General features: G+C 48.1%; 2 protein-coding genes and 3 long non-coding RNA genes across 12 annotated transcripts; 1 reads left to right on the top strand and 4 right to left on the bottom strand.

Moving 5' to 3' along the window:
• Positions 1-8394: 8394 nt before the first annotated feature.
• LOC135298389 (uncharacterized) lies at positions 8395-12916 on the bottom strand. Of its 3 annotated transcripts, XR_010360362.1 has the most exons (4): positions 12118-12370; positions 11612-11702; positions 9999-10316; positions 8395-8698 (listed from the first exon to the last, which is right to left on the bottom strand). It is a non-coding gene; the product is annotated as an uncharacterized LOC135298389 (long non-coding RNA). The 3 variants fall into 3 exon arrangements; XR_010360363.1 differs by adding an exon at positions 12808-12916 and having other exon boundaries at positions 9999-12242; XR_010360361.1 differs by having other exon boundaries at positions 9999-11702.
• Positions 12917-19895: 6979 nt separating this feature from the next.
• Positions 19896-28732, bottom strand: LOC135299812 (RNA polymerase II elongation factor ELL2-like). The gene is made up of 8 exons (XM_064419236.1): positions 28692-28732; positions 27251-27317; positions 25582-25686; positions 24589-24842; positions 22607-22731; positions 22384-22474; positions 20785-21055; positions 19896-20059 (listed from the first exon to the last, which is right to left on the bottom strand). Exons 4-8 carry the CDS (start codon positions 24772-24774, stop codon positions 19896-19898), a joined length of 837 nt encoding a protein of 278 aa, XP_064275306.1. The 5' UTR covers positions 24775-24842; positions 25582-25686; positions 27251-27317; positions 28692-28732.
• Positions 28733-40431: 11699 nt separating this feature from the next.
• On the top strand, positions 40432-41204 carry LOC135298407 (uncharacterized). The gene is made up of 2 exons (XR_010360389.1): positions 40432-40979; positions 41087-41204. It is a non-coding gene; the product is annotated as an uncharacterized LOC135298407 (long non-coding RNA).
• A 15365-nt stretch (positions 41205-56569) lies between these two features.
• LOC135298404 (uncharacterized) lies at positions 56570-65532 on the bottom strand. Of its 4 annotated transcripts, none has more exons than XR_010360385.1 (3): positions 65362-65532; positions 57179-57311; positions 56570-56900 (listed from the first exon to the last, which is right to left on the bottom strand). It is a non-coding gene; the product is annotated as an uncharacterized LOC135298404 (long non-coding RNA). The 4 variants fall into 4 exon arrangements; XR_010360384.1 differs by lacking the exon at positions 65362-65532 and adding an exon at positions 60489-60551; XR_010360383.1 differs by lacking the exon at positions 65362-65532 and adding an exon at positions 60297-60382.
• Positions 65533-66971: 1439 nt separating this feature from the next.
• On the bottom strand, positions 66972-68819 carry LOC135298374 (zinc finger protein 3-like). Of its 3 annotated transcripts, none has more exons than XM_064415942.1 (3): positions 68474-68819; positions 68251-68334; positions 66972-68071 (listed from the first exon to the last, which is right to left on the bottom strand). In XM_064415942.1, exons 2-3 carry the CDS (start codon positions 68300-68302, stop codon positions 67401-67403), a joined length of 723 nt encoding a protein of 240 aa, XP_064272012.1. In that variant the 5' UTR covers positions 68303-68334; positions 68474-68819; the 3' UTR covers positions 66972-67400. The 3 variants fall into 3 exon arrangements, with proteins under 3 accessions (XP_064272012.1, XP_064272011.1, XP_064272010.1); XM_064415941.1 differs by having other exon boundaries at positions 68439-68819; XM_064415940.1 differs by having other exon boundaries at positions 68251-68819.
• Positions 68820-69771: the final 952 nt, after the last annotated feature.

Genomic DNA, 69771 nt, shown 5'->3' on the forward strand with positions numbered 1-69771 from the left:
TGTCTTTTTCATTTGACTCGTGGATCTGTCCATGGAGCTGAAGCAGCACAAATCCTGAGCCCGGGGACACGCAGGGTCCTGCTGCCGTTCTCTTCCATGCCGTCGTCTGTGCATGGGCAGAGAGGAACAAGGACAGCTCAGGCTGAAAAGGTCCCTGTCCTGCTGCTACAGTTGCACAGCACCGTGGAGTTGAAGATCGTGCTGAGTACGCTGAAGGGAACAAGAACCCTGGGATTTAGAAGAGCCAGCCTGAGTATGCTCTTCCATGGCAAATATCCACCGAGGGCAGAGGAGCTTGCGGTGCTGGAAGTTCTCCCCAAGAGCTTCCTGAAAGCACAGCAATTCTCCATGCACACACAGGGACAGGAAGAGGGCAGAACCAGAGACCATGGTGGCCTGACAGTGAGCTTTGGGTGTGCCTCAAAGCAAATGAAGCAGCAGCAGCAGCAGCAGTGCAGTGGCTGTGACTCAGAGGCGCGAGCGTCCCAGTGGCCGCAGCGCTGTCAGGCAGCGCCTGCAGGCTGGGTGCGCTTCTGTCAGCTCTGCTCTCCCCACAAGTGAGGAATTGCAGCCCCTGCCTCAGGCCCAGTCAGAAAGCCAGCCAAGTGAGACCAGAGGCAGGGGACCCTTCCCAGCTATCTTGGGCATGGCTGCAAAACAGCGGCTGAGTCTTCCTGTGCCTGTGTTTGGGGTGTGCTGAGCCCAGAGCCGGCCAGCTTGTGCTCTGCTGTGCCAGGAGCGTTCTGGGCGGGCAGGAGAAGTGCTGCGTGCACAGCAGAGCATCCTGCAAGGGGCTGAGCAGAGCCTCCTGCGGGAACAGGGCTCCGCTCCCTGGCTGGGAACAGCCTGGTTTTGCTGCCGTGAGCGCAGGCAGGAGTTCAGGCACGTGCAGAGGCAGCGGCAGCTCGTGTTTGTAGGGGCCCGGGGCTGCGCCCCCAAAGCGACACGTGGGCGTGGGGAAGGAAGCGACACAGAGCTGGGGGTAGGAAGATGAGCTCGAGCTGGAGTGCCTGTGCTGCAAGGAGCAGAAGGAATTCAGGCTTGCCAGAGTTTCTTAAGTGTGTGTTGGTGTTCTCTGGGAAATGCAGACGTTTGGGGAAGTGCCTTTGGAGGAGAGGAGCTTGATTCTCAAGGAAACTGCTTCCCCAGGAGCCCCCAGTGAGGTAGGTGCAATTACAATCTGGACCCCAGCTCATGCTCAGTATTTACTACAATCTTAAATAACAATAAAGTCAAACACAACAGATGACTGATGTTCCTACCTTCTGCTTCCCAAACACAGCCAAGGGTGGCAGCAGCTACAGCTCCATTCTTCTGAGCTCACAGCACAGCGCAGCTGTTCCAGCCACACCAGCAGGGACCGGCTGCAGGTTGTACAGCCCGTGCCTGAGCCAGGATCAGAGCACATTTCCTCTCAGGTAATGGGAGCCCCATGCTCTTCCACAGGAGAATGAATGTGAAGAATGCCAGAGCAAATTCAAGTCTCTTGAGCCTGGTGAAGATGAAATCTGCTTCTGTCCTTGTACAGAGCTATGGGTTTGTTTACGTGGCTTCTCCTTCCCTTTTCTGCCTGGCTTTCTCACCTGCAGTTTTCAGTAGAAAAGTGAAGCCATAGGTGGAATAAATAGACTCCACAACCTGATGTAGTTATGAAGTGGGTCTGTATTGTCAGCACCCGGCACAAGCAAGACAGCTCTCCTGAAAACTTGTGCCTTGAGCCCTGGTCTGAGCCCCATCTTTTACTCACAAAGGTGCTCCATATAGATGACATTGCTGAACCTTTTCATGCATATTCAACCCCTGGCCCTGCCTGTCCTCGCCTGGCATGATAATTAGATCCATGCCCTTCTGAACATGCCTTGTTCATGGTGGGGGTCACATAGGAGTCTTTGGTGGTCTCTGAGGCCAAAGACTGTGGTCATCCTTATGGCTGAACTTTTCAACTTTTCTCCTTTGTGCGTGTGCTTTGGTCCCTTGGTGCTTATCTGAGTACGTCTGTCGGTCTTGATGAGCTTGGAGACAGAGGAGCCCCTTTATCTGGGTTTCTGCATCCTTGGTCTTCTCCCAGTATTGTTCTCTATGCAAGAAGCTTCTGATATTTGCATTTTTCTATTCTTTTTGTACTATGACAGAGGTTTCTTAAATAAAAGGGTAAAATTCAACACATAATTCTGCAAGCTAAAATTTAAGTGCTTAATTCATATTGCTAACTCAAGGGAGCTCCAAAAATCTCTCTTTCAAAAGCAACAAACCTTTGAAAGGTTAAACCTCAACATAACTGTGATCCTCAATCAATACCTCCTTCTTCCACTTGCTTAAAATCTCTTTCTCCTGGGCACTCAGTATGGCCTTTTTCCTGGAAGCTCTTTGGCTGTCTTGAATGCTTATGGAGTAACAGGTAATCCCTGATCTATTTTTGACTCTGCCCAGACAGAGACTGCTGGAAGGGAGGTAGGACTGGTACTGGGGACCTGGCAGCTTGTCCAGGAAGAAAATTAGTGAAATAATGGTAATGTGGACAAGGCATGCAAGTCCAGGTGGTGAGCTCAAATATGCAAGTACTTGCAGTTTCCCCTCAGCACTTGACAGTTAAGGGGTATGGTCTCTTCTTATTTCTGTCTCTTAATCCTCAATCCTTGCCACACTCCTTCAACATCTTTTGCATTGTCATCTTCCGTGTTTTATCCCTCCCTTCTTCTTTCTGTGACTTTCTGTACATGACAGACAATCTGTCACACACTGTCAGCTGCTCAGTCACCCGAGCAGTGATAATGATGGTGTAGAAATTGTAGGTGCACAGGAGGCAAAGGTGTCATGCTTCTGTGTGCCCTCTGCAGGCAAAGCTGCTTCCCGAAGCTTCAGTCACACTTGGAACAAAGGCTTGTCCCCACTGCTTTGTTGTGGTTTATGCATTGATGGAGCAACACTTCTGTCTCAGCCCGCTTAAGCCACTGCAAAGCTGGAATTGTTGCTTTAGCAGCAGATGTGCTGGCAGGGTTCTTACAGCTCCTTAGTAAGAACTCTGCACTTCTTCTAGAAGAGGTTTGTGATCTTTGTGCAATAAAAACAATGCCTTCAACTGCTGCAGTGCAAGTCATGCACTCATGTAGATGTGTTTTCAGACACAGGTATTTCTATATATGCCTAGTGAGTGGCCCATGGGGAGCAGGGACAAACGAGGAAGGAAAGTGGGCTGATAAAACTTGCTTCTGCTCCAAAAAAAAGCCATGACTTCCCTTCATAGAGAAGGATATAAAATTTTTCTTGATTGGCCTGAAGGGAATAAAGGGAATAAACAAGTCTCTCTATGTCCTGCTCTTTTACTAGTCTGAAATTGTTCAGAAAGGTTGCAATTTTTTTTTGTTTTTTTGTGGGTTTGTTGGTTTTTTTTGGGTTTTTTTGTTTGTTTTTTTTTTTGTTTGTTTGTTTGTTTGGTTTTTTTTGTTTGTTTTTTTTTTTTTTTTGTGGTGCGGGGTCAGGTCTGCATTTCAAGCCTGTTCTCCCAGCAGTCAGGGCCCTGCACAGCTGCTGTGGGTGGGGCAGGTGCTCAGGTAATTACCAGCAGGTGCTTGGTAATTACTGACAGCCATGTGAGAAGTTGGCTTGTGCCTGGTTGAGGGCTTGAGGGCTGTGCTGAGACAAGGGCTAGGCAGTGGAGTGGAAAATACAATTTACACAAGCAGGTATAAGTGGATGTCTGGGGTGTAGGTGGGAGTTAACTGGTTTAGGTACTGCATTTATGAAGAATTGAACATTTAACTCTGAGATAGGACTATTTAGTTGCTACTCTAAGTGCTGCATTTACTAACACATAATGTAATTTCTGCTGCTGTGGCAGAACCTGCTATCCCCGTGTGCTTGGAACAGGCGTGGAGGGGCCCCAAGGTATCCTCAGAATGGGCTTTGCCCTCACCTTGGCTTGTGCTGCTGCAGATTTTGGAGACAATTGTGCATAAGAACGGGCACTAGAACCAGACTTGGGGCTGGCATGCTCTGCATTTCCAGGATGGCTCATGGACAGGGTAAGGTGCTGTCGGTGCACTCTGGATCAAGCTGTGATTCTATGGACACTTCAGCCAGAGAGGGTTTTTTCAGGGTGATTAAACCTTCATCCTTGCTGTGCTTTCTATGACATTTGTATCTCTATTTTGTAAAACTTCAGAAATCCAAATCATCTTTGGCCCTGTGAAATGTTACAAACATCAGCAAAAGTCATCATAGTTTGCATGCGAAAATACATAATTTTTGACATTTGGGAATTGGAAATTCTGATAATTTAAAACTGATTTCTATTGCTGATGATACAGAAAGGGGACAGGTTGGTGCCTTGGGGCTTATGTCTGCTACTGTTGACTGAAAAAAATAATTTGAAGTAGCACCCTATGACTGTGGATGGCCAGAACGGAGGTCCAGGAGGCTTGACAGGTGTTTACTACTGAGTCTTTGACCTTTCCTGCCAAGTAAAAATTATAATTTCTTAGAACTATGTATTTATAAAAGAAAAGTATAAAGGAGAGATGTTGTACACTCTGTGTGTGTCCCACCTTGAACATACGACATTATAAAAACACACTCTCCAAACATCCATTCTTTTGTATGACTATTATCCATTAGGAAATGCCAGGTAAAACTGATTTTGTTCAGAAGTACCTCACCTACTGACAACAATTAGAATTGCTTACAGGGCCTCAGTTGCAAATGCAAAACATTCAAAACTCAAACTAACTGGTTACATTAGAAAGCACACTTTGCTTTTCTCAAGGGGCTGATTGTGAGCTATTTGATGAGCTATTCATGAACATATCCTGGGGCTGTTTGTATCAAACACTGGGATTTTGTTAGCAGTAAAAGAGGGAAAGTGCACTATGTGTGGGAAAGTAATTCCTTCCCAAAATATGTGCTTGGAGGCTACTTGGGTCAAAAGAATTTATTTTTAATTCCATGGGCTGAAGAACTGCCCACCATCTGCTTTTTCCGAAAAAGAGGGTTGAGTCTTTGGCCCCTTGCAGAGCCTTAAATGAGCAAAGCTGAAGGGATTTGCCCCAAAAAGCAAGGAGTGTGTGAGGCTCATGGCCATAGCTGTCTGCAGAAGTGAGCATGGGCCAAGGGAAGGTCCTGCTGCCCAGAGCCAGCCCGAGGTGTCCCTGAGGATGTGTCACATCCTCTGCCTCCTCTGGCAGTGCTGCCACAGAGCACAGCAGGAGGGATTCCAGGGATTTGTCAGCACGGGGAGGCAGAGCATGAGCTCCTGTTGACATTTCCATCCAGGGCTGGCACTTTCAGGCCAGCAGTGACAAATTCTGCGGCTCTGGCTGCACAGTTGCTGTTGGCAGTGCTGTGACAGCCTCTGCCACCAAGCCAGAGCCTCTGCAGGGGTTCCCACGATGTGCTTGGCATTTGGTTTCATCTGGGCACAATGCTCCTTCTTCCTTGATGTATCTGTTTGAGGACAGCACATGGTCTGTCTTGTTCTGGGGACAGTACAGAGTAACTCTGTAAACTGCAGGCCAGGTTGTCCAGTTCCCACAGGAGAATGTCATGGCATTGTTCAGCCAGCAATCCTTCTACAGTTTGTGGAACCATTTTCTGCATGGCCAGAGGCTTTTCCTTGTCACAAAAAAAAACCCCAAAAAACAACAACAACAACAAGAACAACAACAACAAAAAAAACACCCCAAAAACCACAAAAAAACCCCAAAACAACAACAACAACAACAAAAACAAGGAGCCTAAATAATTAGCTTAAGTAATAATAAAAGAAAAACTACTAAGACTCAGGATTCCTTGAGTCCTTTTGGAATGTCATCAGATACAGATCCTCATTTCAGAGCTGAAACTGTACAAAAGTTATGTAAAATAATTCCAGTTAAAATGGGACCTACTCAGCCCATGGAGGTCATTCCCAGCTGCAAGGCTGAGAGAAAAAATCAGAGTCTAAAAGCAGAAATTAGTAAAAGTGGCCAGGAAAACTCACTGAAATGGCCATCAGTGCTTCCTCTTGCTCTCTTGAGGTTCAGAATTCCAGTGGCTTTTAAAGAAAAAAGGGAGCCCATAGGAAATGCTCTATGGAAGGCACTACAAATTCCAATCCTTTCTAGAGAAAGTCTTATGATAGGAATAATTTCAGTCCCTTTTTATCATCTTTGTGGAAAGTGCTCTCATCTTTCCATAAATTTCTGACCATCCCTGGTGTCTCAGGCACATCCTCATCAACCTGGGAAATGTGTCTTATGTCAGAAAGCAGAGTAAAAAGGCACTTAAAGAAAAGTGGAAAGGACCATTTGAAGTGTTCCTAAGCACTCCTGCAGCAATAAAAGGGGATGGGATCAGTACATTGATACACCTGTCCCCAAGGGAAGACAGCCCCAACACATAAGGGAGGGGAAAATATAGATGAGAATTTGAAGCTTCAATTTGTTAAAGCATGGAAATAAAACTTTCTAGTGCACTGTAGAGTGAGTTAGAAGAAATCCCATCAAGGGAAAGACAAGTCATGAAGGGGTAACCATGAAAAGTCCTCAGTCTCAGCCCACCCTGGGCAGCAGCACTCTGGCACGCTCTGTCAAGCAGCAGCAGCCAGCAGGCCCAGGGGAGGCACCCCAGCACAATTCACCCCATGCCCCCCATGGCAGCGCCCCTGGGGCTGCTGCACTGCAGAGCTGGAGGAGCACCCCCGAGCCAGGCAAAAATGGACCCAAGTCTCAGGGTTTAGGAGGTGACATTTTCTTGAACTTGGCTTGAAGGAGAGCAGAAGGGCAACAATGGCTCAGGTGTTCAATCACAAAACACCCCAAGGGCTCTCAGGTACAGGGACTCAACATCATTGGCTTGGAGACAATGGAGGAATTTGTAGAATACTCTGCAAGGAAGAAAGGGGCATTCCCAGCCACCTTTGAGTGTTCCCAAATATTATCCTCCCTTAGACAATTTCATATCCTTTCCCAAGAGAAGATTATGGTCTTGTTGCTAACATGTTGTCATGGCTTGTAAAATAAGCATGTATTCTATTTTGCCATCTGTTGGGGGTTAGGCAGTTTTTTCTTATCTCTTTCAGGAACAATGACACTGCCCGGAAGACAATGTCCTGCTAATGGGCTATATAATGTCCTGGCTTGTAAAATAAGCATGTATTCTTTTTTTGCCATCTGTTGGGGGTTAGGCAGTTTTTCTTATCTCTTCCAAGAACAATGACACTGCCAGGAAGATAATCTCCTGCTAATGGGCTATTGAATTACTCACTATGGCTGGTAAGATTAGTTACATCATCCCATTGGGAGATGCTCCACCCAGAGGGAGGAGCCAAGCATCCCTGCCACCATAAAACAAGCACTTCTGAGACCACAGACAGCCTTCTTCGCTGGATTTCCGAGTGGAATCAGGAACTGAGGCCCAGCTGCTCCTTCGCCGCATTTTCGGAAGGGATCTACACCCTTCTGCAGATCGCCGCTCCAGGAGGAGCAGCCACCATTTGGCTGGACTGCTATCAGCACCCTGACTTCTCAGGGTGCCAGGTTTTTCTCACTCTGCCAGTGGTTGTTTTGCTTGTGTTAAATTACATTGTTATTTAGTTGGTTTTTTTTTTCTTCCAGTAAAGAACTGTTATTCCCGTTTCCCATATCTTTGCCTGAGAGCCTTTTTTTTTTAATTCTGAAGTTGTGATAATTCGGAGGGAAGGGGTTTACCTTCTCCATTTCACAGGAGGCTTTTGCCTTCCTTCACAGGCTCCTGTCTTTTCAACCCAAGACACATGTCCTCTTTTTCAGCTGAATAAATAAATGGCAGGAAATTTAGGAAAAGAACTAGACATCAAAGTCCCCATTGGTCTGTGCAGGAATCAACATCTGTGTCTCTCTAGAAAGACAGGTTGTGACTGACTAGTTTGGAGAAATCTACAAAACTGATAGTGATCCTGAAGGGACACTTGAACGGAATTTCTCTTTTTAAACCTATTGTAGTACCTTGCCTCCAACACTTCTCCATGTCTTTTACAAAACTCTTACAGAGATCTGGATCTTCCCTGGCTCATGACAAGGTGAGGCCATGATCTCCAAGCTGCCCTGAGAGCTGCTTCAGCTGACAGCTTAGAGCAGCCCATGTGCACTCCTCTGCAACCCTCCACAACAAGGTCATTTGGGGTGGAGGTTGTCCTCTACCCTTTCCACCCCTTAAGGCAAAGATTTTAAATTAACAAGTAAATCAGAAAACAGGCTTATTCTTGTCATAAAGAAATTCCATTTGCTACAATATTTTCTTAATAGGTGCACAATTTCATAATAGAAGTACTGGGCTTCCATTCCCTACTGATAAGTTTCATTCAGTGGACAGAGCTAAGTCTTGAAGAGAATATCTGACCAGAAGACTCTCCAAAGATGATAAAACTGACAATAAGAGGAGTTAACAATAATGCAACTTCTTTATTGCTAAAGTTCAAGACTAAATTCTCTAATCTTAGACTATCTAATCCTACATTTTAAACAAATAATCATCTCCTTATTACTAACTTGAAGAAACCTAAAAAGCTAATCTTTTAAAATAAAACAGCTGGAGCTCATAGATGTTCCTTTGCTGAAGCAGAAGACTGGTGCCAGGACTCCAGGACTTGCTGCTTGCCAAATTCAGATACTCATTGCTGAATGTGGGACAGCTTTTTGTGGAGCTACTGGCACCTGCTCTTCATCTCAGAGTAGCTGGGGCTACCCTATGAAGGAGAAATCAAAAGAGAATTAGTGTGTGCCAACATTTCTGCAGAGTTTAGAATTTCATGACCTTTCCTACAAAATAGCCTTGAGGCATACTCAGCTAGTCCAGTCTGGCTTTATTAATGTAAAACAGTAAAAATACACTTAGTTTATCTTTTGAGCTATTTTTCTCTGAGAGCCACCACTCTTGAGGGAACTTTGCAAACTGAGGCTGTTATAATGCAGACCAAAAAACAAACTCTAGACAAGTCAGAAACTACAACAACAAAAACCCAAAGCACATCAGCTCCTAAGGAAGGCAAAACTCATTAATGCTTAAAGCAACCGGTGGGAGTCAAACTGTCCTCATTCCAGGTGTGAGGTTTATCAAGCTGATGATACAAATCCAAGATGAAGTGGCAATGAGAATAATAGATGCCACTTGCCAGCACTCTCACACCAATGCTTCTGATCCTCTGGGCCTGAAGACCTGGATTGTTTGGGATGACAAAGTCTCCCTCCACATGGAAATGAACATTTCAAAGCACCCTGAGATTAATATTGACAAGCAGTAAATTGCTAACAAGTTGAAATTCAGTAGTAGGACAGACAACAACTTGTGCTAGGGATGCATCCCAGGCCAGATACACCTGACTGGTGTGTTGGACACCTTTGAAAACTACAGATACCTTTCCACATTTTGGGAGGCACCAGTGAAGCAGTAGCCTGCACTACTGGCTTCTGCCCAGTGACATTTGCTGGCAAGAGCCCTGGCACGGGCCTCACTGCACTGCTGCCCTGCAGGGCCAGCCCTGCCCTCAGCCTGGCACGGAGCATCCCTGGCTGTATCCAGTGTGAGCCGGGGCCCTGCCACGCTGCTCCAAAGGCCGCAGCTGCCCCAGAGCCCCAGAGCTGCAGGAGGCCTGGCTGCCCCTGCCAACATCACTGCCCCGACACAAGCTGCGAGCAATTTCCAGGGCTTTATACCACACACACACTTCTCCCTCGTCTCCTGCAAATGCCATGAGGGGATGCAGCAGCACTGCTGCAGCTGAGCCTGTGCAGCTGCACTGCAGGAAGGGAGGGCCCGTCCGAGTCTAACCTACCTTGGTGTTCATCTCTGCACTTCCCCCCACCTGGCCCATCTCCTCCTTTACCTTTCTATCTCCCTAGTTCACATTTACTTGTAAACAACATCTGTAGTATTAACTCTGAAATATGGTTTTGGTTGCACCAAAATTTGGACAGAGGCTTCTCTTAATAATCAAATTTTACTCCATCATTGTCCACACTGAGTTGGGAAAAGCAGCACATTAATACCTTCATTGAAATCCAAGGGACACTACTGCTTCAGCCTCCCCAGTTCTCTTCACATCTTTTTGGATAAGGCAGTCCTCTACACAAGTGCTGGCATTCTAGAACTCCAATATTTGTCTTTTTTTTAACTTAAAGGGTGCAGGGGAATGGAGCCCAGACTTGGAGGCAGGGTGCTGGCTTTGACATCCCTGTAGAATGGGAAGCCAGCACCCAGGAAGAAGAGCGGCCACCAGCTGCTGCCTGGATGTAACTGGGCTACTGCTCAGTTCTCTGCTTCTTGCTCCTCACAGAACTGACAAAGCCAGAAGCCTGAGGCCGTTTCTGCAACAACAGGAAAATAATTCATTCTTCTATGATCACAATCAGGTTTTGCTCTCAATTCTAAAAAAGCAGCATCTGTAAATTGGCAAAGTTTTAAAATGCACCATTTTTAATTAAAAATAACTGTCAGACCTGGAAGACCTGCAGGTAAATATCTGCTCTGCTGCATTCCTACTTTCTCATCTTAGCACTTAGCAAGTCCTTCTCCAAGTCTGCTGCTAAAAGGCTTTGGGAAGTAGACACTCCCTTCAGCAGCTCAAGCCTCCCCAAAATGGGGATGCCAGGTAAGTTTTGTCTAGGTCCCAATTACTGCTTGCACACACCAGGAAAAGACTCAGCTTTTGCTATCAAACACCCACACAATTTATTACAGAGGAACCTGGCTGTTTTGGAGTTTTATGTGTTAAAAACAAGATTAATGCTTCACTATTACAACCCATGAGTACAGGATGGGATGGTTGGTTGTGAATTCTCATCAGGATGAACACAGACACCAGTCACATGTCCAGAAACTCTTGTGCATTTAGGTACAGCTGTCTTAAATCCAGCAGGCTCACCCACTCCGCAGACTCAAAAGCTGTTGGCTAACAAGCCTTTAAACTTCTACAAGAGAGTTTCACAAGTGGTTACCAACGAGCCCTTGCTGTTGCTCAGAGCCCTTCAGTCATCTCTCAGCTCCTCCCAAGGAGCTTCTCAAAGGTGCTGCCTCACGAGCCACAACACACGGCCACAAGCTCCCCACAGGCACAGCAAACCTCAGGGCCGGGGATGGAGTAGAACAGGACAGCCGTGCTGTGCCCAGGCAGAGGGAGGGAGGAGAGAAATTAAGGCAGAGGAGGGAGTGAGGGAATAGCACCATTCTGTAGGTGCTGTGTTTTGTCCAGCCATGTGGATAGTGCAGAGCTGGGGTCAACAATGAGAGTGACAGAGAGACAGAGGGAGAAGAGAGCAAGAGGGCCCCATCTGCCCCAGCCTGGTGCAGCCTCTTATGCACAGGAGATTTTTCATGCAGTTCTGTCACACAGGCAGAGCCAGGCCTTTGAGCCCTTCTCCAAGGATTGAGTTGAGGGTGGGGGCTGAGCTCAAGTCTCCAGGCAGAGCAGAAAGTTGGATCAGGACAATGCTGCTCCACCCTTGCTGGATCCTCTCTTCTTATCACAACCTTGAGGTCACAGCAGTGTGTGGCAAAACATGCCCAGGCCTGATCCTGCATATTCCCATCACAGCTTCTACATCACCAGCAAGTCTGCTAAAATTTACTGTACAATGCAGAATATTAAAAATGCACAAAATACCTGAGCAGGTCTTGCTGGAGCATCTCTCTCAGAAGGCCTTGGAGACGTTGCTTGGCTGCTGCTGGTGGTGTTCTGAGATGGAGCTGATTTTCTGTATGGATGGTCCAAGCGTTCATGTTACAAAGCCTAAATATCAACTGTCATAGTTCTTTCCTTGCAGGGAAAACAGACCTTCAGTGTCAGGACTCAAGGGAAAAACATGAAGTAAAGTTGAGGGGGCTTTAGGCAGGACATCAGGAAAACATTCATGGCCCAGAGGGTGCTTGAGCACTGCAACAGGCTCCCCAGGCCAGTGGTCACTGCAGCAAAGGCTCAAGAAGGATTTGGACAACTCTCTTGGGCACAGGGTGTGATTCTCGTGGTGTCTGTGCAGGGCCAGGAGTTGGATTCCATGACCCTGATGGGCCTCTGCTGCCTCTGCAGCATATTCTAAGAATCTAGGCTTCATTTCCCAGGGCTTTTTTTTCTGAAAAGGCTCTTTTCCTTCCCCAAAAGACTAAACTTACCTAGAAAGTATTAATTTCAAATTCTCTCTCTCAATTTTACTGTAGCCAGGCCAATCAGTCTGAAGGGTTTGAAATAGATGTTCCTTCAGACTGAAGGAATTCTCCTTTGCATTCAGGTTGGCTACCTACAGGCAGAGGTTCGGAAAAACAAATCTTCATTACACCTATATGCAAACTACAGAAATTAAAGGAGCTACTTCAGCTGGGATGGCAGAACATGGCTCTCATTATGTTGTGAATGTCTTCAGGTGAAAAAGCCCTGCCACTGCCTGGGCAAACACAGCAACAAACTTTGCAGGTTCAGGGAATGAGTTCCTACAAGTCACCCTGGGAACAACTGAAACTGTATCCACTTATGTATCAACTGTATGTTGAATTTGAGTCCTTTGCCATGGTTCCAAAGCTCTTTTTCTTAGCTAAAGAAGAAATAATCCTATTTAATATAATAATGCTTGCATAATTCAGCAACAGCCTAGGTGCATGGGGAATATTTAAAAGGGAAAGAAGGAGCTACTGAATCTTTCCATGGGTGTGCTTCTGATGAAAGCCTATCAGGAAGAAATACCAGTGGAACTTATATTGAAGGAGTATTGGAAAAGTCTCTAATCTGAACAGGTGAGGAAGTAGTAAAATTATGAACAGCAGAACAGCATGATGGAAGAATTGCTGGCACAAGCTCCATGATCTCACCTGCTGAAGGATCTTTCCAAGGGAGTCTTTGTCCTTTGGCCTGACTCCATCTCTCTGCAGCCAAGCAAGTAACTCTGGCTCCTTGTAATCCCTCAGAGCAAGCAGATGAATCACTCTGTCCCTGTAGGGTCGGCCGTAAATGAAGGAGTGTAGGGGGATGCCCCCAATGAGAGAGGGACAAACTAGCCTTTGTCCCCCAAAAAAGGAAGAAAGCCGAGAAGTTTCTCCCAACGATCAGGTGAAAAGCCACCTTATAGGACCCCAGAGACTTCACTAAAACCTTGGGGTCACCTAATTGGATGAGAGCCAAAAGATCCCGCCTAGGCCATCAGGTAGAAAAAGAGAAGACAAAAAAAACTGCGAGGCTTTTGTGAAGGTGTTTTACCAGGAGCAGACCTCTGTACCTGGATCGGATTTTCTGTTTATTGTTTTTCCTTTTATTAAACAGTTTGGTTTCCAACACTGCAGCAGAAGCCATCCTGCTCATTATTTGCCTCCAAAGGTAATAGCTGAGCTATCCTTTGTGTGTATTAAGTTTTCTTTTAAAGGCTCATAAAACCCTGGCCCGACGAAACAAAACTTAATACGTGGCACCTGGACAGAATTTCTCATATTGAGGAAGATGGTCTAGGAATTTTTGATTACCTCAATCAAAATAGGACAATTTTCCTTGGTATTTGCGTTTTTGGGGAAGCAGGCCTGCACCTGAGTTTTTTGTCGCGTTAAAAAAGAAAACTCAGAAGAAGAGATTTGGGGTTTAGAGGGAATCCCAAATCGAAGCCTCATACCGGTGAAGAAGAGGCTATAATTCAGACGGGACGGGAGCAAACGGCACACACCCTCAGAGGATACTGTGAATCGGCTAAGCTGAAACTGTTGCACCCAGGACCCGGGAAAAAGTCTATACCAAGAAGGACGACCAGAAGACTCGGTGAGTTTCACCATGGGAAATCGGTTGTCAGTAGCTGAGCAGGAATTTTTTTCGTATTTTAATTATAAGTTGGAAATCCAAGATATTCAGTTTGACAAAAAACAGCTTAAAAAGCTTGTAAAATGGGTCTTAAAAGAATTCCCAAACTCAGACATGTCTCAGAAACTCGATCCAGACTTCTGGGATTCAGTTGGACTGAAATTATATAACACAGAAAAGAACAAGAAGTCCAACTTAAAGCTGCGTCCAATATTCAGGACGGTATTGAAATTTGTAATAATGGAAAATGAAAAGCAAGCAAAGACCAGGGAGAGGGCAGAAGGCAGGCAGGACAGAGAAGACAGGAGAAAGCGAAGTTCTGAGGGGACCCAAAAACCTTCCTTTATCCCAGCCGAGAAACCCCGGTGGAGAGGCCGGGAGGCAGCCAGGCCAGCTGCCCCCCCGCCTGCCCCACCGACCCCATCCCGAGAAAGGGGGGAGCAGACCAGCCCTGGCCAGGCTTGTCTGCAAAACCCGTCTTCCAAAAACCCTACCAGAGCAAAGTCCTCTCTATCTCCTCTCAAAACCTTGCTTTGGCGTTCAAAATCGGTGAATTTTGACAGTAAAACTGGAAAAAGCCGAGCCGATAGAATCCAGTCTGAGAACAATAGAGCACGTGGCAATCGCCATTATAGCCCCGAGCCCAGCTCTGTCCTTCGTGGGCGTGGCTCCTCGGACTCCCAGGAGTCCCTGGGTGGCTCGTCTCTGAGCTCCTGTCCATCAGAGCAGGGACGCACCCCTTTTTTAGGCGGTGCCCGGTCGGTGTCCCTGCCCCTGCTCCCCGCCCACAGCCCAGGACAGCACACCCCCTCTCTGCCGAGCGTGGGAACCGGAAGTGATGCGCCGGAACTGACCCTGTCCAAAATGGCGGCGCCCATGTCCGATAACTTACCGGAACAAAAAACAAACTATTCCTATGCTCCACAATGTAATTTCAAACAATCTAAGGAAGAGTTTAACACACAGGGAGTCACAGATACCTGGCAGAGGATAAGAAAGGATGCAGTTCAGGAAGGAGAGTGGGAAATTGCATCGAAATTGAAGGTTTTTCCTGTGAAATACACTGCAGGTCCGGGACCCAGGGCTACATGGCAACAAATTAACTTTGCTGAGTTAAAAGAGATTTGCAAAGCCTCTCGTCTGTATGGTAGAGATTCTGCCTATTTCAGAAGCCTATTACAGGCCACCTTCACAGCAAACATATTCACTCCACATGATCTAAAACAGCTTTGCACATCCCTGCTATCTCCAACAGAATTTTCTTTGTGGGAACTAGCATGGAAACGTTTGTTAAACGACCTTTTAAGAGGTTATGCAGGAACTCCAGCTACTGCAAATTTGACTATAGATCAGCTCTCAGGTGAAGGAGCTCATACAGATCCTCAAATACAAGCCCGAACTCTTAGTAGACAAGTATTGCAGGATGTCAAAGAAGCAGCAAAAACAGCTTTGTTACAGGTCCCTGATGGCAACAAGCCAGAACTAGATTTCACAGAAATAAAACAGGGCATAGATGAGCCTTATATTAAGTTTTTGGACCGTTTAAAAATGGCATTAGAAAAGCAGATTCCAATAGACCGAGCCAGACAAGAGTTATTAAAACGGCTTGCAATTTCTAATGCAAACCCAACCTGTAAAAAGGCATTACGTACATTACCACAGGATCCTGAGCCCACCCTGACACAGCTAGTAGATGCTTGCAACCGCCTGAGCACCCCTGAGCATGCAGCAGCCATGCAGGCAGAAGTATTGGCCAGTGCCATCACAACAGCTCAAGAAAACACCCTAAAGCAGCAGGAAAAAGCAGTAGAAAGGCAAACACAAACCCTAGCAGAAGCTTTAATAGCATTCAAAGGTGCAATTGAGAACCAACAAATTCCAAGGGACTCGTGCTATTCGTGTGGTCAGAGAGGTCATTTTAAAAGGGGATGTCCTAGGACCCGCAGAAGGCCATTGCCAAGAAACAGTGGATGCAGAGGTTTCTGTCACAATACTAACAGCTTTTACCCAGCACAGGGTTTTTCGTACCATCTGCCGGGAAACGTGCAGTCCAGCACGGGGCAGTGGCGTGCAATGATACAAAAACCACTGCACCAGAGGCCAGAGACCACCACAGGCCACCAAGTTCAGAACTGCAACACATCCTTGCAGGACTTCCGACCACAATGTCCCCAGGTACCAGACTGGAGCTGTCTACAGCCCAGCCAGTGATGCTAACCAATGCTGTTGCTCACACAGTGTCTACAGGACAGCTGGGACCTGAACCACAACCACGTCAGTTCCTCATCGTGGGAGTGAGCAGATCCCATGCAGAAGGTTTTTATGTCATTCCAACTGTGCTGTCTGTCACCTGTTCACAGGAAATTACAGTCTTAGCTTTGTGTCTAGACCCTCCATGTTTTTTACCCAAAGGGTTAACCATAGCGCAAGCTTTCCTCCTACCAGAGTCACAGAACAACACAGCTGTCATCGCTTGGACCAGGCACATCAGCCGCGGGCGGCCTCAGCTCACCTGTGTCCTGAAGCACCTCGGGCAAGCCATCACCCTCACTGGCCTGATAGATACCGGAGCAGACGTCACTCTGATATCGAGATCGAAATGGCCACAGGATTGGACCATCGTGCCTACGCTGGATCAGCTAGCAGGTATTGGTGGTCACTGTGAGAGCTTTCGAAGCTCGCACGCAGTCACATTTGAGGGGCCTGAAGGTCGTGTTGCCACCACAAGACCATTCATTGTAGGAGCTGATATAGTTCTTTGGGGACGGGACATTTTATCACAATGGCATCTCAGGTTAGAAACTGGATTTTAACAAAAGCTGTTGATGGACATAACACTTTAAAACTTACATGGACATCTAACACACCCATTTGGGTCAGCCAGTGGCCCTTACCTGAAGAGAAACTTGCTGCTTTAGAGCAGTTAGTGCAGGAACAATTAACCAAAGGTCATTTAACTCCAACTACTAGTCCCTGGAACACTCCAGTTTTTGTAATCAAAAAGCCAAACAGTGGGAAATGGAGGTTGTTACAGGATCTCAGAAAAATTAACGAAGTAATTCAAGAAATGGGTTCTTTACAACCAGGTTTACCCTCTCCTGTTATGATTCCAAAAGATTGGAAGCTGTTATTGATTTAAAAGACTGTTTTTTCAATATTCCCTTGCACCCAGACGATGCACCAAGATTTGCATTTTCCATCCCATCCATAAATCAGCAAGCACCTTTGAAAAGATATCATTGGCTCGTTCTACCACAAGGAATGCGCAACTCGCCGAGTATATGTCAGTGGTATGTTGCAAAAATACTTTCCTCAGTTCGTGCACAATATCCAAATTCTCTCATATTACATTACATGGATGATATCTTAGTAGCAGCAAAGGACCAAGCATTAATGCAGGAGACAACAGATCAGGTCATCTCAGCAGTAGAGAAAGCAGGACTCACTGTAGCAAAAGAAAAAATACAGACACTTCCTCCCTGGAAATATTTAGGATACAGGATCACAGAACAAACGGTAACTCCGCAGCCACTCCAGCTAAGGACAAATCCAAAGACCTTGAATGAAGTGCAGCAGCTTGTAGGCACTCTGAACTGGCTTCGTCCACTACTAGGCCTTTCAAATCAGGACTTGGCTCCTCTGGCAGATTTGTTAAGAGGAGACACAGCCTTAAACTCACCGCGAGAATTCAACAAAGAAGCTCAAAATGCTTTAGAGAAAGTGATGAGAGCCATCCAGTCACGTCAGGCTCATCGGTATAATCCTAACCTGTCCTTTTTGTTTGCAGTTTTAGGGGAGAGTCCACAACTTCATGGTTTGATATTCCAGTGGGATCTAGAGAAGAAGGACCATCTGATAATCTTAGAGTGGGTTTTCCTATCGCGTCAATTGGGTAAAACTATAACAACTTGCCCTGAAATTATTTCACAATTGATTATCAAGGCTAGATCTCGAATGCTTTCCCTTGCAGGAAGAGATTTTGCAGAAATCTTTCTGCCTGTCACAACCATCTACTTAGAATGGTTAATTCAAAATTCAGAAGTTATGCAATTTGCTTTGGAAAATTTTGCAGGAAAAATTTCAGTCAATTGTCCCAAACATGAGCTATTAAGTTCATCTTTAAAATTAATTCATAAACCTTTAAGAAGTAATGTACCCCTTGAGGCAATCACATTTTTTACAGACGGTTCTGGGAAGTCTAAAAAATCTGTGATTGCTTGGCAAAATTCAGAGACAAAAAAATGGGAATCAGATATTGAGGAAGTAGATGGTTCTGCACAGATTACAGAGTTGGCAGCAGTTGTACGGGTCTTTTCAAAATTCACATTTCCTTTTAATTTAGTAACAGATTCAATTTACGTTGCAGGTGTGGTAGAAAGAGCAGAAGGATCTCTGCTAAAAGAAGTTGCTAATGATCAGTTATATAGTTTGCTCAAACAGTTAATCTTACTTCTTTCCATTCGACAAGAACCTTACTTTGTAATGCACATTCGCTCACATTCTTCTCTTCCAGGTTTCTTAGCAGAGGGAAATGCCATGGCTGATTTGTTAGCCATGCCAATCCAGCACACACTTCCTAATGTTATTGAACAAGCAAGAATGAGCCATGCTTTCTATCACCAAAATGCACCTGCTTTAGTAAGAATGTTTAACATCTCTCAGAATCAGGCAAAAGCAATTGTTCAGTCATGTCCAGATTGCCAGAAATTAGCTATACCAGCAATAGCAACAGGAGTTAACCCTCGAGGCTTAAATAGCCTGCAGATATGGCAAACAGACATCACTCAATATCAGTCATTTGCAAGGTTCAAACATATACATGTATCAATAGATACCTTCTCAGGAGCAATTTTTGCTTCTGCACATCAAGGAGAAAAAAGTAGAGATGTGATTAAACATTTCTTACAAGCATTTGCATCCCTAGGTATTCCTCAAGAAGTCAAAACTGACAACGGACCAACCTACATTTCTAATAAATTGCAAGAGTTTTTCAAAACTTGGGGTATCAAACATACCACAGGTATTCCACATTCTTCCACAGGCCAGTCTATTGTAGAAAGAGCACACAGGTCATTGAAAATGATACTAGAAAGACAGAAAGGGGGGACAGAAGTGCTTTCTACAATAGAGAGGCTGAATAAAGCTGTATATGTTTTTAACTTCTTAAACAATTCCTTTATGGAGCAGGTACCACCAATTTTCAGGCATTTCAGCAATACCAGTCAGGCAAAGCTCAAGGAAAGACCACCAGTCTTCATCAAGGATCCAGAGACAGGACAGATTTCAGGACCCCATCCTCTTGTAACATGGGGCCGGGGGTTTGCATGCATTTCTACAAACACAGGTCTTCGATGGATCCCTGCAAAGAATGTCAAGCCACAAGTGCAGCCGATCCGAAAGCAGCAGACGGCACCAGAAGAAGAATGCACAAACAACTGAGCCACGGATAGAAGCAAAGACTGTTTTCTAAGTTTGCATTAGTTAAAATTGTTTACAAGAAAGTTTTGCACTGAAAAAGTTTTGTAGTTATTGTTGTGATAAAAAAGTTGTTAAACCTACCTCTATGTAAAAGTCACACATATAGCCAGAAATTTGAAGCCTACCTAGAAAAACACTTCACCAAAGTTAAGATAGAGAATTGGCAGCAAAAATTATTGGCATTCTAATCTATACTCCTTTCTCCTCTTTCTTTCTAAATGTATAGTAAAGGGTGAGATGAAGGAGTGTAGGGGGATGCCCCCAATGAGAGAGGGACAAACTAGCCTTTGTCCCCCAAAAAAGGAAGAAAGCCGAGAAGTTTCTCCCAACGATCAGGTGAAAAGCCACCTTATAGGACCCCAGAGACTTCACTAAAACCTTGGGGTCACCTAATTGGATGAGAGCCAAAAGATCCCGCCTAGGCCATCAGGTAGAAAAAGAGAAGACAAAAAAAACTGCGAGGCTTTTGTGAAGGTGTTTTACCAGGAGCAGACCTCTGTACCTGGATCGGATTTTCTGTTTATTGTTTTTCCTTTTATTAAACAGTTTGGTTTCCAACACTGCAGCAGAAGCCATCCTGCTCATTATTTGCCTCCAAAGGTAATAGCTGAGCTATCCTTTGTGTGTATTAAGTTTTCTTTTAAAGGCTCATAAAACCCTGGCCCGACGAAACAAAACTTAATACGTAAACAGCAGCGCAGCCGCTCCAGTCGATGTCTGCAAGTCTCACAGGCACCATCCTCTTCTTCCCAGGCACAGGACATGGATTGTTCTGTTGGGCTCCTCTGACCTCTGCTTCTTCTCCTAAAGTGAGGGCAAACCAGAAACTAAGAGTTCAAATTGCAGGTTTGCAGAAGGCAAGGTAGTTGATTCAAAAGGGTGCACCAAGAATGTTGAACCTCTATTGGCTGGGCATTTACAAATCCAAAAGAATTCAAAAAGAAACAGGCAGTAAAATGCCTGGTAAAGGAGTGATACTGGACGAGATGTTTTAATGAAAACTTCTTTTTAGGGATGGTGCTTTTATATGATTTCCCCAGTTTGTAAGCTCAAGCATTGGCTATGTCAAGAATGGCATGGACAGTGTGAATATGTGCACTCTCAGCAAGTTTGCCAGCACCAGAGGCATGGGATGCCATCCAGAGGGACCAGGACAAGCTTGGGAACTGGGGCCCTGGGAACCTCATGTGGTTCAACGAGACCAAGTGCCAAGTGCTGCATCGTTGGGGTTGGGACATGCCCTGGCACTGCAACATGCCTGGGGATGAAGGTGGGGAGGACTTGCAGGTGCTGGTGGATGAGAGGCTGGAAATTACTAAGAGACCATACAGATATCCAGTAAAAAATGAAATTGTAGCATATCTAAAAGGGGTCCATCAGTTTAATACCCTTTGCACTTGGATTGTGCGACTCCTTTTCTGCCTGGGTCCTGAGCTCTCTTCTCTTCTCTTTGGCTTTGATCATGGCAAGCATTTCATAAAAATCCAAAGGATGGGATTTTTTTACCCTGTCTCATTCTGTTTACTCACCCTCGGACTTGGGAGTCTTCCCCTGCACCCTGGCAGACACTGGGAATCCAGAATGTGTCTGAACCTTATTCTTCTGTTGTTTTTCAGGGGTGGAAGTGGAAATCAATCTGACACTTGGAGACAGCTTCAAAATTGAACAGGATGTGGAAGGCAGGTCCAAGAAAGAAGGAGAGTGGCCACCAGCTGCTGGCTGGACATCACTGGGCTCCTGGTCAATTTTCTGCTTCTTGCCCATCACAGGATTGAGAAAGTCAAAAGCCAGAGGCCGTTTCTGCAAAGATGATCCCGATTAGTTTTGCTCCCATTCTGGAAGAGCAACATTTCTGAACTGGCAATGGTTGAAAACACACCTTTCTTACCTAAAACAGCCTGTCAAACAAGGAGTGCTGCAGCTAAATATGTTCTCTATTTCATCCCTACTTTCTCACCCCAGTATTCAGCAAGTCTTTCTCCTAGTCTGTAGCTCAAAGGCTTTGGGACAAAGACACTCCCTTCAGCACCTCTATCAAAGGCTTCCCCAAAATGGGGAGCTCAGGTTGGTTTTATCTTGCTCCCTGTTTCGCCTTAGACACACCAGGAAAACACTCAGCTCTTGCTGTCACACACCCACACGATTCCCTAAAGCAGCCCCAAGGAGCCGCCGGTGCAGTGCCGATCGCAGCGTGTCCAGAACAGAGATGATAACAACAGAGAGAAGCGCCAGTCTGGCTGCAGGTCTCATTCCTGCTGTTCTCCAGAGGAAACCTTGGATCACAGCCTCTTCCCTACCGAGCAAACACTGCTCCTGTCCGTGCACATCAGCAGCTCAGAGCAGAAGTGCCAGACACAGCTCCGTGCCTGCCTGCTGACAGAAATCCTGTGGGCAAGGAGGCAGAACATAAGAGGATGCTGGGCCCTGCAACATTTCCTGCTCTGGCTGGGAAAAGAGTAGGGAAAAACAGAGCTGTGTCCTCCCTTCTCTATTTAAAGAGTATTTTTAATCTTTAGGAAACTAACCTTTTCATACAATGTTTTCCAAGATTCTTTCAAAAGGTTTGCCTTGCCCTCTTGTATTGGTAGGAAAACAGACCATGTCCTGATTTTAAGCCTGACAAGTCTGAGGTATTCCCTGATTATTGAGAGTCCTCTCCTCACACATGGGATAGTCTGAATCAAAATGGGAGCCTAAATGCTGCTTAGGACAGAAAAACAAGTTTCCTACAAATGCCTCACTACGGGAATTTGTCCTTATTCTAGACTTCCCTAAGATTTCTCTTCAAACAGTAGCCCTGGCATGTCCGTGCATGTTTTAAGTACTATAACTGCCATATCTTCAAGAACCCTGCACAGACACAGCCAGGTACCAAAAACATGTCCACATCTTGTCCTTAGCAGAGTTTCCTATGCACCATGAGAAACAAGTCACGTGTGCAAGCTTGTTGCAGGCTTTGACATTGCAGCCATCTGGAAAACTATACAGGAATCCCATTGGAAGTACACGCCTCAGGTTCATACAATATAAAGAGAGCACTACTGCTTCATATCACAGCTTGGACACCAGGAGCAAGTGGGATAGAACATCATTCATAGTAGAGAATGTTTAAAAAATTCACAAAATACCTGAGCAGTTCTGCGTGGAGTATCTCCTTCAGAAGGTCCCAGAGATGGTGACTGGCTGGTGCTGGTGGCATTCTGAGATGGAGTTGGTTTTCTGCAAGGATGGTCCAACATTTCAGGTTACAAAGCAAAACTATCAACAGTCATCGTTCTTTTCTCACAGGGAAAACAGACCTTCATTTCCCAGAGGGCTTTTTGAAATGGTTGTTGTCCTGACTGAACTTACTGAGAAAGGGTCACCTCCAATGTCTGTCTATCTCTTTCAGTGTAGCCAGGCCAATCTTCCTGAATGTCTTTAAAGAAATGTTCCTTCAAGCTGAAAGAATTCTCATTTGCATCCAGGTTGGCTACCTAAGGACAGACATTTAAAACATAAATGTTCATTTCACCTAAAGGCAGACTACAGATGTAAAACTGGTACTGCAAAGCTAAAGCAAAGCTGAAAAGAAAATCATTCACCAGTTTTCCTGAACTTCTGTTCAATGTGAAGAACAAAGCAGCTGACATGTAAGAGGTAACAATATTAAAGAGGTGTGGTCCATTTGGGCGCTAGAAATTGGGAGGTAAGTAAATGCCAAAGTGCTGCAAGCATGGAGGAAATGGATGCTATGAAAACCTCTCCCTGCAGCAGGGATCCAGGTTTTTTGGTCTTTAACACAGCTTTGAGAGTCAAAGTCCCCTATGCCACAGCTCTCAGTCTTCACCATTTGAAATACAAGGAGAGGCCAGGCTTTTCTTTTCTGTTTCCTTTTCTTTTGAGTAAGACCTGAAGAACATCATCTCCATGGGCAAATCCATATTTTTCCACCCTCAGGAGGACACTGGCTACCCTCTTGTTTGACCCAGCTGCATTGCCATGGCAGAGCACAGCCTGGGCCTCTAATGGGGCATGCTTTCACCATCCCGTGAAGCTCCATGGAATGCTGGCATTTGTCTCTGCAAACAGGACTGCTTTTCTTTCTGAAGTGCTTGCTCAAAGGAAACTACAGCTTCCTATGGAACACTTGTAGGACATAACCTACCTAGAGCTACACTTCAACAGCTAAAAAGTAACCAAGATACCCAGAATCAGGAATTCACCTCTTAAAAGCACAACTAAGGCTGTTGGAAGAGAAGGAAGGCTGTGAGTGTAAGAGCTCAGCAAGTTCACCCTACTGGTTTGTCATCTATACCCAAAAACAATGCCACCTGCTGTGAAGTTAAGAAAAATGTGAATAATAGTTTTCAGGATGAAGTGCTGTTCACACAGCCCTTTCAGAATGCAAACCAGTACCTTGAGGCAGTTCACACTGCAAACATGAAACTACTTCTTCAAAATCTCCTTAAACATTAACAAGAAGAAAAGGGAAAGGAGAAAAATTTTTCACCTCTTACCTTCTAAGGAGTTGAGCTTTGAAATCCTATAATCCCTTCTTTCATAGCTAAAAAGGAAATATTGCTACATGATATGCTACTTAATGCTTGCATAATTCAGCAACAGCCTACATGGATGGGGAATGTTGAAAAAGGAAGGAAACAGCCACTGAATCCTTCCATCAATGCAAATTGTAGAAATTATAAAGAAATAATGAAATACCAGTGGAACTAAAAGGACAGCTGGAAAAGTTACAGAATAATAATAGGTGCCAAGGACGTTGAAGACTCGATCACACAACAGCAAAGCACCCCTGTGCTCAAAGCTGGGAACCATCTCTATCATGCAGGATTGGCCTGAAACACCCTCCCCTGGAAAGCAATCCCCACAGATCCCAGCAGCAGCCAAGTACCATCGAGTGGCCACCAACTCCCTTCAAGTGAAATACTGCCCTAGGCAGCTACCAAAATTCTCTCCTATGACATTTGTCCCAGGATATTTTAAGGACCTCAGCTAAGTGTTTCATCCTTTTGAGAGTTTCACCCTGTGAAGTTCCTCCATGAAGCAGTTAAAGAGTGCAAGGAAAAGAGAGGATTAAAAAAAGGTATGAGAAGCAAGAACATTACAAAGAATTTATCATTGCCAGCCATTCTAGAAAAATACAACAATGCCTCCCAAGTTTGGAAGGTTTCTTTCTTTCTTCACATGGACTTGCTGTTGGGGGGAAACTGGGTAAAGCTGATGGAAAAATCTGAACCAGGAGCATTTCCCAAGCCTCTCATTAGTTTCTAATTGAAACCCTGAAGTAAGACAGCTGAGAGTTAGCATTGCCGGCAGCGACTCCAGGATCTCACCTCCTGAAGGATCTTTCCAAGAGATTCCTTGTCCTTTTCCACAACTCCCTCTCTCTCTAAGTGGGAAAGTAGCTCTGGCTTCTTGTAATTCTTCAGAGCCAGTAAATGAATCACCCTGTCTCTGATGGGTCGTTGGGAAACAGTCCTGGAAAGTCTCTGGAAGAATTTGGCAGAGTTCGTGGGCATCGTTCTCTTCCTCTCAGGCACAAGATCTGGAGAGCTGCATGGGGCTCTCCTGAGCTCTGGTATTTTCACTTCAGTAAAGGAAAAACACAAAAAGAGATGTTAAATGGGGGTTGGGAGAAGGCAAGGAAGTTGATTCAAAAGGATGTACCGAGTCTGATGAAACTCTATTTGTTCAGCATTTATAGATCAGTTTTAAGAATCCAAACAGTAAAGCATTAGGCAGAAACAATCCTTAAAAATACCTGGTAAAGGAATGATATTGGAGGGGTGGTATTTATGAAAAATTACTTTTATGCATGGTGCTTTTATATGATTTCCCCAGTTTGTAAGCTCAAGCAGTGAGCTATGTCAAGAATGATACGGACAGTGGGATTAAATGCACCCTTGGCAAGTTTGCCAGCACCAGAGGCATGGGATGCCATCCAGAGGGACCAGGACAAGCTTGGGAACTGGGGCCCTGGGAACCTCATAGGATTCAACAAGGCCAAGTGCCAAGTGCTGCATCTTTGGGGTTGGGACATGCCCTGGCACTGAGGCACTCTTGGGGATGAAGGTGGGGAGGACTTGCAGGTGCTGGTGGATGAGAGGCCAGGCATGAGCTGGCACCATGTGCCGGCAGCCCAGAAAGGCAACCATGTGCTGGGCTGCACCAGGGGGAGCGTGGCCAGCAGGTCGAGGGAGGGAATATGACACACCAGGCACTGCTTTGAAACCAGGAACTCGTGCTTGATGTCTGATGGAGACTCTCTGAGTCCTGGTGAGACATCCGGGAGCTTTGTCTCTTCCATCACACACACACAGACTGACCTTTCTTTACACGCTCCTTCAATCTTTCAATGTAGGTCAAACTTTTAATACCTTTCTCCACTTCCTGTTCCTTGGACCATGCCTCTCTGATATTTGCCTGCAAACCTAATGACACAAACATCACACACTTCAATTACTTAGAACAAGGTAAACATGCCAGTTATTGAGTGGGGGCACTGCTAGTGTTTTGAGAAGTTCAATCCGATGTAGGTACAGAAACTTCCCACAGCATTCAAGCAAAAGACCTCCCAAAATGATACCCCTGAATGACTTCTAATGAAAATTACCTGAAACCATAACCAAGCATCAGGATGAAAATTAGGTAAGAGTTCTTCACCACAGGGTGGTCAAGCATTGGGACAGGCTCCCTTAGTGGGCTCATGGCACCAAGTCCAGCAGAGCTCATGAAGCATTTGGACAAGGTCCACAGGCACCTGGTGGGATTCCTGGGGACAGAGCTGCACTTGCATGTCCTTGTGGATCCCTTCCAAATCACATATTCTCTGATTCTGTGACAAACACCAGTCCCAAACTGATACTGCATGGAACATGTTGCAAAGGCACGCTCTACCCTCTCAGCAACCAGAGCTGTCTCACCTGAGATTCTCTGTGCCAGCCCAAAGCAGAAGTGGCCCCAAGTTCCACAATTGTCTCACTACTGCCAGTCCTCAGACCCCAGTTACTGAATGTTAAATATTCCCTTAGGATCTAAGTAGACCACCACCAAGAATCACACAAATCTTCATTCACATGTGAAACAGAATGTCCCGAATGAGAAATTCAGAAGTTTAGTGTTGTCTCTCCAAAAAGCCACCACGGTGCTGCTTTAAAATGCTCTGCACTAGGCTGAGGCAGAGCAAGAGCTGCACTTGCAGGGGCAGGGATGTCCCTGCAGGCAAGTGACCACAGCCACAGCCAGGTGAGAGCCTGTTCTTCTCAGGGCAGCTGGCTGTACCTGGCTCAGCTCACTGCTGCAGGCAGCACCACTGAGTGCCTGCAAGGAGAATGTGCACCTGGTGTCTGCCTGGAGCCAGGCTCCTTGGGGAAACAGCACTCAGAACAGGTTAACAACAAATGGCAGACCCTAAGCACATTGTGCTTTGTGGGAAGCGATGGAATCCACTGGGAAGATGACACCAATGCCTTCCTTCCAATTTCCTTGAAAAGAACCCAACACGGTAATATGACAACACTGACTTATTAATGACCAAGACAAAAAAAAATTAAATCAAGCATGGTTCTCCACAATGACTTTATGGAAATTCTCCATGCGACTTCCTCACAGTCATTTTTCTTTCAATTTGCAATTAATTCTTATGGATAGGCACTATGCCTAGGTACTCCAAAATCTAATTGTAAATCCAAAACATTAGCTACCACAACTGTGAATTTAAGTGCATAAGGTGGTCCAAACCTTGACCTCCATGCTCCAAATTCCAGCCCATCAAGCAGTATGGGAACAAGGAAGGACTGGCAGGCTTTCTCAGGAGAAAACAAACCAGTGCCTGAATGCACTGAGAAGACAATGCAAGGCTGACCTGAGGCCAAACCACCTCCAGCTGAGAGCTCTGAACACAAGACATCCCCTGTCCCAAGAATATGCTGCAAAAATGAATTGCCAAGGTGAAAATCTTACAGACATTGAGCAAAATATGAAAGGCAGCCATACCTCCAAGTGGGTTATACAATTTGATATCCTGTGCACTTCCATTGTGCGACGCCTTGCTGGCATTTGGCTAAAAGGAAGAAGAAATTTTCTGTAAAATCTTCAGCCTACTGAAGATCATCACTGCTGATTAACAAGGCCCTTCATTTTAAACAAGAGCTGCACTTGCAAAGGTTTGCTGTCCCATCACTCAAAAGGGCTGCTTTGACACAGTTCTCCCTCTGAAAGCAGCCAGCTACAAAAGTGCCCTGAGAGAGTGACCCTCACTTAGCCTCTAATGCAGCCAAGCCTTCAAGTAGCAAGTCATCCTTTCCCAATTGCTGGAATTTATAGGCACAGGCTTCCCTTGAAATCAAGTGCCTGAGTACAGTTGAACTGGTCAGTGCTCAGCTAACAATCCAGGTGAGAGTGGTTCACAAAAAGATTAAGAATTCGGGGCAGGACCCAACACTGGGATTTATCTGGCACTATGGAAGTACATCCTAGAATCAGCTCCAAGAAGAATTTCATCTGCATGAGGTGAATTTCGACTCTCAAGAGGCATGAAAACCCTTTCTCTTTTCCTCAGCTCTTGATGCAATTCTTCACAGATGTGAAGAGGAAAGAGTTTCTCCTTGGTAAATCAGATATACCAAATTTGGGTTACTTGGCTGATCTCATCATTTAGTACAGAAAGTGTCACATTCCAGTAGAGTTTAAAAATCTCTAAAATGTTTTTCAGCCTAAGTACATTTTTTAACAAAAACAACTGCTGCCATCCAACTGCTTCATTCTGAAGGCACAATTGGCTGAGATAAAATCTAAAAAGGTATGATAAATGGACTGGAAAATGTGGACTAATTAGCATGAGAAAGGAGACATCAATACGAAACAGAAGATAGAATATTACTTAGTGGAATTGTAATTTAGAACCAATTAAGGTTAATTTCTATGTTTGCTAAAACTGTATCAAAGAGTGGAAAAGCTTTGAAAATGATGTGCATGTGGCTGGAGTTCTCCACTAGGCATCACAGCTGGGAATATACTAATACCTCTTCCGAATACTAGAAAATACTGTTAGAGAGTTTCCTTTACCCTGACATGTTTAGTGAGTGCAGTACAACGTGGAACAATGAGAAATCCATGCATTTTGGCCAAGAGCCATGCCCAGGCATGAATTTCCCAAGTGTCCCAGCATGGAGAACGTTTGACTTTCACTGGCACCTCCTCAGTGTCATCACTGAGTGCCACATCCACCAGAGAACCTCCCACTTCCTCTGGCACCTCCTGCGGGTCATCCCTGTGAGTGGCTCCCACCCGGGCAGCTGCTCCAAGGGGCCCTGGAGCAGCCGTGGGGCCCCAGCCCTGCCCAACAGGTCCCGCGGGCTCAGCAGCACCTGACAGCAACACCATGGCCAAGCCCCCACCCGCTGCCAGCCCACAGAGCCCCACAGCTGCCCCTCACCTCTTGGTCCTGGGGCCTCTGGGTCACCCTGACGGGCACGGCAGTGCTGCTGGGGGCCCTGCGGGATGCAGCGCGCGCTGGGGCCCTGCGGAACACGCTGGATCCTGCCCAGGCCCGCAGCTCCGCCATCCCGCTCTGCCTCGGCTGCTCCCGCTGCCACAGACACTGATCCTGCTGCAAAGGCTGCAAAATGCAAAATCCTTCTTAGCAAAATGTGTTCCTGGATGTTTGGCCTTGGTGGCTTTCAAGACTCATCAAGAAGAACCAAGGTTACCCCCATGAAACAAGAAGCAGCCACCAAGCTCAAAGGGATGGCCCGGCCTTTGAAAGGCAGGTTACTTGTTGGCTCAATTGCCTTGGTGAGGTGTAGGGCTTGACAGCCTTCAGTGACCTCAGTCACAGGGGAGGTTAGCAAGGCTTGGGAAGAAGGATGCACCTCTGATGGTGGACACAAAGAATGCAGGATTTATGGGCACAAGGACATTTGGTAGAACCCCCGAGAAAAGGAACAAACTGATGAAGCCAACACAGCAACTGTGCTGCATCAGCTGTGACAGGGTAAAAGGCCATTCCAGCAGGAGCAGACCATGGCCACCCACTCCAGAAACCTCACTGTGAATAAGGGGGAGACTGAGCATGCAGACTATTGACCATGAGAAGTGAGAGGAAATTACCCAACAGCAGACACAATACTAATTATGAAAATAACTAGGAGACTTGCAGTAAATGAACACTAATTCCTTTCTTTGCTTGATTGTATAAATGCTAAGACACTCTGGTTCTTGTGGTGCTGGCTTTGTGAATTTGCCCCTGAGCCCCCCCTTTCTGCCCAGAACTCTAAATAATTACCTCCACTCAGTGTGTGGATCGGCCTCTTGAACAACAAGTGCTGGAACCACAAAAGCTGGAACAACACTCGCTGTCGCTCTGACACCTCCGCTCTGGCTGCAGCCGCCGAAGGGTCTGAGCGGTCCTGCCGTGTGCTGGTGACAATGGCCACGTGTCCTTGGAAACGGGGAGTTCCATGTTCCAGGCTGGGCGGGATGTCACTGAGGAGCGGGACGTGTCACAGTCGGGGCAGAGGGAATTCACAATGGGCACAGGTGGGGAATGCCCTGCCCTGGCCCATGACTGACTCAGCCCATTTCCAAGTGCAGAAAGGGGCACTCCACCAACCCCAGGTGCTGCAGCTGTGCAAACCAGGCCTAGTGAAGGGTTTCTGCACTAAAGTGCTGCACTTGGCTCTCTCGGAGGCGAAGGAGCAGCTTAACACCTCTCACCAGGGCAGCAAGGTGCAGCCCTCCCAGCACTGGGCACTCCTGTCCTGGGCCCTTCAGTCTGTGAGTCTTCCAGCACGTACATGGTCACTCAAACATCATCTCTTTGACAAAACCCCCCGACCTTTCCTCATCCCAGTCCCCTAAAAGGAAACAAGCCAGCAGCATGCCCAGGCCCCCACAGCCTCTGCAGGAGGAGCTGACATGGAAAGGCCAGTGCTGGCCCCGAGCAAAATTCTAGGCTGACATTTGTGCTGACTGCAAGTGGCCATTGAAGTTATTGACACATGTAGAAAAACATTTTATATTCAATTTATGATGGTTTTATTGTCATTTCCCCCATACCCAAGATCATTCCAGATTTCAGTCAGCTGGCACCAAAAATAAGTGCTAGCTATAAGTTGTCCAGGCATTACAGGGAGAAATAATAAAGCATGTAGGTTAAAATGTGTTGAGTATTACCATCCAAAGTTCATTTTCAATGATATCTTGTGTTAGTTTTGAAGTCCATGTCTATATCTACCCATGTCTCACTCCTGGCTGCCACACTCACAGGACAGGGTAGTCTGGGGACACAAAGGGAGGAAGTAATTTGTCAAACACCAGAGCCCAGATCTGTAAAAGAACTGCGTGCCTTTTTGGGAATGACTGGTTTGTGTTGATTATGGAGCCCCAGTTAGGGACTGTTGGAAAAGCCTTTGTATGAACCATGAAAGGAATCCATGGAGGTTGTTACACTGGACTCGAATGTCCAACAGCCTTTCCATACCTTTTAAAGGTTATTGATGACAACCCCTGCTCTGGAGTTACCAGATTTGATGGAACCCTTTGCACTGTTCATCCATGAGTGCCTTTGCCCTGCACAGTAGCCCCATATTTAGCTCAAAGAATGGGAACGAAGGAAGAAACCCTGTGGTATTTTGGGCGTATTTCTCAAAAAATAACTAAAAAATGTACTCAAGGCATGGTCAGTGCACCTCAGAGCAGGAACCACCATGGTCCTGATTGATAGAATATACTTGAAAATAAATGGGAAAGAAAAGTGATAGTTTATGTGCCCAACATGGTTATGTCTGGTTCAGCACAAAAAGGAGGTCACTGGTTATCCCTGAACAGAGCCTTAAAGTAACAGGTGGTACTCCTGGAACAAAAGACGTGGTGCTAAAGACAGATACTGCCTTGAGCCCTGAGTAAAGGTTACAAATTGCTGGATTTGTTACAAGAATGCTGTTGATTTGATATCCAGCAATCTGGCATATCATCAGTCAGAAAAAGGAGTGTAAGAATGGGAGAAGACTAGAAGTCCCCACTCTAGGTGGGACTGGCTTTCCTCATGGCTACCAGACCTTTAAAGGCTTACAGAAGTATTTATAACCCGTGCTGGAATTGTTGCTGTTTGCATTTTTTTGTGTGTGATAATTCATTGTATTTCAGCTTTCATGAGATGTTTTGCAAATATTTGTAATAACAAACATTCTTATCCTAGAAAAGAAAATTAGTTTTAGAAGTGAGACTTCCAAGACAAATCTTGAAAGGATCTCTGTGAGGGATTGTTGCATATAGCTTAGGAGGGAGGAGTGGGTAGTGGAACTCTGAAAGCTCTGAAACCCTCTATGTCCCAAGCCAAGCCAGAACAACACAGTTTCTTCAAGAACACATTCTGCTGCTCAGACAACCAAGATGAAAATGACTACTATATGGAAGACCACAACGAAAGGTCAACAAAAGGCCAAAAGCTCAGTGAACACCCAGGGTCTCTAAAGATCCCCAGTAGACCCTCAGAAACTAACTGTGCAGACTCGAGCAATTTATACATATTTAATGATTTCTGAGAAACAGAATGCCTGTGTACTTCATACTGAAGTAAAGCACAGCAAGCTCACCCCAAAGTGTGCGTGTCCCCGCGGTGCCTGTGCGCCAGCAGCAGGTGTCACTTGGGGTCTGCCCGGTGTCTGCGTCTCTCTGCTCCCCCAGGGTTTCCCTGGCTCAGGAGATCCCCCGTTCTCCACGCTTGACTGCTCCACTCTTGGCTGTGCCTCTCAGAAACAGGGCTCCTACTGCATGAGTGAATGCCTTGAGAGCCAGCCCCTCCAACACTTTCTTTGTCCTTGCTGCACATGTGCCTAGAGCGACATGTGGGTCACCTTCCTGCCAGTTCAGGATGTGCAGAACTGTACCTAAGTGCTACTTCTGTTCAAAGTTTTCTGGAGGCAAAAAGGGAGCTGGGGCAGGGCAGAGGGGCTGATGTCAGTAAGTGAGAGGTTGTCCTCAAGTCCCTTTTGCCGGGGCAGATGCCACGGGGGTCTGTCACCCAGAGCAAGAGCCAGGACCCGCAGGAAGGATCCTGTGTCCTGGATCCGGCCAGGAGGGTGATCTTTGCAGCAGCTCGGAGGAGCACGGCCAGGACCTTGGGGTAACTGGATACCACCTGCCACGTGGCAGGGGCAAATGGAAGGGTTTGTTCTTCCTCCACCTGTGTGCTGCAAGTCACGGGCTGTGCCAAGTTCTGTGTGGAGAACGATCACGTGTGACTCGTTCACCTCTGGTACACTCTCCTTTTAGTGTTGTTATTACTGTTTGTGTTCTTTTTTCACTGCTCTTTCTAGTAAATTGTTCTGATCTCAACCCGTGACCTTTACCTATTTGTGCTCTTCTCTCCATCCTGCCACAGGGAAAGTGGTGGGGAAATCAGTGAGGGGCACGTGCTCTGAGGGGTATCAGTGTGAGCACTCAACTGGGGAATACCATTCCTACACTGCAACAATGTGGAAAACTCAGTTTCCTAAGGTACTTTCCTTGGCTAGTCCTACAGGAAAATCAGCCTGCTGAAAAGCAACTGCTGTCATTGAACTGAAAGCCTGCTAGGTAACACTTGTTTTAAACTACAGATTTAATAAAGTTACACAAGCAGCAAAAATTAAATATTGCCAAACTGTCTTTATAATAACATTTTAAATTATTTTAAAATCCAAGATGGGAGAAACTCTTGTGAACTTTTTCCAATCCCACAGTGGCAAAGAATACAAAGAAAGTAAAGCAAATTACAACTGAATATTTTCAGCCCCTAAAAAAAAAGTTAAGCAAAATAGCAGAAAGAGTTACATTTGAGATGCATTTCCAAAGCAGATGGTTGACTTTAATGCTTAAGGCTACAGAAGAGGAAATGAGAGAATCTGTGTGTTAAAAAAAAACAACCTGTAATGGAACTGTGCAAATGCATTCTCCTCCTCCCTGAAATGAAAATTCTCATATTCAAAATATCATTAAAAGTTGAGGCCAAAATTTCAAGTGACTTGATGTCAATCAGCTGTGTTGAATCTTTGAAGAGAGCATTACTGCTCTGGCTTCACAGGCACCTGAATGAATGATGAACAGAAGATCTGTACATTCCAAATTATACTGTCTTGGATAAGCCAGATTTTCCAAAGATTCAACAAACAGATTTGGGTTTGGTTTATTTTCTCCCGCTAAAAAGAGCTAAAAGAGTTCATGCACTCGCTTAGTCAGGTCAAGGTTCTGAAGGTCACTCGGCCAGTATTGAGGTCACAGACAGGAGATTCCAGAAAGATGTCCTTGATTTTCAGACTTTTCACAGACAAAATACCAAGAAAGAAAAAATTGAAATCAATTGAATTCAGACACTGCTTTGCTCTCCATGAAACCACAAGCCCACACTTTACTCTTCTCATTAATACAAACACAGAAACACTGGCAGCCTTGGTTGGCAGAGGATGGAAAACTGTCATTTCCAGACACTCACTGAGAGCAGGCAATGTGAAAGCCCCGCCCTGGGTTTCACAGCCACTCCCCTCCTGTGCCCATCCCTTCAGGGCAGGCCCAGCATCAGGACGAGCTGTGGGAAGAGCTGGTGACAGTGGCAGGTCCCTCTGCCCAGGGCAGAAGGCACAGCACCTCTGCTCCTGGCTGGAACAGGGGCCGCTTGCCCAGCTAGACCTGGTGTCCCAAAAAGAGGAGGGGCCCTGGCCCCAGGGCTCTCCCCAGCCCTGCAAGAGGCCAAGCCACCAGCAGCTCTAGCAGGGCTCTTGCAACTCTTTACTCAAGGAAAAGGAAATCAATTGTTATTTCCCTCACACACTCCCTAGACACTGCTTTCTCTCCCTCCTAATGCCCTTCCCCTTCCCCTTGTGCCCCACCGTGGGTGACACTCCTGTGCTGGGGGCACAGCCAAGGGCCCCTGCAGTCGAGGGCCATGGCAGCAGTGCTGCCTCTTCCACAGGAAATCCTGCTGCAGCTGCCACACCTGCAGCATATCAGATGCCAAAGGCAGAGCGGGCAGCAGGAGCAGCTGCTCTCTCACAGGACCATGCCCTCAATCTTCCTATCCAAATAATCTGGATACACAGTGACTCCACAGCCCAAGGTGATCCAATCGGGAGCACTCCCCTCTGATGTTCCAGCCCAGAAGGTAGAACTAATTTCAGTCACCCGAGCTTTGGAATTGAGTAGAGGAAAATGAGTTAACATTTGAACTGATTCATAATATACCTTTGGAGTGCTACGGGCACATGGGATTTCTGGAAAGAAAGGGACCTTTTGACCTCTCAAGGCACATCAATCAAAAATGGAAAACAAATCTTGGGTACACTTGAAAGTATCCAGAAACCAGAGGAAGTTGCCATCAGGCATTGCAGAGCACACCAAGTGGCTAAGACCAAACTGCAATTGGGGAAACATTTAGCCAACGAGGCTGCAGAAAAAGACATGTTAGAAAACAAAGCTTTATCTTTAATACCCTTGCCAGAGATACCTCTCCAACTAGAAAAAACAGAGTATAATGCTAGGGACTGTCAATTAACTGAAACTGTAGAATTGTGATTTGATCCACAGGGTTAGACAGTTATCCCAACTGGGCAAAGAATAGTCCCAGAATCACTCCTGTGTGAAAAAATGGATTGCAAACACAAAGCCACTCATTGGAGTACTAAAAAACTTTGGAAACATTTGCAAAAATCTGTAACTGGGTGTGAAATGGCTCCAATCAAGACTCCAAAAGTGTATAGTTTGTAAAAGAGACAACTGTAGCACAGCTCACAATGTAGTGCTAAGAGCCATAAAATCTGGAGGTGTTCCAAGGGAATAATGCCTGATGGATTTCACTCAATTTCCCAGAAAATGGGGGTATCAATCCCTCCTAGATCTGGTGGATACCTTTGCCGGGTGGCCAGAAGACTTCCCTTGTCTTACCAACCAGTCTAGGGAAGTGGCTAAAATACTGTTGAATCAAATAATACCTAGATTTGGGGTACCTTTGGGAATGTCATCAGATAGAGGTTCCCACTCTCTTGCAGAAGAGGTACAAGAGGTTAGGAAAGCCTTGGGAATAGCTTGGGATCTTTGTGCTCCTTATAGGCCCCAAGCTAGCGACAAAGGAGGGAGAATGAATTATACAATCCAATTGAACTTGGGTAAAATACGTCAGGAAACCTCCTTGACATGGTTCCAAGCCTTACCCGTGGCTCTGCTTTGAATTAGGATTCAGACATGGGGCACCAGCAAAATCTGGCCCTGTAAGCTGCTGTATGGTTGACCCTACCAAGTACCACATATTTCAGGAAACACACGCATATAAGGAGAGGTTGATTTGAATAATTACTTCATTTCTCTTAGCAAAACTTTACAGGACTTACAGCGAGCAGTGGCGATCTCCAGAGCAACAGGACTGGACATACCAGTGCATAAGTTCCAACCAAGGGCTTGGGTGTACTTGAAAGGCTGGGGAAGCTGTTCTGCTACAGCCAAAGCAGGGCCTTCTCAACTTCTGTAGACAATATTGCTGCATTGAAATGGATAGGATAAAATCGTGGATACAATATTCCAAAATCAAAAGAGCCAAAGCCTCTTAGCTCAAGACAACATTTCCTTGGGATTTGAAGAAATCTGGGCCAAGCTTACTTCATGGTTACCCAGCTGGACTTGGTTAAAACATCAGTCTGTAGCTGTTGTAATGCCTTATCCTGTAAGATGAAATTATAGCTATTAAGAAACTAGTTCCCATAATGAACTTTGTCTCAAGAAAAGGGGGCACTTGATAAGGACCATAGGACAGAGCAGCACAGCCTTGAAGAAGTGGATGAAGGATGTAACTTCTTCGGCAGACAGAAGTCATGGAAAACACAAGCAGGATGCCAGCTCATTTCTGCAGACAGAAGTCATGGAAAACACAAGCAGGATGCCAGCTCATTTCTGCAGACAGAAGTCATGGAAAACACAAGCAGGATGCCAGCTCATTTCTGCAAGGCTGACAAAGCAGAAGTTCCTGTGCAAAAAATGATACTGTGCTTAGTGCAAAGTGGGGGTGAGGAACAGCCACCTAAAAAGGACATCGGATGTTGAAGACAGACCCCAAAGAATCATGTGAGGACTATTGAGGCAGCTTCCAGCCAGGCTGTGCCCGGTGGGCTGCCTTGGCCAGGATAGCTCAGTGGTGCTCAGCACAGCCTCTGAGTTCCCAAGCGGCTGCCAGCCGCAGGCAACCTAAGCAAGCTCAAGTGATATCAGCTCTTAGTGATTATCAGCTCTTTGTGATTTCAGCTCTTTAGCTTGCTGGTGCCACAGCAGACACTGGGAGAGAGAGGGGAAGCGCTGTGTGATGTTCCAAAGAATTCTTTATTGGTGTCTTCTATGAAGGTTCTCAGTGACAGCTCTTCTACTAGACCAGGCAGAAGTTGGGGTTTATATACCTTAGAGGGGTTTTGGAAATTGTCCAATAGTAAGGGTCAAGGGAAAGTGACCTATGGGCTTACAGAGAGATAAGCAGGGTCCGAAAGGCAGAAGAGAGGGGCTGCTAAGGCTCAGTCATCATGTCCTGGCATTTCCTAGCTCAGGCTTGTGGCCTCCAAGGAAGCCTTGCAGGCCCTGGACCTGCTGCGGTGGTTCAATAACGTGACATGAGGGAGTTCCCCCAGGGCAACTGGGATGCCTAAAAGAAGTGAACAGCCTCACCACAGCCTGGCATGCTCAGCTGCTTTTCCTTCTGATCCTCCTGGGGAGGCTCTGACATTTCCTCTTCCCTGATGGAAGTGCAGCTGCTGCCTAGGGAAATGTCCCCATACTTACTCAGTGTTCCAGACAGATTGATGTCATTGGCAAAATTCCCTCTCTTCTAAAGGATTTTAATTTAGTTTGGCTGTACTTTGTATGGCTGCAGGTCACATTTCCCTTGATTTAAGGAAGTATCTTGGCAGTTCATGAAGAAACTGCATTTGGAGGAATTGCTCAGTTCTGCAGTCCCCATTATATGCCCTGTTCTAAAAAACTGTTATGCTATTTTCCCTCTCTCTGTGTTTTCACACTTGTTCAACAAGGTTTCCTTTCTAAGAATATTAATCATAATATCCCAGAGGCTTAAAGTGCTTGGGTATTTTTTATCTAAGTATTTACAAAAGAGCAATTTTTAAAAAACTGTATAAATGCTGAATATAAAATGCAAATGCAGATTAAAAAAAAAAAAACCAAAAAAACCCAAAAAACCCAAAAAACCTTCAGCATTCTCTCAAAAATCTTAAGAAAAAAAACCCCACGTACTCTATAAAACCAGATAATTCATCTGCAGAATATAAAAAGGGACATGTTCTAGAAGAGAACATTTGTACCACAGTGCTGCACGGAATGATATTATTTCAAGCTTTTTGCACTTCAGGGGCAGTATCATTCTTTGAACTGCAATGCTCTGAGCATGTTCTGCTTACCATGGCAGCTTTCTGCTCTCTCCTGGTGCAGATCATTGTCAGAACCCAGGGCACAGGGAATATTTCTCTGCCTGTCATGAGATGTCCTGATCCCCAGGAGAACACTGCTTTTAACATTCACCCATGGAGAAAGCTTCCAAGACTTTGGGATGAATTGGGATCTATGAGTGTGTGAAATAGATAGTTGCGTAGTTTATCACAGGGTAAAAAACTTAGAGTTTTGGGTTTTAGTATGGAGGTAGATAGAACACAAGATGGAGTGGTTTTGGGCGTTGTCAGCTCTCCTTCTTGTTCTTCATCTACTCCATTTTCTGCACTGTTGCAAGCACAGAGTGATTGGTTAGAAAGAGCTGCAATGCAGATGTTGCGTAAACAGACAAATAATTATTGATAGAAAGGTAGAAATAAAATATGTTCTAAGAGTGAATTGGACAAAATCATTTTAAAAGACCATGAACCTGTGTGTCTTGTGACTTTTTGGTGCATCTCTTTTTGTAGGCTAAGTCTTGTGTGCAGAGAGCATGCTAAACTGTTGATAAGAGAAAAAATAAACAACCTGAAGACCAAAAGCCCAAAAGTCCTGTTTCATCTCTCAATCCTGGCACAGAACTTTTTAGGGGTCTCTCCATCAGTTGATCCACGGGGGAGTTTCCACAGATCATCCTCCCAGCCAAGGCTGAGTGCAGCCACCACAGCTCGCAGCACCTTCCCACACAGCAAGAACCTGAATGAGAGAGATGGCTTCCCCCAACTGCTGTGTGTTCTAACACTGCCACCTCACAGCTGCTGAAAGCCTCAATTTCTGTGCCCTTTTCTCCTTCCCAAATGTTACATTCTGCACTCCAAACCTGCAAACCATTCCTCTCATCAAGGAGGAATGTCTACCCCACCTGTATTTCAATGCCACCACTTGGCTCAGCCTCTTTTCCTTAGACCTACAACTTTTTTCCCAGTGTGTGAAATGCCTCCTCTTTAGAAAGGCATATCCCAGAACTTGGCAAATCAGCAGGGGTGATGGATGGATTGAGAGCAGCCCTGTGCAGAAGGACTGGGCCATCCTTGAGAAAGGAAATACTGGATATGAGCTGGCACTGTGTGCTTGCAGCCCTGACACCCCTCTGTACCTGTGCCTAAACAGGGATGTCCAACAAGTCAAGGGAGGGAATTCTGCCCCTCTGCTGGAGTGAAAGCCAGGAACAGGATGCCTGTGAATGTTGTGGATGTCCCATCATTGGTAGTGTTCAGGGTCAGGTTGGATGAGGGTCTGAGGAATGTGGTCTAGTGGAAAGTGTCCCTGACCATGGCAGAGAGAGAAAGGCCCCAGACCCTGAGGAGTCTCCCCACCCCTGCCAGAGCCCCCCCTGCCAGTAGCACCAGCAAGGCTCCCTCAGCCCCTTATTTTAGAAACAAGAAAGAAATAGTTGTTATTTCCCCCACAGAGTCTCTGGGCTCTGCTTCCTCAGCCTTCCCCTTGTGCCCCACCACGGGTGGCACCCATGTCCTGTGGGGCACAGCCTTGGGCCCAGGGCCATGGGGGCAGCACCTTTTCCCACAGGAAATCCAAGGCTCCAATCTCTCTGCATCTCTCTGCATGGCGTCTTGTCACTTAAGAGAGTCAACAGCCCCTCCCAGTTTGAGATCAGCAGCAGCCTTGAACTGGGACATTTAACTGCAGCATCCCAATCTTTGAAAAATCCCCACCTTCTCCTCCAGCCGAGCTTCCAGCTGTCCCTCACTTGGTCAGTTCCCATGAGGTGTCCCACAACAACACAGCGAGGCCCACAAGACCCTGCTGGCAGCCTGGCTGCCCTGATTCAGACACATTTTCCCTTCTTCCCACAGTTCTGCAGCTTGAACAATGGGAAGGGGCCCTTGTTTGGTCAGCAGTGAAGTGTCAGACTGCACCTTGCTGGCTCAGTGCCCTTCCCAGGCTTCAGGATTCAGGTGGGGAGGACAACTCAGCACAGGCAGGAGGAGAAAAGTCGAGCTGCACCCCTGGGGCACCCTTTGTGTATTTGCAGATTTCCTTTGTTCAGGGGCCTACATGCTGTCCTTGTCACCTCAGGGGTGCTGCCAGCATGGAGGCCTGGCCTTGTCATTGTGCAGATGAAAGAACTGCTGCCAAAACAAAAGGCAGAGAGAATTCCTTCCTGGGTTTGGAGCCCCCTGGACAGGATCCATTCTACTGAGCAAGCAAGGCTGAACAGTCCCACAGCCCTAAACACAGCTGCAAAGTGTCCTTGTGCCCATCACCCTCGATCCAGCAGGGCTGCAGAGAGGACAAACTCTGACCTTTAAACCAAAAGGGACAAAACCTTGTACAGGGCCTGGCCTGGAAGGCCTGGATGTGATGGCCGCTCCCAGGGAGAGAGACCAGAGGCCCTGTGAGTAGAGACCAGGACTGTTCCCAGGAAACCATGGCAAGGTGTCAGCAGCAGGCATTAGAGACAGGGCCAGGGAGATGTGATGCAGGTGGCTGAGGGAGAGCATCATGGAGATGTAGAAATTGAAACTAGGAAACAGGATTTCCTTTATCTCTGACAACATGAGCCTGCACGGATGGAAGGCCTGCTGTGTCATCACAGTGTTAGAAATGAACTTTTAGATACAAATAAATGGACACACAAAGTAGTGGAGGCAAAAGAAATCTGTTTATTAGTAACAATTCACCTGAGCTGCAGGTATGCCCTCTTTCCCCCAAGAGCCAAACACACACACCCTCCAAAACAAGCACTATATTTTATCCCCTTTCCTGGCCAGGGGCAATCCCTGTCCCCTTTCCCATTGCCTGGGTACTTGAGAATTTCTATTCTCTCCTCACCGCCTACTTTTCTGTCCGCATTCCTCTGATCCTACTTCCTTTTTGGTCAGGTCTTTAACCTGGCTGCTTTCCCAGCTCACAGCAACACCCAACAAATTAACTGGAGCAAATCCAAACCAGAAATAACAACACACAGAACCAACTTTCATTGTTTTACCTAATAACCTTTTGGGTTCAGCAAAATATTACCTCATCTCTGACAACAGGGTAGAGGACTCTGATGTCACCAACCTCTGGATGATGACATCAGGCATTGCTGGATTGTGACCTCACCTTCTCTCCCTGCTTATCTTGGGGTTCCAAGGAGTTTCAATGCCTTTTGTGCTGTCACAGGGGTTGGAGGCTGGTGTCAGAGAGCAGTGGGCTGTGACATCACAGAGGGATGCATTGTGACATTGTGCCCCTCAATTCCAAGGAATACTTTTGAAAACTACTTCCCAAAGTGAATCTTTCTCCAAGCAGATGGACTGGCAAAACCCATGTACGATCAAGTGATAAGACGGAGTTTGTACTCTCACAAATTTGTTTTTCCTCCCAAGACCTCTGAAAACCTCTGATTTTTTTTTTCTGATTTTCTTTCTTCTTTAGAATCTGTGAGCAGAAGACAGGAATATTTTTGCCTGTTGGAAAAATGCCATAGCAATGTGCTCTTGACTAGGCGCACTCTTGTCCTTACCATAAAGAAAAGACACTGAACAAAATGAAACATCAGGGATTTCGTGGGAGCAGATAGGAGAGACAAAATCTGTTTCATTCTTTAAGTTGTCTGGAATAATTCTGCAAGTTTGCAAAGTGCACAGAGATGCAGTCACTAGAATGAGGCCATTACTCTCATCTGGCATCCCTAAGCCTTTGCCTCAATTTTCAAACAGTTTGTAAGTGAAGGATATATGCAAGATTTGTCTAATTAGTAAAGGTAAAGATTCCCTTAGGGTTTGATGTGTGGGGATCTCTGCCATCCCAGAAGGCATGCTGAGACCAATTTCTTTGGTTTCATTCCCTCACAGAAAAAAAAAAAAAGAAAAAAAAAGAAAAAAAAAGAAAAAAAAAAAAAAGATGAGGCTCTTTCTGTGCCACGCTGTGGCAGCTCTGCCCTCTCAGCCTTTCCCTTGAGCCCTTTGGTTCTTTTCCCTGAGCCTTGATCCCCATCCTCAGCCAAGGGCCCCTGGAGCCCTTTCCAGGGCTGCAGGAAAAGCTCCCTCAGCCATGACCACAGAAGAGCTTCAGGAAGAGTTTATTGTCTCTTGCTGTCTCTTAGACAGAATTGGTATGGATCACCTTGGAGTTGTAGAGGAACAAATTTTCAGGGACTATTCCTCTTCAAATTTGTTTTGTTCTAACCCGGAAGGAAGACAAAGAGGAGTGCAGCGGCGGCGGCTGGCCTCTGAGTCTCTGGATTCCCGGCTAGCTGTGGCCAGCACCGCCGGCAGTACTGAGGGGGGAAGGGCACCCTCCCGCTGGGAGACTTCCTGGGGAGAGTGCTTAAGGCGGAATGCCTTCAGGAGAGCGAGAATCCACGGAGCCGTTTGGAGAGGAGCCGGGCTGCGACCCACAGGAGAAAGACAGGACCGCGCCGACAGGGAAAAGGAAGGTGTTTTATTGAAAGTGCGTCGTGCGCGGACAAAAAGGCATGCCCGGCAGGGCCTTATAACCAGAATACAATGACCAATCTAAATTTTTGAGAGGAGGGAATAACACGTAACAAACATCTCGGATCTCCAGTGGGAATAAACTGAGGGTTGAACCCTGACCCCTGGTCCAATCATTCAATGTCCAAGGCAGAAGGTTCTGGATGGAAGGGTGTGGACACCGAATAACAGACAGGCAGCCAGGGAGGGATTAGGAGAGATAACTCGTAGGGAAGGGGAGGGGAAAAGTGCAACTGACGGGGCGATCTAGAAGAGGGAGAGAGAGAGAGCCCGGGCAGAACCATAAACAGGAATGGGGGGCACAGGAATAAACCAACTTAAAACTAATGCACCCCAACAGAGGAGGTTCTCTGCTGGTGCTAAGTTATGCTTGCAATTAGTGTAATAGTAGTCATTAAGTTGGGGAAAGTAACAAGAGCAGTGCAGCGAGCACTTCACGCAATACAAGTTAGGACCCAGCCCTACAGATCCCGGAGCTGATGCAGTTTCACAGGGTGGTTTTAATCAGGAAGTTTGTCTTTTTTTCTTTTTATAGGAACATACCCACTTCCCTGCTGAAGATCAGCACAACCAGTCTGGGAGTGGGGCAGCTGCCAGCAGTTTTAAATCGAGATGTGATAATAATTTTTCACTTAGACTCTGTCACCTTTGGCTTACATAGAGGAGGCTTTTCCTTCCTTTTCATAATGGGTATGTAGTGGGCCAAATTTCTCTTTCCTGTTTATAGAAACCTTCCTGGAGTTGAGATGGAGCTGGGGGAGAGCCAATGAAATTTTGAATTGCCACCACAGTTGCTTCTATTGACAATTTACTAATGTTTGTGACTTGTCTGCATTCTCATCACAAGTGACATGTTGGGAGACCAAATATGAGTCAAAGAACTATATTTTATTTTTTTAATGGAAAAAAAAAGGTGGCATACGAAAACTCCTATGGATGTCTAACTTTTCTCACCATAAACTTCTACGTATTTGAAATCATGTTAACCTTCTCAGCTCTGCCTTGGGAGGTTTTAGAATTATTATGGTCTGGCTGCATTTTTCAGATATCAGAATAAGGAACTAAAGAATCCTAACAGAAAACAAAAAATGTCCCATGAGGAATGGTTCCCTTCACCTTCCCCAACTCCTTTTTGCCTGCAATGCAGTCACCCCAGCAGCAGCGCCATCGCGGCAGTGAGTCTGAGAGGTGGCAGCTCTCTGGCCCACATGGTGCTGCTGGCAGAGCCGGCTGCTGCCTACTCAAGGCTCAGGCAGGCCCCTGAGCTGCCGAGCTGCACGGCCAGAGCCATCTCGATGCTGCAGTGCAGGCCAGAGGCGCCGCTCAGCCGGAAGCTGCAGGACTTGCTGGAGGGCAGCGCCGTGAGCTGGCAGTGGCGCGACTGCGGCAGAAGCGGCCAGGCCGACAGCACCAACATCTGCACCCAGCGGGTGACTTTCTGCAGGTCCAAGTAGGAGCCCGTGCAGAGGGTGTCCAGCAGGTACCACTCCTGATCCGTGGGCAGCTGGCCACCAGCGGCGTGCAGGAAGCACGTGTGCCCCAGCAGCTGCTCCCCGGAGCACAGGCACTTCAGCACCACACGGATGCGCCTGGCTGGCGGCCGCTTGGTGCTCTCCGGGCTGAAGCAGTGGCCGGGGGGTGGCCGAAGGATGACCAGCGTGCGGTAGCTGCTGCTGCTCTCCTGGACGCTGCAGGCTGCAGGGCTGGTGTCCATCCCGGCAGCTGGGTGCAGCTCCGGCATGAAGCTCCTCCGGGAGAGCACTCGGCAGACACCCAGGAGCTCGTCCACCAGCTCCTGCAGCACCTTCGTGCTGGGCAGGCCCTGCTGCAGAATCACAGAATCACAGAACAGCTGGGCTTGGTAGTGACCTTTAGGGACTGTCCAATTTGATCCCACAGAAATGAGGAGGAACATTCCCAATGAGATCAGTTTGCTCACAGCCCCCTCCCGCCTTGTCCTGGATCTGCCCATTGGTGAATGGGCTGGGCACAGCCAAAATGCTGCCACCCCTGTCTGCACCCTTGTCCTTCTCATGCTCACTCACCTCCTCCTTGCTGCTGAACTTCACCCTGACAATATTCATCTTGCTGATGGATTCCTCCTGCGTGCTGTGTCTGGCAGAGCCACACTTCCATCTCGTGACCAGCCAGAAGGCCAGAGGGAGCAGAGGCAGCCACAGCAGCTGCCATAGACAAAGGAAAAAGCTTTCCATGATGGAATTGTTGCCATCAATCTCCTGCAGGAGCCGAGTCATTTCCTGCTGCAGATACTCCTTGCGCTCTTGCATCCTTTCAGCTTCATTCTTTTCAATTGCTGGATTCCCTTTCTGCCCAGCTATGGTCAGCCAAGGCAGCCACAGCAGCTGTCGTACAGAAAGGAGCAGGCTTTCCATGATGGAATTGTTGTCATCCACCTCCCGCAGGAGCCGAGTCATCTCCCGATGCAGAAATTCCTCGCGCTCCCGGATCCGCCTGACCGCATCTTTATCAATTTTCATGTCTGCTTTCAACCCACTGGGGGTGAATAACAGGGCCAGGATGAAGGCCAGTGTTGGAGACATGGCCTGGTGGGAGAAAGGGGGCTCAGCATGTCTGGCTGGGAGGGACCAGGGAGCTGGTGACACCTGCAATGTCCCCAGAGCCTCTCTGGGCACCTGCCACATTGAGAGCCCCAAGCCCCACTTCCCTCAGCCCTGGGGACAGTGCCCTGCCCTGAGGGTCCCAGCTCTCACTCTGGCTTTAAATCCCCAGGGCACCTTTCCCAGCCCCCATCCAGACCAGCATTTTCCCTGCATGTGCACTCACTGGCTGCCAGAATCCAACTGCCCAGAGCTGCTCCTGACACAGAGGTCAGTGTGACCTCTCCTCTGTGATGTCACAGCCAGCAGAACCATGTCACTCAGCTGCCAAACTGGCCGTGCCCCTGCTCACAGCTCCCACTGTGACCCCTGCCCTGGCATCTCCCAGCCCCCAGAGCCACACCTGCCCGGCCATGAGCCCCAGCCTTGGTCCCCACTGCCGGCCTCAGTGGCTCCTGGCCATCCTCACCCTGAGTGCAAAGCCAGCCCCAGGAGCCCCCCAGGGCGCTCTGGATCCAGGCTGAGACACCCTCAAGCCATCACTGAAAGGGACATGGATGGGGACTGCAGCTGGATCTTCCAGTGCTCACCAGCCCTGACTGTGCTCCAGGTGAACCCAAACCTCAGCAGCTGCAGCATCTTCAGAAGTTTATAAGACTTTGTGTTCTACATGTGTGAATTTCATGCAAAGATATATACCAATGTGCAATTGCTCAAACACACGCAAGTCATCTGATAAAATAAAAATAATTTTTTTTAAGAAGGCATAGCTTCTTTTATAGTTATTTTTTGCAAGCTTTTAAGAATGCTTTCAGTTTTCAACATTCTGTTATATTCTAACAGCACAACTGTGTCTCCTTTTTATAAGGGTAGTTGGAAGACCCCAGTAAATTTGTCTTAAGAATATCAAGTCTTTAAAACCATTGGAAAGCAGAGAGGTAAAACCCTCTAACAGCCTTACTAAAAGGATGTGTAACTAAATACAGTTTTGTCTCTCTGTGTAGTCTGGATGTAACAAATCTGTGAATTGAAATTTGCAAATACTCAATCTTTACTAAATCTTGCAGCCTATCACAATTTAATTTTTTTCTTGCCAATGTATTCTATTTACAGGTTGTTCTCTGAGAAATTACCTCTGAGGGAGCCCTGTTCTCCCATGAAGCCTCTTGGAAACCTTACTCCCCACCAGCAAATAAATGGTGCCATGGTCAAAACACCCTGTGACTTGGGGAAGCCTGCTCTGCTAGCACCTAGCATTACCATAATTCGTGACCAAAAAAATTAAGCACAAGAGATTTTTCCATCAGTTCAAATCTGGCTGCAGAAACAATATTGATTTTTGAGGCAGAAAAAAGAAAATAGAAGCCTCAATATTGGTCCCTGGGGTTAATGCTGCAAAAACTTAAAACAAATGCTAAGAGAATCGAAAGTGCTTGCTCAGTAAGCAAACCAGTGCTACCTCCTAAGCACTGAGCTGCTACTAAATGCTAATAACACCAAGCATGTAACACTCTAAAACCAGCAGCAATACACTTTTCACTGGTCACCATGGACACAGCTGCCACAACTTTGAAAGGATGTACTGCTTCAAATTTCTTCACACCCAACATCCATCCATCTAAACATCCAGAGCTGAGGGAGCAAGTAAAGGACTTAAAAGTTGAGAAGAACCCAGATGGCATCAATGAACTTTTCAGACAATGGGGGTTGACAGGATAGGTTTCATCATTTGTTAGAGGAATTTTTCGGGTTGCAATCATTGTTTTTAGTCATGTTTCCCTGTTTAGTTAAGTGTCTGCAGAGATCCACTGGGGAAATCTTCATAGTAAGAAAAAACAGGGGAATTGTGGAATCCTCTGACTCCTCCCCCTCAAGGAAGATCATATCACAGAGTTTTCCCAACCTAGGCTGATAGAGAAGACTTAACCCCTGACGCTCTGCAGCACTTCTGCCAATCCACATCAGATTGCCTCCCCCACTGGCCAGCTGACACCGCCCACCCCAATTATTCATCCCTCATCCCCCTACAGGTTGCTGCCCTTGGCCCTGCCCTGTGCCCGCCCCTGTGCCCTCAGGTCACCGGTCACTGACCCCACACTGAAGTCCTGCAGACCACATGGTTTGGTCTTTTGTCTCTGGTCCCTCTGGCGTGCTGGATGCAGTAAAACCCTTGCTGGAATATGCCATGCAAAGACCCTTCCTGCCTTCCTGTGCTGAGCTGTCTGTGGCGTGTGCGTGTGCATGGACTGGAAATGGCTGTTCTCGTGGCCTTCCTTGGAGCGGCTTATGAAGGAGACGCCTCCAAGAAGATTGCAGCATTTCTACCACCCTGCAGCGCTGCAACACTAAATAAATACACAAAAATCAACTTAGGTTAAAAAAATGAAATTTTTATAAATTGCTACACTGGCGATGTCAACATACAAATATCAATTTAAGGTTGCAAAACAAATTTTTTCCTACTATCATGCAATGTAAATATTTACAAATATCAAATACAGTTAAAAAAACCTAATGTACTGAAACACTCTACAAACACTAATTAGAAACAAATATCAATCAAAGCTTAACAACTAAATTGATTACAAATTACTACAACTGAACAGCCCATACACAAACACAGGAATATCAATATTCCTCTCTAAATAACCCTAGGCCTAGAACTAAATGAACACAATTTCAGAACTGTACAAATCCATACGCGTTTCAATAGAATTAAATACACCACAACAATGTGCAGTGTAAATATATATTAAGTGTTACATATGACATATAGTAAGACATATGTAAACATATTCTTAAGAATCCTATCTATAAATACAAATATCAGTGTACCAATAGAAAAATCCATCTAACTGTAACAGTGGAACTATAGAGCTGTACAACTGTACACATATGTGAATATAACAAAGCAGGGACGTAAAGTGAACATAGGTACACATATATATAACTGCATACATATCTATGTTTTTATATATGTTTACACACACACAAACACATATATATACATACATAACATACATCCATAAATGCAACTAGATACACGTTCATAATATCTATACAAATATCAGTCAATGTATGTAAATATCCCTACACTTGTAACTATCCAAGTCTAACTCTACCCATCCATAAACAGAACCAGATCAGCAGGGATTGCAGCCCCCCATGTTCCCAGGCTCTCCCTCGGTCTCCTCCTCCCGTGCAGAGCAGCTCTCCTGGACAGGGACAGCAGATGGGACATGTGGGAAGCAAAGGGAACACTGAGTCAGTATGGGGACGTTTCCCTTGGCAGCAGCTGCACTTCCAGCAGGGAAGAGGAAATGTCAGAGCCTCCCCAGGAGGGTCAGAAGGAAAAGCAGCCAAGCGGGCCAGGCTGTGGTGAGCTGTTCACTTCTTTCAGGCATCCCAGTTGCTCTGGGGGAACTCCCTCATGTCACGTTATTGAACCACCTCTGCACTTACCAAGACTGTGGCCCCCAAATCAAGCAGTATTTCTGTCTCCAGCTGCTTGCACCAATGACAGGGAACGTCCTCTGACAGCGTTGAGGCACAAAGTTACCTTCCACAGCTCATCTGACAGGGCCTTGTTCTTCCTCTGCTCCCTGTCTTTCTCCTTATCTTCCACTTGGAATTTTTGCAGCATTTCTTTTTCTTTCCCCTTGATCAGTGCTAAAATGAATATTTCTCTTCCAAGCTTGAGTTTGTTCAGTGATCCTGTGGAGTGTTTTCTCAGAACCCCTTGTAGTGGAATTAAATGTTCATTTCAGCAATTCTGGAGATGTTCTGTGTGATTTATGCAAGTCTCCAGTTCATTAGGGCACCACTTAGGAAGGTACAAAGATAAGAAGGATGTTTCTATATGTCAGTTCACTAGTGGAATATTCATGGATAGAGAGAGTGATTAGCTGCATTTAACGTGTACTCCTAACCTGAAAGTGCAACAGGTAACTTGGGGAGAAATTAAAGCCAGATCTCTCCTTCCACCAGCCTGTATTCAAAGTAAAGTAAATAGAGCAGAGTGAGAATGTTAGTGTTGAGTTCCTAATGTGCCTTATTAAGGTGTTCTTAAAGTAATGCAGATAAAATCTGGGTTGGCATTCCTAATTTCCAGACTCTCCTTGTCAGTTTCATTGACTCTGAAAACAGCAGAGATGTGCCCATCCTACCTTATCAATTGATTTGGGGAGGTTTTAGGTTCAGATTCTCTGAGGCTTTAGCTTTTTAGATCTCTAGACAATGCTTCCAGGAATCTAAATGGCTTTCAGAAATTAAACTTTGCTCCTTTTTATCTCAGTCTGGTGCACTTGTGTGCACCAGAAACCTTCAGTGAATGGATTCCACTCTAATACAACTCCAAGCTGAATCTCTCAGCTCTGTTTACACTGGTGGTTTACTCTCCTGCACAGTGCAATTTTAAAACCTTCATTCCTTTTTATCTGTCTTTCTTTTTCTGTTTTAGCTTGCAAATGCATGCAGATGTATCAGAAATTAAACATTTAATTTCTGATACATCACTTCCTGTCTAGTAATTTCGTTTTATCCTGTTCTGATGTTATGCTAGCCTTGTATGTTTTATTCTAAGTGCACTCATGTTTTCTTGAATGTGGAAGTTTTAGAATGCAATGTTCTCATACATCTCCTTTCACGAAACCCTTCACTATCATCAGCAGAAGTAACTGTGTGGTTCCTTTCTGCTTTGTAGAAGATTTTGGGAAACTCAAGTCCTGCTCAGCTACAAAAAACATTTATGGTGCTTGGTAATTCTCCTAAGAACTGAAGTTAACATAAAGCAATGGCAGCTGCTTTTTCACTTGACAGAAATTGGAAGAAAGCACACTGCAGATACTGAGGAATGCAGTGCAAGGATGGTGGGCATCCCTCAGTTATCCCAGCAGATTGATATCACTGGCAACATTCCCTCTTTTCCAAAGGGTTTTCATTTGCTTTGGCTGTACTTTGTATGGCTGCAGATCACATTTCCCTTGATTTCAGGAAGTATCTTGGCAATAACTCTTGGTAATATACCTTGCTAATTCCCCCCTTGGAGGAATTACTCAGTTCTGCAGTCCTCAATATATGCCCTGTTTTAAAACACTTTTATGCTATTTTCCCTGTCTTGGTGTCTTCACACTTGTTCAACAAGGTTCTCTTTCTGAGGATACAAATCACAATATCCCAAGGGATTAAAAATGCTTGCATATTTGTTCCCTAAATACTTACAAAAGAACAATAAGAAAAATCCGTATAAATGCTGGATGTAAAATACAAATAAAAATAAACTTGAGAGTTCTCCCAAAACCCTTATGAAAAAGCCCCCATGTATTCTATAAATCCTGATAATTTGTCTACAGAATACAAAAAGGGACATGTCCTAGAAGAGAAAATTTGTACCACAGTGCTGCACAGAATTCTATACTTTCACGCTTTTTGCACTTCAGGGGCAGTATCATTCTCTGCACTGCAGTGCTCTGAGCATGTTCTGCTCACCATGGCAGCTTTCTGCTCTCCCTGGTACAGATCATCCTCCCAGCCAAGGCTGAGTGCAGCCACCACAGCTCGCAGCACCTTCCCGCACAGCAAGAGCCAAGCGAGAGAGAGATGACTTCCCCCAGCTGCTGCGTGTTCTAACACTGCCACCTCGCAGCTGCTGAGAGCCTCAATTCCTGGGTTGCGGCGTGTTAGTTTATTGAGTCCAATGTTCTATTAGCTTGTCGTATGTTCAGGTGTTCCCCGAGTTATCACAGTTAGTTTCTCCCCTGCCTTATGCCCTCCTACCCAACTGTCCCTCCAGGAATCCCCTCCCTCCTTCCCAGATTTTTCCCTGTCTGGCAAAACAACCCGGCCCCTTTGCCCTGTCCATCAGCCCAAACCCTACCCTTTGTTCCAGAAAGTTCCCTGTCCCTCACCCTAAGATCCAATCCCTATCCCAACCCTCTGTCCTCCCCTTGTTCTGATTTGTTGCAGTCCTCAAAACCACACCCTGAGACTCATTTATTGGTTACTATATGGTGCCTGCGCCCTGTTTTAAGAGTTTTTAAAAACAGATCATCCTCCCAGCCAAGGCTGAGTGCAGCCACCACAGCTCACAGCACCTTCCCACACAGCAAGAGCCGAGCGAGAGCTCAGCTTGTGGTCCCGTTTGACAGTTCTGTCCTGTGTAACCTGTCCTTGCCTCTCCTAATAAATTTGCTGGACTTTGCACTGCAGAAGAGCTTCCTCTGCCTCCTTCACTCGGTGCTCGTGGCTCCTCCAGGGTCTCTACTGCTGGGCTGGCTTAGAGGTTCTGCCTCAGGCAAAACCCCAGTCTAGCCACTTCCCTGCTCTCGCCATTGCCCCTGGAGCATCACAGAGCTAGCCAGGGCTCTGGAGGACAGTGGCAGTGAGCCATGCCCTGGCATGTCCCAGCCCCCAGAGCCACACCTGCCAGGCCACGAGCCCCAGCCTTGGTCCCCACTGCCGGCCTCAGTGGCTCCTGGCCATCCTCACCCTGAGTGCAAAGCCAGCCCCAGGAGCCCCCCAGGGCGCTCTGGATCCAGGCTCAAGCCATCACTGAAAGGGACATGGATGGGGACTGCAGCTGGATCTTCCAGTGCTCACCACCCCTGACTGTGCTCCAGGTGAACCCAAACCTCAGCAGCTGCACCTTGAGCACATTGATCCTTCTTGCCCACCCTGGAACGTGGTATTCCCACATCATACCTGAGCCCTTTGCAGGGAGTGACCAGCTCCCAGCTGATCTGCTGCCTTGGCATTCTTTTGTGTTTCCCAGCAATGAACTTAATGGATCCACTCATGAGAATCCCAGCACAGCATTTGCTTCTCAGGACCTCTTAGGCAAAAAACCTCCACTCATCACTAGTTTTTGCACAGAGAAGGAGGTGCTGACAAGCATAAGGCACAGACAGGGCCCTGACATAAGAATTCCTGAGCCATTGGATTCTACACATTGCTGATGTGTAGAACAACCAGCTGCTTGGTTCATATTTCATAGGCAGTTGTGGATGGGGGTCGCTGCTGACAGGGTAGGAAAATTTGGGGAAATGAAGGTGCAGGAGACAAGCAAAACCAAGAAGCAAGAGGGAAGACACTTAGAAATACAGAGCACAAGAGAAGACCTTGGAGATGGCTCAATAGAAAATGTCAGCAGCAGCGCCCAGAGCCCGGAGCTGCTCACTGCCACCACAGGGGCTCCTCAGTGCCCTGCTGGTTTGTGTCTGATCCCTGCTGGGCTCCCTCTGCCCCTCCAGCAGACACAGCCCTGCCTGCAAAGGGCTCCGTGCTCTGGTGTTCTCAGCTTGCTGCAGGCTACATTCTTAGCAGCGCTGAAAGAAGAGGTGAAACAAAGAGCCCTTTTCTGTGCTGCCTGCAGCTCGGAGTGCCCGGAGCCCGGGCCGTGAAGAGCTGCTCCTGGCGCTGGCTGTGCTCAGCCCGCTGTGCCGAGCAGCCGCGGCCATGGAGACACAGGCGGGAGCTCTGCCCGAGGCCGGCAGCGGCCAGGCCCGGCTCGCAGCTGCGAGGACGCCGGCAGCCTGTGCCTGAGCCGAGGCCATGCGGGGGGTTTGCGGGCAGGGCTTTTGCGAGCCGGCCGGAATGTGCCGCCTCCTGTGTGGGCCCGGCTGTGGCAGAGGCAGCGGGAGCGCGGCGGGGCCGGCAGCGGCGGGCAGAGGCCGCGGAGAGCAGCAGCCTGGCCAGGCCCGCTGCGGACCGGCACGGAGCTCCCGGGCAGCCCTCGGCCGTGTCTGTGCCCGCCGGGCAGGAGCCGCGGCAGGAGCCGGCCATAGCGGCAGCTCGCCGTGCCCGGGGCCGCGGCCGCAGCTCTCCCCGCCCGGCCGCAGCAGCAGCCGCTCGCCTCCGAGGCTCCGGCGCTTCCCGAAGAGGACGGGCCCGGCCCCCGGGACGCGCTGGAGCCCCGCAGCGAGAGGAGCCGCCGGCGCCGCAAACGGCAGCGCGGATGGCGCGGCCTGAGGAGGAGCAGATGAGGCTCTTGCTGGGCCACGCTGTGGCAGCTCTGCCATCTCGCCTTCACCTTGAGCCCGTTGCTGCTTTTCCCTGAGCCCTGATCCCCGTCCTTGGCCAAGGGCCCCCGGAGCCCTTTCCAGGGCTGCAGGGAAAGCTCCCTCAGTCACAGAATCACAGAATCACTGGGTTGGAAGACACCTTCAAGATCATGGAGTCCAACCCATGCCCTAACACCTCAACTAAACCACGGCACCTAGTGCCACATCCAGTCTTTTCTGAAACACTTCCAGGGATGGTGACTCCACCAGCTGCCTGGAGGGGTCTGTCCCAGGAAGAACCAAGATAGCACTGGGGCCTTCTACCCCCGGTACTTGGAGCTCTGGAAGTTTGTCTTTATGCTTAGGGAAAGGCCATGGAAAAGTGTTGGGAAAACTAGTCACTAATAGAGTAGCTTACAGAGCTACAAATATATGTGCAAAGAATACAGAAAACATAGAAAAGAAAAATGGCAAAACCCAAACAGCATCAGCAAGGTCTTGGGCATGAACACATAGATCCAGATGGTCTTCTCAGCCCTATATCTGTGTATTTCTGAGAACCAAAGGAATCCTGCTTGAGCCTGTGGGGAGATGGGTTTGGGAGGTACAAGTTCATTCATTTTTTTCTCCTTGGGGCAGCTCCTGTTCCTAACATCAGCCGAGCCTGTCTCCAGCCTGATGCCTCTGATGGTTGCAGCCAAACAATTCATGGCAGGCAGAAGACACTGACACTTCCAGGGACAAGATTTTCTCCAGTACTATTTGTGAGTGGGAGTCAGAATAAAAACTACAGAAACCAAAACTCCATTGGAAAATTCCCTTCCTTTTCATTCTGTAAATAAGTTCTGTATCCACTTCTGAATTGTCAGTTATTTGTTAAGGATGGGAAGTTCTCTTTTACAAATTTTTTAATGTGGTTTGCAATTGGATAAGGGTCTCCTTCCTTCACAAACTCCAGCCCAAACTGCCTTTGGAATATGGCCCACTGGGCAGTTTTTGCCAAGCCATGGTATGTCTGGATAAGAAAGCAAGGGCAATGGTATTTGCAGCTAAAAGCCAACAAAGCCTGGGACAGCCAAAGCATCCTGTGGAGATCCAGGCCTCCAGCTGTTACTAGAAATCAGCAGAGTTCCAGCCAAATGGTTCTGTGTCACTAAGTGCAATCTCTTTGCCTGGATCAGAGCCTTGCTCAACAGAAAAAGCAGAAAGATCAGCAAGGGTGATCCCAAAGGCCCACAGCAGCGTTGTTATTTTGCTCATCTTGTTTAAGTTTGCAACTAAATGTTGAGCTGATGGGGGGGGGGGGGGGGGAGAGGGGGGCGTGGGTAAGAAAAGAAAAGAGGCTTATGACAGGGCCATGATATTCCACAAGAGGAATCACTGGTGTGCCTGGTGTGCATTTCCTGGATCTGTCTCAATTCCATTAAAGAATTGTAGCCCTGATTTAAAACAGACAGGTAGGAAACGACCTTTGAGAGCCAGAGGCTAAAATGGCTTGTGGATTTTTTTAAAGAACGAGGACATAAAAATTACCAACTGCAATAGATAAAGAATTAAAAAAGAAGTATTTTGGTATATGAATAATTAGAAACACAAAAAATGTGGAGATGGGAATGCATGTTTTCATGAAAATAATGAAATTATAGACAAAAAACACAGGGCTGTTGACATTTCTCTCTCCTCCTGTGGCATTCTTGAGTGCTCTAACCACATCTCCAAAAGACCTAGAAACAAAACAGAAGCAGTGAAATAAGAAGCTCTTGGAGTGAAAGCCAGCCCACACAGGAGATGTCTCCTGTAAATGCCCAAAACCTGCAGGATGCAGGAGGGCTCTGCCAGAAGGCAGATGATGCATTTTCCTCTCAAGTGCCTGGGCACGGCACCTGTTCCTGAAGCATTGGGGTTTACTGCCTCAGCTCCTAAAGGGAGTTTGTTCTTTCATCTTGGGTGTCAGTTTCTAAACTGTGTGGTTCCTATCCTAACCACAGATTATTTCCTTCAGCAAACCATGGGAAAGAAATGTTCCTGAGAACTGTTATCTGACAGCTTTGATAAGGGGGTTGCCCTTTCAGGCAAGCAAGATTCTTCTTTTTTCATTAGTGTGTCAGCATGATTTTGAGACATACAGAAATGCTAAAGAAATTAACACAGAGCTGTCCCACATTTGAGAGACAAGGAGGTCTTCCAGGTCCTGCTCCTTGATGCAGGCAAGACCTCGGCAGCATGAAGATGTCTCTGACAAAGCACTCTGAGCACACTCACAAATTCTGAGCAGCACTGAGAGATGGGACAATCTATCCCCAGGGTGTGAAGATGTTTCCAGCTGGCCTGACTTCACACTGGATAGACATTTCCACCAGAAAAACTCCTGGCCCATGGTTGTGCAGAAGTAACTGCGTTTGGACTCACCCGCTGCCAATACGTCCCCTTTCTGTGTATTTAATCACAGGGTTTTCCATGGTCACCATTCTCCCTGAGGGAAACAAAATGCAAGATGCTCACTTTTAAGCAGAGATCCCAGCTTCCAGGAGATACAAAAGGCAGCCCCACTGTCTGGGGCTCTGAGCCCTTTGTGGTCAGCTGGGTAACAATAGTAACAACCACAATAGCAAAAACAAACCAAAAGAAAACAAACAAACAAACCCCACAAAAATAAGCAAAACAAAACAACAACCCTTCCCCCCCAACAAAAATGACAAAAATAAATCCCCAGCCAAAAAGACAAAACTCCATAACCAGTCAACTTCTGTGAGGTTTGTTTGCTCTGATGACTATTTGGGAGTCAGGAATCTAAGGAGAATTTAGGAAGCTAAAAATTGTGTTCAGTTTGGCCACTAGCACACAAGACTTGTCCAGATGATTTGCTAGCTCGCAGCCTTCATCTGGTTCAAGAAAAATCCGTGCTTCAGCCTTTAGCAGAGAGGGAAGCTCAGGCAAAGCCAAGCCAGTCCAAGCTGCCCTCAGAGGCAGCAGGAACACCCAGAGCGCTCCCTCGCTGCCTCAGAGCACAGCACTTCCTCTGGGGAGTCCTGAATGTCCCCAGTGGGACACCAGACTCAGGAGGAGCATTTGGTACAGCTCTGCTGACACCTGCACAGAGTACACGGTCCCTCAGACAAGAAATACGCCAGACTTACCCAGTATCTCCAGGTACTTCTCAATCTCCAGTTTCGGAGCAGCCGTGCTGCTGTCAGACCTGGAAATGAACAAACTGCCCCAGCTCGAATTCCCAGGTTCAACAGAATAGATTCCCCCAGGTAACGCTGCTGCAGCAGCAGGTTTAGTGCCAGAGCCCATGGAGGTGTGCTGAACCTGTAGCACTTCTGGTGGGGACAGTTCCTGTGCCTCACGCCAACCTTGGGGCCCTTCATTGCCAGTTGTTTTCTGGAAGTCTTTGCGGTCTGCCAGGTGAGATGTTGACACTTGCACCTCAAGTCAGAGAACAAAGCAATCAGAGACTACAGCTTGTCCCTATCAGCCAAGAGTCATTGACTGTGAGCAAAGGGAAAGAACAGATTTACAAGGGATACAGACAGCTTGTTTCAGTCCTCCATCTGCGTCACCATGTTCCACTGTAAAGAAACAGGGAGAGCAGGAACAGGCCAGCAGGAATCAATTTGGATGACTGCTGGCCAAAAGGCCACAGGACAAGTCCCACTGTCCAGGGCAACAGCTGAGATTCAGCACAGCAGGAAATGTCCTTCAGAGAGACTGTGATCCACACTAGAGCAGGATGGCACTCAGAGGCACGGCCCCACTCCCTGCTGCTCTGCAGAGGAAAAGCAAGAAGGGCAGAAAACAGCAGTTTGGTGACTGCAGTGGCTGTCCCTCCATCACTCACTTGCTTTTGTAGAGCCTGAGGGAGGCGATTAACTTTCTCTCTGATGATTTTCATTTCTTCTTCCAGCCTCTTCTTCCTTGCCTTTTTCCTAGCCTCAGATTCCTGCAGCTCTGCCTGCACATCTTCCTTGATGGTCTGTAAACAGCAATGGAGAGGAAGTTTCATGAGCGGAGTGGCTGCCATTCTTTCTCTCACCTGGTTTTGTTGGTCGCCCCTGTGCTGATGGAGATTCATCTCCTCTTGAATTCTTCTCATGTCTTCCTTGTTCTTTCTCTTCACTGCCATGATGGCACTCTGAGCTTCGGGCAGCTCTGCTTGTGGCTCTGCCTTGATGTCCTGTACACACAAATGCACAGCAAGTGACTGGGAGCTGCCATCAGGCTCAGCTTTTTCCTCTTGCAGCCTCAAAATCACATCTATTCAGCCACGAACTTTCTGCTTCCCTACCCACCTCTGCTTCCACTGCAAACCTCCTGTCCCAGTGCTGATCTCTGCAGATTCCAAGGCTCTGTGCTTTCAGTGCCTGTGGGACTCCTGGCCTCCTCAGTCCCAAGAGCTCTGTTTTATGCCCCTCTTCCTGCCCTTCCCTCTGTCACCTCGCGAGTCAGGCTTACCTGGTCATTTCCTGTGGCTCTTCCACCTGCTGCCTGAGCTGCTCTTCCTGCTCTCGGGCTGGGAACAGCTCTCCCTGAGCCTGGCATGGCATCTTTGATAAGCAGTCTGCTCCTGCTCTTTCTCTAGAAAGACCTGCACAGAAAGCAAGAGACGATGGGTTTCGACTTCCTGTGTGATATTTGTGAGCCAAGACTCAAAGGCTGATGGGCTCACACATTCCCAAAGCTCTGTGCTGCTGCTCTCCTGGGTCATTCTCTGCCCGTGGGGAGGCACAGATTCCAAAGTGACCCTGGCACTACAATCAGGGGCCATCTGGCACTGAAGCTCCAACAGCCTGTCAGGGAAGGTGTGGCATTCCTCAAGGCTCTGGTGAGGGCCTCCCTCTGCTCCTGCCATGTCCTCTTTGTCTTTCAGTAGTGACTGACACCCAGCCCTGTCCCACAGCTCCATCCTGGCTCTGCAGGTGGCTTCCTGGCTGAGCTCAGCCCTTGGGAGAGACACTTCTGCAGTTCACGTTCTCCTCAGGCCTGCACCAGCATTCCTGCCTTCCTGACATCTACACTCTTGTTAGAAATCCTGGTCATTCAGGAGATAGGGATGCGTGCAAAGATACTTTGATGTATGTCACAGAGCCTCTACAGCCGCCTCAGTATATGGAAGAGGACCAAGGTGTTTTTTCTCCCTCTTTTGTCAACTGAGAATTCTGACCAGCAGTAACAGAGACTCTCATAAGGCCCAATTAACGAATGCACTTACACACCCTTGGGGATGCCAGTGAAGGAAACCGTGTGTCCTGTAATACATGTATGACCAGAGTCACCAAACACCACTGAACCATGGAATTGTTCCACCTCTCTAGGACAAGCAGAAATTTAAAGAATTAAGTGGGGACTTCAGGGCAGAAGAGGCCAGAGGAGGAAAACAGCTTTGAGGGGAAAAAACCCATATCTGGAGGGGGAAACATCTCTGCCTGCTCAGAACTGGTACACGGAACATGTCTCTAATCCTCTCCTGAAAAGGATGCTTTAGGTGAGGTTTGCACCTCCAACATCCTTGGGCCAGAGATGGCAAAATTGAATTATGTAAAAGTTACATAGATAGATAGATAGATAGATAGATAGATAGATAGATAGACAGACAGACAGACAGGTAGATCTCACTACTATAATCTGTCTTTACTGTCCTCTCTCACATCAAAACTTGGTAGGCAGTGCCCCCACTCAGCAGCAATCCTGAGATTGCTGTCCTGTTACTGCAATAAACCACACTCTTGGGGAATCTGGAGCTTGTAGGTACTTATGGAAAACGATTGACCCAGAGCATTGCACTGAGAACTGCACTCTTTCTGCATCTGTGCTTGAGCAAGTTCTTCTCTTGGACTCAACCACACTGACACTGCTGAAGTGGCTGTAATCAGAAATGCTGCCCAGCCCCTCCCAGCCCCTCTGATCTCTGAGGACCAGTTGGAATAAAAGGCCAATGATATCCTGCTCAATTCCCGAACACAAAACAAATTGATTCCCTGGGCTGCAAAAAGCCACAGGCGTTGATAACCTGAAAGTGATCTCAAATGCCATACTGGCTGGCCAAGAAATACACAGTTTCATCTGTACCAAGGTGCTAGCACTGAATGATGTCTTGTCATGCAAAACTCTTTCATCCTACAGCAGTGACACCTTAGAAATTAAAATTCTAGCAGAACCAGTACCAGTCCTGTAAAAGGGCAGAAAATAATGAGGAAAAGCAGCATGGATGGGAAAAAAAGAAAATGAAGAAACCTCATTCTGCAAGCAAAGACAAAACAGCTGTTAAAAAAAAGGGGGGAAAAAGTAACTACAAAAAGTGGCTAAAATAGTTCAGTGGAGAGAGTAGAAGCTGAAGGTCCCCTCACGAGCCTCCCGTTGTCCAGGCTAAAGCTTCCTCAGCACCTCGTCACTGGGCTTGTGCTCCACACCCTTGCCCAGCTCCTGTGTCCTTCTCTGCACCCGCTCCAGCCCCTCAGTGACGTTCTGCTTCACAGGGCCCACAACTGCACACAGCAGTCACTGCAGCTGCGGCCGCAGCGCTGCCCAGCACAGGCCGACGCTCACTGCCCTGCTCCTGCTGCCCCTCTGCTGCTCACACAGCCCACCCTGCCCTTGGCCTTCTTGGCCACCTGGCCACAGGCTGCCTCACGTTCAGCTGCTCTGGACGGGCAGCACCCCTGGCTCCTTTTGGCCCACACAGCTGGCCAGCCACAAAGTTGCCCATCTGACTTCAAATACTGCATCCTCCATTTCAACACGTCCCTCCTGTGCAGAGCAACACAAGACCGCACTCAAGGACTTGCAGCTTCACCCCCACTCCAGGCTCCAAGGCACTTTCCAAAGCTGCAGACTTCACCGCGAAACAGATCCACAGAAACTCGCCGCTTCTGCCTTTTGCCTGACAAGAAGGCTTCGCAACTGCGCGGTTCCTTTCCTTGGCCACATGGGACAGAAATGGCCCCCCACAGCTTCAGGGACAGTGCAGTCATCTCCTTGCAGCTTATCAAAAGCCAAAAGACAGCTGGGCCAAAAGAGTCTGTACGAGTGAAGAACTCCCTCAGGAATACTGCAGAACACTTCCACAAGCCAACCACACCTTTCCACGATGGAAAAACCAACATAGCCCTGGGATCTCCAGCACTGCCATGTGTGCCCTTGGCCAAAGCACTGCAGAAGCCCAGAGATAGAGCGTCACTGAGTCAGGCAGCCAAAGGGTCATCCAGAGCCCCCAGCTCTTCGGTGCCTCAGCATGACAGGTTAAAGGCCAATTTTGAGCCGTCACTGCCCGCAGGAAATGGCTACATCCTGCAGGACTCCAGCACTCGGCATCCTTGGCCAGCAACACAAAGTGCTGGCTGCTCAGAAACTTGCACCTCTGCCTTGCACTAAAGACAGCAGCACCCACAACTGGCACTTAGTCTCTTGGAATGATCGGGCTGTGCTGTGAGCACAGCTGGATGCATGTGGTTGTCCTGCTCACTTTGCTCCTTTTTGGCTTCTTGTCCAGGAGCAGAGGGAGCCAGGGGAGAGACGGCTGTTGCTTTTGTCATCTGTGGCAAGACAGAATCATGAGGGACAGGCTGTTACCTACCATTTCTAACCTAATTTCTCCTCGCATCTACAACCAGAACTTCTAAGGAGAACTCATCAACTGTGTCACAATGGTCTTTTGGTTCCATGACCCCCCAATGCATCATAATGGTCTCCACAGTTCTATGAGGCCCCTTGGTGTCACAATGGACCCTCTGTAGATGGGGCCTCACAGTGTCACAATGGTCCCTACCTTCCATGGAACCATACAGCTTTAGTATGGTCCCCCTGTTCCATGAGGCGAGCGAAATATCACAGTGCTCTCCATGATTCCATGAAGCCCAACAGTGTAACAATGGTCCCTTGGTCTCACAGGGCCCCACAGTGTCACAATGGTCCCTTGGTCTCACAAGGCCTCACGGTGTCACAATGGTCCATGCATTCCATGAGCCCTGTGCTCCTGCATTCCCCCCTCCCCTTCTCAGGCCGCCCGGCCAGCTCAGAAATGCTCCTTGGGCCTCGGCCTTGGCCAACAGCCCCTGGGCTCAGCTCCTCTGCAGCTCAGCACAAACACTGTCTGCTCCAGGCTCTGCTGCTGCCCAACCAGCTCCTGGTTGCTGTAGGAACAGCCCTGGGAACCGGTTTTGTTCCCTCAGTGCCACAACATGCCTGTTCTCACACTGCCAAAGAAAGCTGTTGATGCCAAGTGCGGCCAGGAGGAACCATTGCTGTGACTGAAGTCCCTCTCTTGGGGCCCTACAAACAGCGCTGCAAAAGGAGCCCCTTGGAGCTCTCCCGGGCCAGCGACTCCCTCTGAGTGGGGCCTCTCCCAGCCAGGAACTCTCCCGTTTGCTGCACTCGGGGATCCTGAACAAGGACAGAGCCTGGGCTGATCCCCCCACTCCTCCAGGCTCAACCCTTCACCCACTGGGGAGATGCCAAAGCATCCACAGGGAGCATTTCCTGCCCTCAGGGGAATTTCTCACAGGTGCCTTGCACTGACTCTTTGTGTCTGTGTGCACACAGGAGTGCCTGTGCTGGGGAAATGTGGCAGAAATGCTGCTCTCGGAGGGGTTGGAGTGCCTTGGATAGCTGACCCAGTCAGATATCCAGTTTTCAGTAAGTAAGGTTACGTCACGAGGTCTAAGCTAAGTTAAACGCGGCTAAGAGTTGTTCTTTTACTAAGTTGTTAAGTGTAATTTAAGTTATTAGCTAAATTAAATATTGTGAAGTGTTATTCCTTGGTTAAATGCTAAATCATAGGTTATAAATTAGGTTAAATACTGTTAAGTGCTGTTCTTTTATTAAACTCTGATGTTTAAGGTATCAGTTAAGGTTAAGGTATAAGTTCAGTCCTGTTAAGTTTAAGCTCTGTTAAGCTTTAAGGCCATATGCCTTTTATCCTTGCCCTCACTGTCCTTGTGTCACACACACACACACACACACACACAAGGACAGTTCTCAATTCATTTCTGCTTTGATTGCCTGGATTTTGTTTGGTTTTGTTGTTGCTTTGTTTCATTGCTGTGCCTGAAGTGTCCAGTTAGGAGCAGAGTGACTCTTGCCAAAGAACTTTGTGGTGCCATTGCTTAATATTAAATCTGGTTTTTGCTGATCCCTTGCAGGGATTTTTTCAGTGCTCTAAAGCCCTCATTTGTAGCAGGGTGAAGGAGCCCTGGCCCAGGCTCTGGCCCTGGGGGACACGGGGACACTGCCGGGGGGCCCCTGTCCCCCTGTCCCACCCCCCAGGGCCCAGCCCCCGTCCCCGTGTCAGGCTCTGGGGTCGATCTCGTGGAACATCCTCTGGGGGAGGCTGCGGCGCCGGGGGCGGGGGGACAGGGGGGACAGGGGACCCCGCTGTGCACGAGCAGTGTTGGACTGCTCTGGGGGAATTGTGAGGGGGGCTGGGGCAGAGTGACCTCCCCAGTGACCTCACACAGCCCCTGTGAGGTCACACAGCTCCTGTGATGTCACACAGCATCCTGTGATGTCACACAGCCATCCTGTGATGACACAGCCCCTTGTGATGTCACAGCCCATATTGTGATGTCACAGATAATGCTGTGATACCACACAACCTACCCTGGGATGTCACACAGCCATTCTATGATTTCACAGGGAGGTCTGTGATGTCACACACATACCCTGTGATGGCAGAGTCCATTCTATGATGTCCAGCCTATGATATAACAGAGCCTAATGTGCGATGTCACAGGCAACTCTGTGATGACACACACAACTGCTCTGTGATGTCACAGCCTGCTCTGTGATGTCACAAAGCCCCTTAATAATATCATGGGCCAGTGCTGGAATACCATTCTGTGATATCATAGAGCTGCACTGTGATGTCACAGAAGATTCAGTGATGTCACAAACTCACCATGTGATATCACAGACTTTTCTGTGATGTCACAGCTGGTCCTGTGATGTTACTCAGTCACACAGGGATGTCATAACTTCCTCAGTGATGTCACAAATCCCTCTCTGTGATGTCATACTGCCAACGTAATATAACAGCACACACTTTCACATCACAGCCTGCTCTATGTCATACAGCCATGCCATGATGTCACAGCCTGCTCTGTGATGTAAGACATTCCCCTCTATGATGGTGTAGCTGCTTGCTGACCTCAAACAACAAACTGTGATGTCACAGCCCAATCTGTGACCTCACACAGCCCACTCTGTGCTGTCACACAGCCCCTTGCTGACATCACAGCTGCTCTGTGCCTCTAGGACACAGCCACAGAGGTGCTGCTGTGACACAGCCCCCTCTGGGACATCCCCCAGCCCCTGCCAGTGCTGAGCCCCTGTCAGCTCTGCCTGTGCCCTGCTGGTGTCCCTGAGCTGCCCTGGCAGTGCCCCAGCCCTGCTGGGCTGTGCCCAGGAGCTGCTCCTGGCCAGAGCTGTCTCTCTGCAGTGCTGCCCTTGCCAGGAGCTGCCTCTGGGCCAGGAGCCCGGCCCAGCTCAGCAACACAGACACAGCAGCAGGACTTTAATCACCCTCTGGGGCTTTGCTGCTCTTTGCATCAGACTCAGTACCTCAGTGTGTGCTCAAAAACCTCTTAACAACTCAAAGTGAGATTGAAACACAGAAGATTTCTTGAAGGGTTAATGGTCCCATTGAAGGACAGGTCTGAGAAAGTGTCCCCAGGTTGAAGCCAGAGAAGAACACTGGAGGCACTGAAGACAGCTGGGGACAAGCAAGACAAATGTGTCTCTGATCCTGAGCAATCCTGCGCCTCTGTCCCTGCAGGCTGTCGTCATCCCCTGGCTGCCCCACCTGGCTGGCCCCTTCCTTTGCTGACAGCTCTGCCTCCTGCCTGCCTCTGCCTGCCCACACAAATTCTTGGGCTGCTCCAGGCTCCTTCTGGGGGACGTGTTGCACCACAGCCCTGCCCTGGCAGGGAAACTCCTTTCTCCCGCTGTCCAGTCTGGGCCTCCCCAGCTGCCCTTGGTGCCATTATTGCCTTCTCATGATTATATCCTCTATGAAGAAAAGCTCCAGCCTCTCTGACACCACCCTTCAATCCCTCCCAGGCTTTTCCTGTTCTGTCCTCAGTCTCCACACCACTGAGCCCAGAGCCACCACCTTCTACCTCCTGCTTATGTGATGAGGCCTCCAAACCCCATCTTGGGAGATTTCTGGGTCCTCTCCAAAGTCTGTGAAAATGGAAGAATAGTGGTTGAAATTATTTTTTCCCAAATCTTGCAGTGACAGAACAAGGGCCAGTATCTCTGAACTGAATGAGGGTGGATTTCATTTGTTAGAAGGAGGAAATATTTTCCAATTATGAGAGTGGCACAAAACTGCAATTATTTTTCCAGAGAAGTGGATTCCTCATCCCAGGAATTCTCCAAGAGCAGGAGCTTTGTGCAACCTGACCCAATGAAACCCTCTCATCCCCAAGCACAGAATTCCTGTTGTGTGGGTTCTCTGATGTGCTGGGTGCCCTCACAAAGCTTCTGGCCAGAATGTCTGCTGAGGGCAGCCAGGCTGCTGCAGGGGCAGTGACCTCACAGCCATCACCATGGCAGCCCTGTCCCCTGGGCCTGGCTCTCCCCTTTCCTCTGCGCCTGCCTTGTCTCTGCTGGCATGAAGAGTTTTGTCATGAATATATTGTCCCCAAGGTGCTGGGGCCAATGGCTTCCCAGGCAGGCTCCTGGAGCAGAAGTGGCTTTTCAGAGCCCAGGCAGATATGAGCCCTGATGCAGCAGCTCTGCAGTGCTGGCCACCAGGCCGGGCTGCCAAGGGAGGCTTCTGGCCATGCCCTGCAAGCAGCTGCTGCTGCCAAGGTGCCTTTGGTGCCTCAGGCTCTGCCTGGCCCAGCTCCCAGCACGGCACTCTGCCCTTGTGCCCGAGCCCTTCCCTGTGCTGGGGCTGGCCTGGGGCTTTTCCTGCAGCGGGACCTGCCCTGCTGATGGCACAGGAAAGGCAGTTCCTGCTGGAGCAGGAGGCTCTGCCTGCAATGGGCTCCAACAACTCCAGCAAGGCCCTGTTTGCAAAGCCCCAGTGGGAAATTAAGGAGGGGGGGGTCATGCTGCTTTTGGGGTGAATAATGCTGAAAGCAGCCTGATTCCTCCATCCCAATGTTCCACATCCTCAGAGGGAGCTGTAGCTGTGGCAGAGCTGGAAAAATCCCTAGAGAAAGGAACAACCAAGGGACTGCACTGAGAGCTTCTGCAGAGCTGCTGAGCTGGCCCAGCCTGGGCACATCTGACTGACATGGCAGCACTTCAGACTAGAAAAGCCCCATTCCAAATTGTAATGGCAGTATCTCCTCACATTTCCCTTCTTGGGGGTTGTGGAGATTCCTCCCTGGAGCGGGGACAACCCTCAAGGTCACTGCTCCAGGCTGAACCAAAGGGATTTGCCCACGGTCATTGGTCTGGCGGAGTGACATCAATCTCTGCTTAAATAACTGGTTTTGTTTTAATAAAGTTGCTTTGAAATCACATCCAAGTGCTCTATACAATATAATATGTTACCACTCTTATATCTTGGTGTAATTATTTCTTATTAAGATAATTTTGTCTCATGATTGCTATAATAGATATTTATATAAATATCACTGGTTTGCCATCCTTAATCCTATGGGACAAATTCTGTAAAGGTTTAACTCTACCTTGATAATTCTTTACACATGAACACTTGAAAAGTCTGAGGACTGGACTGGAAGCAGCTGCTCCAAGGCTCCTCTCACAAAAGGAGCTTAGAAATCCTGGAGGTCCTTGGGGGTACTTGGGTGTCGATATGACAATCTGGTCAGAGACAGAGAAAAATAATAAGCTTTCCCATGAATTGTTCTGGGAACTTTTCGAGAGCTGAAGAAAAAGAATTGTAAATTATCCACAGGTGGTATTTGTAATAAGATGGTTTTTTTTCATAAAGTTGTTTGCTGAAGGATGTTGTCTTAATTAGCCAATCATGTTAAATGTGTTGAATAAATGATCAATGAGATCCACCTGTAGCAAACCAAGGTATAAAAGAAGATAATTGAAAAAAGAAGTGGCTTTTAGCCTTTAGCTTTCTGGTCTGAATCTGTGTCATCTCTGACTCAATGGTGATATTTGGGGATCTGTGAGGGCTATTGGGGGTCCTCTCTGCATGTCGTGTCCTAACGGGAGCTTCTCCAATAAGCTTTGTCTGAAGCTCCCACTGTGCCCATGACAGGAACCCCTGTGAGTGTCTGGGGCATCCTGGTTCATTGGCAGCCTGGGGACTCCTGGGATGTCACTATGGAATGGCTGTGACTGTCTCTGAGCACAGGGCTCTTTACCATCCCCAGAAACCCCTGGGAGGTGTCCATGGAGCCCCTGTCTCTGCCTGTGACATTCCAGCTCTTGAACAGCATGGAGACTCTTGGAAAGCCCCCATGGAACCCCTCTGAGTGTCTGTGACAAATCTGATCCTTAGCAGGCAACCATCACCAGGACCTATTTCTGTGGTCAGTATCCACGGCAACCATCACCAGCCCCCTGTTGCTAAGGTCAGTTTCCATGGCAACCATCCCCAGCCCCTGTTGCTAAGGTCAGTTTCCATGGCAACCATCCCCAGTCCCCTGTTGCTATGGTCAGTTTCCATGGCAACCATCCCCAGCCCCCTCTTGCCATGCTCAGTCCCTTGGCAGCTCCATGCAGACCCCATGCCTGGGGTGGTTGCCATGGACACCAGCTCAGCCCTGCAGCCAGAGCCCGTTGCCATGGCAACCATTGGCAGCCCCATCCCCAGGGTCATGGGATCCCAGATCCACAGAATTGGCTGAGCTGGGAGGGACCCATTGGGATCCTGGAGTCCAACTGCTGGCCCTGCACAGGACACCCCAACAATGCCAGCCTGGGCCTGGCAGCGCTGGCCAAACGCTGCTGGAGCTCAGAGAGCCCTGGAGCTGGGAGCCTTCCCTGGGGAGCCTGGGCACTGCCCCAGCAGCCTCTGGGCAAAAACCTTTTCCTGAGATCCAACCTGAGCCTGCCCCGACTCAGCTGCAGCCGTTCCCTCCAGTCCTGTCCCTGGGCACCAGAGGAAAGAGATTCCCACAGCCCCAGCCAGGGACCCGCTCCCAAGGCTGTTGCCATGGCCAGCAGGTCTGGGACCAGCTGGGATGCTTGGTTTCCACGGGCTGGGGTTTAGGAATGGGATTCCCCAATTTCCTGCTCTGGCTAAAACCGCGCTGCCGCTCGTTGCCCTCCCACCTCCCATAGAAAGCACAAAAGGATCCTGGGCTGGGGTAAGAACAGTTTACTGGGAACAGCTACGAGACAAACAACAAACAGGAATAGAATCAATACTGGTAACAGAAGGGAAAAGAAAAACTTTCCACAGGGAAAACCAAAACACAACTCACTGGGCCATCCTGGCCATGTATTTCCTCCTGCCTGGGAAGGACACCCTTCTCCTCAGGGAGAGAGAAAGAGACCCTTCCGTGACCCTGGCAATGACCTGAGAAGAGAGTGAATATAATGACACGGCCCTAGCCAGACCCTCATGTTCTTCGATCCCACATCATGTGGTGCAGGGGCAGGAAAAGGGACAGATGTCTTCCCAGCATGGATCACAGTGAACATGGATCACAGGTCTCTTCCCAACATGGGTACTTCAATTGATTATGAAGTTGAAGCCAGGAACAAAGCTCTCCCTGCAGCTGGGGCATTTGCAGGGCTTCCCTTACTGGTGCTTCCTTTGGTGTCTGGTTAAGTTAGAACTGTGGGTGAAGCTCTTCCCACAAATGGGGCACTCGTAGGGCCTCTCCCCAGTGTGGATGCGCTGGTGTCTGATGAGGTGGGAGTTGTACTTGAAGCCCTTCCCGCAGTCGGGGCAACGGAAGGGCCTCTCCTGTATGTGAATTCTCTCATGCAGGAGGAGATTGGAGCTGGTTTGGAACCTCTTCTGGCACACAGGACACTCATAGGGCCTCTCCCCAGTGTGGATGCGTTGGTGGTTGACAAGTTTTGAGCTGCAGCTGAAGCCCTTCCCACACTCCCCACACTCGTAGGCCCATTCCCCAGTGTGGTTCATCTGGTGTCTGATCAGGTGGGAGCTCTGCCTGAAGCTCTTCCCACACTCCAAGCACTTGTAGGGCTTCTCCCCATCACGAAGCTGCTCATGAGCCACCAGCTCTGAGCTCTGGCTGAAGCTCTGCCCACATTCCTGGCACAGGGTAGGCATTTCCCCCTCAAAGCATCCTGGGCTGGATTTGCAGGCCCTCCTCCTGTGGGATCTCAGGGGCTTTTCCTCCCCCTTGGATTCCTGCCCCGTGGTGTTGCTCAAAACAGCCTCTTCCATGAGGTTCTGCCTTGGAGATTTGTCCTCCCTGGTCTCCATCCTCAGCTCCTTGTCTGGGGGAGGAAGGACAAGGTGAAGATAGGATTTGCCTCCGTGCCACAGGGAAGGGGAAAGAGATCTCCCCAGTGCATCCCAAGCAGGACGGCATTGGCTGAGGGGTTGTCCTGCAGCCAGGGGCCATGCTGGGCTGGAGCAGGAGAGAGGGGGAAAGGGGCACTGACTTCCTCCTCACCTGCCTGGGTGTCCTGGGGCATCTTCCTCTTCTTCACAGCCTCCTCCTCCATCCGGCCAAGGTTTGGCAATGGGTAATTCTGGTCTGAGGAAAAATACAATGTATAAGCACATTGGGTTAAGGGGTTCCTCCTGCCCAAGTCCATCTCTGGTGTTGCGGCACATCCACAATGAGCCCCTATGAGCAACCTGCACTCCCAGAGCCCAGAGCACGCTTGCTTAACCTGCTGATGGACAAGGCCAGAGACGGGTCTGTGTGCACAGCTCCAAACGCAGTTTATTGCAATGTAGAGGGGCCAGGGACAGAGACAAAATGGGGCTGAGGACACAGGGTTTGATAAGGGGGGAAAGGGGCGGGTCTGAGGGCCAAGGGCCAATGGGAACTGAGCACAGGTGGTGCAGAGGAGGGGCAGCCAACTGGGGAACCAATGAGGTAACAGGGGCGGAGCATTGCAGTAAACCGGGACCAAGAGAGGGGAGAACATTCTAGGCGGAGTACATATAAGGAAAAATGGCAGCTGGACTGGGTGATACCCATGAAGCTGCTGCATTCACATGAGCCTGAAAATGCTGATGGTGAGACCATTGTCCTCAGAGGGGTGTCTCTCTCTGACTCTGGTCACCTTTGCCCTGAGCTATTGCAGTTCCAATGTTGGCCCCTGTGCCTGCACACTCTAGAAGTCACCAGGAATTTGGTGCCCATGTAAGCCTCCAAGACACCAAGATTTATTCCCCCAAAATACACAAATGACCAAGATTCAGCAAGAAACCCCAACCCTTAGTTTCCCCTCTCTGGTCTCTCCACTTTGGGCTCCTGGAGGCCCCCTGTCTGGGTTGCTGCGGGTCAGGTTTGTATTGGTGTTCCCCTCTCTGGGCTGCTGGGGCTCCTGGCAATCCCACAGGTTCCCCTTCTCTGGGCTCACCACTTTGGCATCACAGGCATCCCAGGGGTCAGCACTGGCCGGGGTCCCTGTTTCAGAGTCCTGGGGTATCCATGGCTCCCCCTGTCCATGCTGCCAACATGTCCAGGCTTCTGGAGCACCCCCAGCTCTCGCATTGCCCGTTTCTGCTCCCCCAGTGCCGGTTTCCCTGCCAGCCCTGCCGGTCCCGGGCGATCCCCAGGTGGCTCTGGGCTGACAGTGCAGCCCCTGGGCCGGGCAGAGCCAGCCCCAGCACGGGGGGACCCTGCATCCTCCGCTGCCTCGGCAGCCGCGCCCAGCGCCGGGCACGGAGCTCGGGCAGCCCCCGCCGCCCCCTGCCCAGGGAGCCCCGGGGACCCCCGCAGCCGGGGCTGGCTCTGAGCGAGGCGGCCCCGAGCCCGGCTGCGTGGCCAGGGGGGCACGGCGAGCCCGGGGCCTCTGCGCCAGCGCTTCCCCCGCTCTCCCTCAGCCTTTGCCCGGCCCGGCCCCCGAGCACAGAGCTCTGCCCGGGGCTCCCGGCCCGAGGGGCGGCTCCGGGCCCGCCCGGCCGCTCCCGGCTCCCACAGCCCGCCCGGGACCGCCAACAAAACATCCCAGCACCA

This window comes from Passer domesticus, chromosome 4, assembly GCF_036417665.1.
Source record: "Passer domesticus isolate bPasDom1 chromosome 4, bPasDom1.hap1, whole genome shotgun sequence".
NCBI lineage: Eukaryota > Metazoa > Chordata > Aves > Passeriformes > Passeridae > Passer > Passer domesticus.

Bases quoted from the DNA above. Each gene is read 5' to 3' on its own strand.
- LOC135298374 (XM_064415940.1), bottom strand. From the start codon at position 68,800: ATGCAGCAGCTTCATGGGTATCACCCAGTCCAGCTGCCATTTTTCCTT. The intron at 68,072-68,250 runs GTGAGGAGGAAG...TTCCTCCCCCAG, and splicing joins GCCCCAGGACACCCAGGCAG to ACAAGGAGCTGAGGATGGAG.
- LOC135299812 (XM_064419236.1), bottom strand. From the start codon at position 24,774: ATGCCCACGAACTCTGCCAAATTCTTCCAGAGACTTTCCAGGACTGTT. The intron at 22,732-24,588 runs GTGAGATCCTGG...GTCTGTCCTTAG, and splicing joins TTGGAAAGATCCTTCAGGAG to GTAGCCAACCTGGATGCAAA. The intron at 22,475-22,606 runs GTAAGTTCAGTC...CCATCCTTGCAG, and splicing joins TTGGAGGTGACCCTTTCTCA to AAAACCAACTCCATCTCAGA.